This window comes from Camellia sinensis, chromosome 8, assembly GCF_055761805.1.
Source record: "Camellia sinensis isolate YWXY chromosome 8, ASM5576180v1, whole genome shotgun sequence".
In the NCBI taxonomy this organism is placed as follows: domain Eukaryota; kingdom Viridiplantae; phylum Streptophyta; class Magnoliopsida; order Ericales; family Theaceae; genus Camellia; species Camellia sinensis.
Window position 1 is genome coordinate 122,638,741 of NC_138968.1, and position 72,089 is coordinate 122,710,829.

A 72,089-nucleotide genomic window follows, 5' to 3' on the forward strand; every position below is an offset into this window, starting at 1 on the left:
ACTGAAGTTTTCAGTGGGAGGTTTAGGGATGGTCAGAGAAATTAACTAGAGAATTTCTCTGGACCAATCCAGAAAAAATTCAGTCTAAACTAGAGAATTTATCTGGAGATGTAATTTTGTGGAAATGCAGAGAAATTTCTCTGGGAGAGTGGGAAGTATATGGAAGGCAGAGAAATTTAGAGAAGGGAGGGCAGAGAAATTTACAGTGTTAACAGAAGTGTTGATTCAAGGCATTGGTGGGCTATCAATATAAAGATGCACACTCTTTAGTTCCATGTATTGCATTGTGTCTCGTATTGGTTATATTCTTGAACTCTTCTATCAAACTGCAGACAACAAGTGAATTTCTCTGGTTGGAGGGAATTTTCTCTAGGAATGAGTAAATTTTTCTAGAGTGCAGAGAGAAATTTCTCTAGGTTGAATTCAGAGAAATTCTCCGGATTAAATTTTCTCTGGATTGATGTTGAGGGACCTTAGATATCATGAAAATATTGAGTGTCCTTTATGCTATAAAATCTTAATACCAGGGACCTTAAAAATTTTTTTCTTTTAATTAAACGTTCAGGGTGTCACAATTTTAGTCATTAAAATTAATAAAAATATATATTTTAGACATTTTATGGCTCATTTTGGCAACAAGCTTAAAAAGTCAGTTTTTTGGTTTTTTAGTTTTTTTAGCCAAAAAAGTCAGTTTTTTACCAAAAAAAAGTCTCAAAAAAGTTAAAAAAACAGCTTTTTACTAATTTTCCAAAACACTCCTATATATACTTATATTGAGACATCGTTTGACAATCTTTAGTTTTAGCTAAAAAGTTGAAAAGTCACTATAAGTTGTCACATCATTTTCTTTACTTTTCTACACATCTTTTCGTAAAAAGTCAAAAAATTATTAAAATAATATGTTCCTGAACGAGACCTGAATTTAATGATCAAAATACTATTTTTTGTCGATTTTAATTAACAAAATTAAGTAAATATTTTAAATTAAAAGATTATAATTTAAATTAATAAAATAAAAATTTATTTTGTTCAAAATTTTATTTTATTTTAACTTATTATTTTTACTTAGGTGAAGTCCTCCAATCTTGGGGGCTTTTCCCATATTAAGCCAATTTACTATCTTAATTTTCAAACTAGGCCTAGTTTGGACGGAATTCCCAAACTAGGCTAAAACGCTATTACAAATCGCGCTTTCACTGTTTGGAGCTGAAAATTTGATGAATAGTGAAAGTGCTATTACAAACTACGCTTTTAAGGTAAGTTTATTTTATGAAGAAAACGTGGTTTCAAACCACGCTTTCACTGTAGATATATTTTCTGAAGAAAACGTGGTTCCAAACCACGCTTTCATTGTGTTGTGAAAAAAGCGTGGTTAGAAACCACGCTTTCAACACTACCCCAAACACACAAACAATACACTCACAAACACTCTCTCTCTCTCTCACTCTGACACAAACACAAACATGACTCACATACATACGACTCACACACACACTCACACTCAATATATATATAAATTTTAATATATATTTATAATTTAATATATATATAAATTTTATTTCATAAAATTGAAATCAATATTAAATATATACAATAATTTATAATAGCAAATAATAATCAACTATATAAAATGATTACTTTTTTATTTTAATTCTTAATTCTTTTTTTATTTTATTGTTTAGGGATAATTTTTTTTTTTATTTTAGGATTTAGGATTTAGGGTTTAGGATTTATAAAAAAATAAATTTTAAGAATTAAACTATAAATTCTAAACTCTAAATTGTAAACCCTAAAATAAAAATAAATAAATTTTAAGAATTAAACCCTAAACCCTAAAATAAAAAAATAAATAAATTTTATCCCTAAACACTAAGGTAGCGTTTGGTAACATTTACGTTTTTGGTTTATGTTTATAAAAATTTTATAAACTGGTTTCTGTTTATTTTTAGAAAAACATAAATTACAAACGTGTTTGGTTTGAACAAAATATTTAAAAAAAATTTAAAACATAAACTAAAAAATATGTTTGTTCAAGCCTAACATATTTATATTTATATTTATTATTTATGACAATGGGATCACACATATTATAATTGAAAAAAAATTAATTAAAAAAAATATTTGAAAAAAATTTAATTGGAAAAAACGTGGTTTGTAAAAATTATTGAAAAAAAATATTGAAAAAAAACGTGGTTTATATTTATTATTTATGACAATGGGATCACACATATTATAACTGAAAAAAAAATAATTAAAAAAATAATTGGGAAAAAAATTAATTGAAAAAAAAAAAAATTTTCAAAAAAAATTGAAAATTGAAAATTGAAAACGTAAACTCATTTTTTGAGTTTACGTTTTTTCCTCAAATTTATAAATTGAGGCAACCATTTATAAACCAACGTTTTTTCCAAAAAAAAAATTCAGTAATTTTTACAAACCACGTTTTTTCCAATTAAATTTTTTTCAAATATTTTTTTAATTATTTTTTTTTTCAATTATAATATGTGTGATCCCATTGTCATAAATAATAAATATAAATATAAATATTTTAGGTTTGAACAAACATATTTTTTAGTTTATGTTTTAATTTTTTTTTAAACATTTTGTTCAAACCAAACACGTTTGTAATTTATGTTTTTCTAAAAATAAACAGAAGCCAGTTTATAAAATTTTTATAAACATAAACAAAAAACGTAAATGTTACCAAACGCTACCTTAGTGTTTAGGGATAAAATTTATCTATTTATTTATTTTAGGGTTTAGGGTTTAATTCTTAAAATTTATTTATTTTTATTTTAGGATTTAGGATTTAGAGTTTAGAATTTATAGGTTAATTCTTAAAATTTATTTATTTTTTATAAATCCTAAACCCTAAAATAAAAAAATAAATTTTAAGAATTAAACCTTAAATCCTAAAATAAAAAAAATAACCTTTATCTCTAAACAGTAAAATAAAAAAAAATTAAGAATTAAAATAAAAAAATAATCATTTTATATAGTTAATTATTATTTGTTATTATAAATGATTATATATATTTAATGTTGATTTTAATTTTATGAAATAAAATTTATATATATATTGAGTGTGTGTGAGAGTCGTGTTTGTGTTTTTTGTATTTGTGTCAGAGTGAGAGAGAGAGAGTGTGTTTGCGAGTGTAGTGTTTGTGTGGTTGGGACAGTGTTGAAAGCGTGATTTTCATTATTTATCAAATTTTTAACTCAAAATATTGAAAGTGTGATTTGTAATACTAAGGCCTAGTTTGGGAAGACTAAATAAGTGCATTTTTTGACTTTTTATGAAATATGGATTGGGTTTGGGTTAGGTTTGAAGTGATGTGTTAGAGAGGTGATGTGACTTAAATAAGATGATGTGACTTAAATAGGATAGTGACTTTTTGAATTTTTGTCTTTTTTTAATCATGCCAAACTTGGCCTAATTTAAAAATTTCGTCAAAAGTAGACCTAATTTAAAAAATAAGTTACTAATTTTGCTTAATTTGGAAAAGCACCAATCTTGTTCTACGTTGCAAAGCATCTCTCTCTCTCTCACACACACACACTGTGACAAACACACTTCTCCTCCCCCGCTGTCTGCCCAACAAATTCCCAACTACAACTTTCTCCGATTTTCTGATCGGACACTCTCTAACCTCCATCCATGACTCTCGTGACGCCTCCACCATTAGATGTAATCATCTCTCTCTCTCTCTCTCTCTCTCTCTCTACTTACACACGTCCCATATACGTATGTATCTACTCTCTTTTCACTCTTCTGCTCTTATTCTCTTTCTCTCTCTCCGACCTCTATCCAATTTTGATCTTTGAGCTGTTGCAATTCATTTCTGCATTGGATTGGCTTCTGAATCGGTTTCAATTTTGCCATTTCCTCGCAACAATGTTCCATTTCTAGGGCTTCGATTCATCAACAGTGCTCAATTTATTTTTTCCAGATCCAATCTCTCACTCTGACTCCGTTTTGTGCAGCAAGAGGACGATGAGATGCTCGTGCCGCATTCGGATTTCGCCACCGAAGGTCCTCAACCCATGGAAGGTATAGCCTCGATCTTTTCATGTATCAATTTAGCTAAAGCTTAGGTTTTTATTCAATTTTAGTCGGTACCAATCCACTTTATGTGTTTTCTATGCGTAAGCAATTTGTATTTTTTTTTGGTTTGGGTTTTGGGGTTTTTGATTGGTGCTACTTTCAATCATTGTCAGTTGCACCAGCAGAAACTGCTAATACAGTGGATGCTCAGGCGGTTGATGATCCGCCATCGGCGCGGTTCACATGGACAATTGAAAATTTTGCGAGGTTGAATACTAAGAAGCTCTACTCTGAAGTTTTCTATGTTGGAGGATACAAATGGTACTTTGATCTCTGACTTCTTCTTAGAATTAGTGTACATTTAGCTGGAACTTGATTTTGAACTTCACTGATCAATCTTAAAGATTTTTTTATTTTGTTGTATTGGGTGGGATAGGCGGGTGCTAATATTCCCAAAGGGGAACAATGTGGACCATTTGTCAATGTATCTAGATGTTGCGGATTCGGCTACGTTGCCATATGGGTGGAGTAGGTACGCCCAATTCAGCTTAGCTGTGGTCAATCAAATTCATAACAAGTTTACAGTGAGGAAAGGTACATTTTTTGGTTTGTGTACATTATATATCCTGTTTAAAATACATGTAATTCAAATTTTAAGTTTCTATAACTTCTACAGGGGTAACTACAAGTGACTATTCGTATGTATGCCTAGGTTGCATAGAAAAAAGTTCTTTATTGATAAGTTGATGGTGCATTTTGGTTTTGTACTAAATATAAACATAAAGGAATTATTTGTTGTTGTGATAAAGATATTAACAAAAATTTGGATGACCTTTGGCTTGTGTTTATGGGTTGTTTTTACTATTGGCTATACTTTGATCTTGCTGTCACCAAGCTTTTCTATATCATTTTTTTTCTCATACTTTATTTTCAAATTATTCTTGCAAATTAATTAATGTGATCTAGAGTGTTTCAAAAAGTATCCGATATTTCTAAAAAAATAACATCAAATATAAGATACATTTAGGAAATATTTGATACATATTTGCAAGTATTCAAGGAATATCGGTTTTCAATACGGGTACGATACGGATACAACTCCCTTATAGAAGTATCCATGCTTTGTAGGCTCTCTCTATCTTCAATTTTTTTCTTGTCAAGTGTTTTTTTATTATTTTTTTCCTTTCAATTTCATTCTTAGAATGCTCTAATTTTTGTTGTCTTTATAGTTCTTGTTCTTTGCTATTGCTACTTAACTTAAAAAAAAATAAAAATAAAATTGATATTCTCTAAGAAAATTTCTCATAATCTAATATAAAATAATTAGTATTAGATTTCTCTGAAGTTAATATCAATAAAGGCCACATGGTATGGATTGAAGAGAAAAATGTTAAATTGGTTATTAAATTTTTACTTTTGAACACATCTGAGTTGAGTTGCACAATTGATTTGATTTCCAAAGTTCTCGCTTTACAAATTTATTCCATTTTATAAACTCATGAGATGTCAAACTCATCTCCAATCTGGCCATCCTTGGCTTGAGAGTGCTCAAACTTTTTAACGAAAGATGTAGCAGTGCAAAAGAGGGGAGAGGTAACAAGTCAAAGCATTTGTATAGGTAGCAAGATTCTCAACCTTCAGAATTCTTCAAAACTCTCCCATAAAGTTAATGCCAAAAATTTGTTTCTAAATATTTTAATTTGTCGAATGACTAAGAATTCTTGCTAGGTAGCCCTAGTATGGATATACTGGGAAAATTGTCATTCCAGTGATACATTGCATTGTGGTCACTAGATGGCCTTTTCTTTCGCCTACATTTTTTAAAGATTCCTCAGAAAGTTAAAGGATTGACAATCCTTTTTAAAAATTGGATGGATTTGGTCTTGTACATATGCGAGGAAGGTAATCAAAATACAAAGGAGATGAGTTCCTCTTTCTTTCATCACTTAGGAACTGTGCGAGATGAAAGTCTCATCAACTTTTAAGGCTTCTCAATGTCCTCCAAATATTTTACAGTATGTTTTTTGATATGGAAGAACGTGTTTTGGAATAACCTTTTAAAAGTTAAGTGGTTACTTATTTTTCTAGTTGGATTTGGAAGATATCCATTTTCAAATAATCATTCTTATAATACCATGGTAGCCAATGAAACTATTTTAGTAAAGTTAATTGTCCCAATTTCCATGTGATTGCACCAAAACTTCAGGTGCCTTTTTATTTTCTTTTTGACAATTGACAACTACTTAACACTAAGGGGAAAAAAAGGCAGCTGCAGCATTGTTTTTGTGGAGGAGGGACGTTTTGGAAATTATGAGGGAAAACAAGTATTTTTGTTCTTGGAATCTATTACTTCAATGCTATGTTCTTCTTGTGCACGATGTGGTTGTGTTGTAGTCAGTAGATGTCTCTCTCTCTCTCTCTGTGGGGACGGTACGGTGCTTGCAGGGAAATTTCTGTGATGAGACATTACTTATGTGGCATTGGAAAGTTTAAGTTCATAATCAAGACGTTTTAGAAAGTCTTTAGTTCAACATAAGTTCTTTTATTAATGATTGCCTATTTGACTGCATTGCAGTCAAGAGATGGTTGCATCCCTTCTCTTTCCAACAAGGGAGAGTGAGGGTTGTATGGGCCAATTTAATATTTTTTTTTTGCTGTTGGAAATCATAAACTTTCGGTTGAATTAAATGCCTGTAATTGTGGTTGGAACAAAAATTTCTTGGTAATTGATCCTACATGTCAGATCAGGGGTGATGATGTTAGACAGATAAAGTTTTGTGCAAACTGGTATCTTATACTTCTTTGTTTCTTTTTAGGTTTAAAGCCTATTACTGGTTTGATGCTAACTGAGATGCTTTTCATTCTGCAGACACACAACACCAGTTCAATGCACGAGAAAGTGATTGGGGTTTCACTTCTTTCATGCCTCTTAGTGAACTGTATGACCCCAGTAGAGGTTATCTGGTGAATGATACTATTGTAGTAGAAGCTGATGTTGCTGTCCGTAGGGTAACTGATTACTGGTCACATGACTCGAAAAAGGAGACTGGCTATGTAGGTCTTAAAAATCAAGGAGCTACTTGTTACATGAACTCTCTCCTCCAGACATTGTACCATATTCCTTATTTCAGAAAGGTTTGCCTTTTCATTCAACTTGTCTGATTGATTTTATTTTATGAGGAAATGCCTTATTTGGGTCACTTTATTCAGGCTGTGTATCATATGCCAACAACTGAGAATGATATGCCCTCAGGGAGCATCCCTTTGGCTTTGCAGAGTTTATTCTATAAGCTCCAGTACAGTGACACTAGTGTAGCAACAAAAGAGTTGACGAAGTCTTTCGGATGGGATACATATGATTCTTTCATGCAGCATGACGTGCAAGAACTTAACAGAGTGCTTTGTGAAAAGCTTGAAGATAAAATGAAGGTATAGTGATTTAATAGCATCATGGACTTCACAGTCTGTATTTAGTGCTAGGAGGTTGATTATTATACTTGACTCTGGTTTTACTGGCTCAGGGAACTGTTGTGGAGGGTACAATACAGCAGTTATTTGAAGGTCACCATATGAACTATATAGAATGCATCAATGTGGACTACAAATCAACAAGAAAGGAATCATTTTATGGTACTTGTTTTAACTTACAGTTATACCACTGTGTTATTTGAGATATATATCTGTAAGCTTTACTGACTTATATGTATTTTGAGTGTAGATCTTCAGCTTGATGTCAAGGGCTGTCGTGATGTTTATGCTTCTTTCGACAAATATGTGGAGGTGGAACGTCTCGAGGGTGATAACAAATACCATGCTGAACAATATGGGTTACAGGTTGGATGCTTTGAAACCCTGTGATTTGAATTTCACTCTAAATAATTTCCAAGATAGCTTTACCTGGATCAACCATTTTGTATGCCGGTCTGAACAAAGCCGAAGTGCTTTATTAAGTTGATATTAAATTTTCATTGCAATTGAGTTGTCCATTTTGTCATTATAATTGACAAGCATTTTGTTCTTTTTTGGATCCAATTGCCGGACGCAATGCTATGGTTCTGTCTCATAAAGAAATGCTGTAATTCTTGACCTTTCCAGGATGCAAGGAAGGGTGTCCTGTTCATTGATTTCCCCCCTGTCCTTCAACTTCAGTTAAAACGGTTTGAATATGATTTTATGCGGGATACCATGGTAAAGGTTAGTATTAAAAAATCTGTATTTTGCTTTGTGACTTGTTTTTTTATTTATGATTGTGTATGGTATGCATTGTCTGTTCAATCCGATCACTGTTAGTGTTGTACAATTATGCAGCATATCAGCTAAATTCAATAATAAAATAAAAATGGTATGCTTCATTTTACAATTTGTGTAGCTCTGTTCTACTAGATATGTATGCCTGTTGCCATGGATAACTTTCTATTTTTTAACAAAACTAGAATTAAGCTACATTTTGTAAATGTAACAATTTCATTCTTTTTTTTTTTTTGGATTCATATAAGATATTACAATGAAGCCCAATGATTAACAATTATAATGATAATGATCAAATACAACATATAATCAATACAAAGAAACTCCCAAAGTGGGAGAGAAAGGCCCAATTAATACACGGGGAATAAGATCCATATGCAAGTGGGGAGATTTGAACCACTGACCTCCTAGTGAGGTGCAGGAGTTCTGGCCAATTTCATTCTCATCAGCAAAAAGGACAAAAAGAAAAAAATGATGGCCTTGTTTGGTTTCACTCTCAAAACACAATTTTTGAAAAAAAATTTCAAAATTTTGTTTGGTTAGAAATTTTTTGAATTTTTTTTCCAAAATCACTTTCTCTCTCTTACACATCAATCAATCACCTTTTCTCTCTCCTCTCTCATTCTCAATCACTTTTTCTCTCACACACATCGACTCAACTACAACAAAATATCAAATCATCCCAAACTTCCATACTCTTAAACTATTTCCAAAATATACAACCAAACAAACCAAAAAAATTTCTAAACTCACTCCCAAATTTTTTTAAAAAAAATTTATCTCCCAAAACCAAACCAAACACACTCGATATTCTTTATGGTGCACAATCCTTATTCCCTTAACACACCCAAGAGACACTGCATGCATGAAAGGTTTAAAAATTCCATTGGAGACGTTCTGTCTTTAAAGGTCTGCATTGCCTCATGGTTAAGTCATTTTAAATGTGATGTTTGCTACAAGGTGCTCTAGATTAACAATCTTTCTACCCTACTGGTCTTATTTTGCCCTAGCTTATGCATTATGTTTGTTGAGCAGGCTGGAATGCAGATTTGCATCATCAATTGCTGCACAAGCAGATGCAATGTCCTCTTCCTTATCAATTTGAAATTTTTTCCTTTTTCTCGGGAGCTGTACTGATATTTTGAATGTTTTGGTATCACACAATTTGTTTTTCCCATTTGGTCTTTTCCTTCACTGTTTGTGGATGGTGAGAAATAAGAGCGTGATTAATAGAGAAGCTAAAACTGGTGGTTTTTATTTATCAAAAAGGAAAAAGAAAAAGAAAAAATAAGCTAAAACTGATGCTTTACAGTGTTTTTTGTTCTTCAAGCTTGGAAAACTTTTGAAGTTGTGTGTCTAATTATTGCCAATGTAGAAATTTTGATGGTATTTGATGCAAGATTCAATTCTTGACTTTGAATCAGGCACCCAGGCCTAAGTGTAAGTCATGCCTCGAGTGCATCTAGGAGCTTGTTTTCATAAGAAATATAGAGGGTGAATTCTTTTGACATTGAGGGATGTGTTCATTTTTGTGTTACATTATTTGTTTATGATTATGTAGTGATACCTTGTTTTCTTTTATTGGATAGTTTGAAACTGGGATTTTTTTGTCGCTAGTTCGAAGATTTTGACACTCTTGGATTATTTGTGATTGTAGCAAAGGTTAGAGGGCATAGATGAGTCGTTGGCTTGATCATGGTTAGCTTTCTGGAAAGTTCCCCAGATCATTTCCACTTCTAGGGAGGGTCAGTTGCGACATTTACAAATTTATGCTTGATGTTTGGTTCTGAACTCCCTTAGGAATTAGTGTTATGTTACATTATTTTATTGTATTTGAATGAAATATTTATATTATAATATAATAACTATATAAAATTATAAATTTTGTGTAAAGAAAAGAAAATATGTGTAGTGCAGTGAGTTGTTTTTTTTCTTTTTGAATTTTGTGGAGCCAAAGGATTTATACTAGATATTAAATTCACAAACTATATACGCCCGTGTCTTTATATTATACTGAGCAATACCTTTGCAATATATATAAAATACGTGTCAAAAGAGATATACAAAGATATATGGAGACAGAAAGTAATATATGTGACATGAATAAGGGCTCTATAACAAACAAGAGCTGCAGGACAATGTGGAGAAAATGAAGAGGTGTTGCTGTGGAGCGGACTGGTGGTGCTGTGGTGGCATGGAAAGGTGGCTGCAAGATTTCAAAGACAAAAAAATTGCCCATTTTAATCAGCTGAACTTAGGACTTTGGTTTTTTAGAAGGGGGAGAATTCCTGTGTTGTGAGTACATGTTCTTGAACTACAACATAATCTTAGTGCCCATAGATTGGCTGAGAAAAAAATAAATAAATTAATACACGTACTATATGCATATATTTAAGCTGAGTTGTTTGAGACCATTTCCCAATCAAACCTTGCCCAAATTCAAACTGTGGTGCGGATTTACAGCCAAGCTTAGCTTGAGGTTGATAGATAGTTGTCCAAGCACAACTGAAATTTGAGTTTAGCTTGGGTCATTGCCATTTGAACCCACCCAAGTTCAAATGCTATTTACATCTGATGCCCAATCTCTCTCTCTCTCTCTCTCATTGAACCAAAGGAATAGCAGGAAGCCATGTACAATTCATGACTCCGAAAAATGCTTTTCTAATAAAATTTCACATTGTGTATATTATATTGTAGGGCCAAACGTAGCTGTTCAGCCTTTTGCCTATGACAATGCCTGGAGTCTCACAGAGAAATTGATTTGAATAGATTGTTCATTCAACCAATTGAGAAAATCGTATCCTTGCTGTAATAAATTGAGTTGGGGTTATAAACTTATTGTTGAAGCCTCCATGAAAAATGAAATAACTAGTTAGTCATGAAGGAGCTACATGTTTCAAAGATACTTGTTTTTGAATGATTGGTGAGTCTCAGTCATTTTGAGCTCATTTGCACCAGGCCAAACTAGGTGTGCTTAAAGTGAACATTGAACAAGCTTTTGCCTTGTCATTTCCAATTTCAGCCCTTGTATATTTTAGAGCCCAAATAATTTTTGTTTATAAGATAATGTTAACAGAAGGTCCGAGATTCTTTCCCCCTGATTTAAATACATTTCTTTACTTGATGAAAAACTTTTGGGCTCTGGAAATAATGCTTCAATAGAAAAGCTGTTTAGGGTCCGTAAATAGCTGAATATCAGGTCCTCCAAATATGTGTTCAAATGCCAAGTCTGTAACTTTTGAGTGGAAGTGGATGAGTCTTGTGCCAGCAGCATATGTTTGTCTGATCTATGCACAAAGCCCATAGTATCATTCATCATGTAAGAAACTTAATATCTTGTCATTTGGCATGATCTGATTTTCTTGCTTTATTATGGATAACATGCCTAGCTTTAAAGGGACCCCACCCCACTCTGTGCCTAGTTTATCTAATGGATCATTTATATTTCAATCAGAATCTGTCTTTTTGCTTTTATCATTTTTAGGTTCTAGAATAACCCTTCTTTTTATTTTCTAGTTGTCTTACTGTTTCCTTCCATATGATGCTTTTGGAATGAACTGTATAATTTGAGTTGGGCAAGGTCAACTCTCTCTCATGTACCTCTTCTCTAGAGTTCTGACTGTCTGCTTGATTTTGAGAGCAGACTAGCTCAATGATGAGGGAACTTTTCTTAAACTATTGCTCCCTCCCACTTTAAAATTAGTTGTTTTTGTGAAAGATGTTTACACTAACTGTTTGTCACACACACACACACATAACCTCTTTCATTTAAAACATTACTGAAACATCTTGTTTCATTTGTAAAACAGATAAATGACCGCTACGAGTTCCCTCTACAACTCGATCTTGACAGAGAGGATGGCAAATATTTGTCACCTGAAGCAGATAGGAGTGTTCGCAACTTGTATACCCTTCACAGGTATTTATTCTTTTTTACATTATACCAGTGAGCCTCTCATTAATTTTCTTCCCAGAAAATTTTACTTAATGTATAGCTTTACACAATTTGTTTTGTTGAAATATATGCTCTCTTTAGATAAAATTATATGAAAATGTAAAGTGGCTTTATCTTATGCTAATAGGCCTCTGATTAATTTTCTTTCCAGGAAATCTTTGCATACCTTTACTGCTTTGTTTTGTGAAACATCTGCTCTCTTTAGATAAATTTATATGAAATTGTCAGGTGGCGCTTTTTTTGCATGTTTCCTTACTTCTCTGTTTATTGCTTTTCTTCCAATATATCCAATATGTTGATAACAAATATCAACTTAGAAAATGGTATCTAATTGTAGATCTTTTTAAAAAAAATCCTCATCTTATGTTTGCTAAATTTAAAGGGGAAAGATGTCTTCTCTTCCTGCTTGGTGGTTGGATGATGAGATGAAGAACAAAATTTCGTTTTGTTTCTATCAATGGCCGAAACATTTCTGTTTCCTAGGAAACCATAACGAAATAATAGTGGCATAGCAAAATTTCAATATTTCCATTGAAATATTCCAAAACACAGTGAAACACTAGAGAACATACCGCAACAATGAGTTATTTCGACACCTATTAAGAACATTTAACAATGCTTATTTCCATTTGCCTCTTTTTGTCAAAAGAAAATACTTGAGAATATATAAAAATATTAAATTTATTAGAGAATTTGAGAAACTTAAAAACAAAAGAGAAGAGATAGAAAGGAGAAAATAAACATGCATGATTAAGCCACTTATTTTCCTTCTTTCTTTGTTACTGCAATGTACTTTGTTTTTTCTGTTTTCATTCCTTTTGCTATCAGTATTTTGCATTTTCCAAATGTATTTTCTTACAATGGCAAACCAATAACTAAGTTTTTAAACCTTGTTTATGAGCTTCTAATATTCATAGAGCTCAACATGTTCAATCATTTAATTATTCCGAATGTATTAACATTTATATAGGTTTTGGTTTTTGTTCTCAAATGTTTTTTCCCCCTCCTCATTTCACTTATGTTTTCGAAAATTCATTTCAAAACATTTCCGTTTCCAAGCTAACCAAAAGAACATACCGAAACAAAATTTTGATCCTTGTGATATGGAACCAAGTATAAGGTTATGGGTTCAAGCCTCAATGGGAGGCAGCCTCCATGGATCCATTGAAACCTCTCCCCAAAGAAAAACCTGAGAACAAAAGAGGAAGGTGGATTCTTGATTACTGTTGTATGACTCTTTGGTCAATGTAGCACTTTCCTCTCTTTTTCCCTCCCCTGGAAAAAAATGAAATTCTGACAAAGGAATTGAAGTGGTGTGGCATCTTTATACTATATTGGCCACATATTTCAATTATATAGCACTCCAGAATTACATGTCCTTATCACACATTTTCATCTCTCCTTTTGATGTGAATGGAGATGTATTTTATTCATTTGTGTTATCTGTATCATCATTTATTATTTCCTTTTTCATTTTCTCATTATTTTTTATTTTGTTGGGGCATGATTTTTTGTTTTCTGTTCAGATAGTATTATATGTCCAAGAAAATTAGATTTTATGTGAAAAGTACATTGTAGACTTCCATAATACCTTTTCTTTTGATTTTTGATTTTAGTAATTGTGATTGATGGATATCAGCATGTAATTGACACTCTGTATCGCAATGTTTATAACGAAGTATTGCTTGTTTGCAGTGTTTTGGTTCATAGTGGTGGGGTGCATGGTGGACATTATTATGCTTATATCAGGCCAACCCTCTCTGAGCAGTGGTATGCATATATGTTTGTACTGTTTTTTGCTCTTTTTGATTGTTAGTTTTTGTTGGTTATATGTTTAACCTATATATTTTGCTTAACATTGCTCAGCAAAGCTTTGAAGGCTAAAAAGCACGAACACACAGACCCATGACATGATGCAATATGTTCACACATGAATTTTAAAAAAATGCAGGACATGATATATGGGGGACACACAGTATAGTTTTATATATTTATTAGGGTGGCGATAATGCCATTTATGCTTACATGGATATTATAATGGTTTGACATTTTTACCCTCGAAGCATTCAATCTCTGTTTACATCACTTTAACACTCTCTTCATTCCTCCTTTCTTCTGCGTTCACATTCCACAATATTAAACAACTCTCTTTCCCACCCAATGTTTCTCTCTGCTTTTTAGTCGAGATTGATGTTTTGGTTCAATCTCTCTACTTTTCTGTCTCTTTTAAATCATTTTTTCACTCTGTACTTTCCTTCCTACTTCAATTAACAATTTCTGGCAGCAGTCCATATAGTCTACCTTACCAGTCCTCACCCCCCACCATTGTTGAGATCAGTAATCAAATATTGAGATGAAAAAAAAATGAATACCACCATTGTTGCTTGCCCCATGGTTCTCTTCAAGAAATTAAGGTTCACCCATGCCAATCATGCCGTTGCTTCCATCACCCGCCCCCCTCTCCCACCATTGACTCCTGTTATTGCTTCCTTCCAGCAACAGCGTAAGGTCATTGTCATCAGTCACAACTTCTACGCTTCTCCCATCTTGTCCCCACCTCTGTCTATTTTTGGGTGATTTGGGTCTTTGGTTCGGTCTGTGATGATTTGGGCGTCCTGATTGAAGAGATACTCAAATGGTTGCATAATACACTGGCTGGCGAGTTTGATGGCGATAAGAAGCTGAATCGACAAGCATGAAAACCATAGAGTCAATAATTTAGAAAAATTGGGTAGAAAAAGGAGTGAGGAAAGAAAGAAAAGATTTAAATGTAAAATAATAGGAAAGGAAAGATTGAATGGAGATAAAAAGAAGAAAATGTAAATAGAAGTGGAAGGTGAAGATTTGTTTGCTAACATATTGTAATACCCCTGTTCCGTAATATGCTAATTGGTCCTTAAATTGAGTGTGATTATGTGTTTACCATGATTTTATGTGCTATTATGTGAATATATGTGATTTTGAAAGTTTTATCTGTTCACCGTAGGAATATCTGTTTGAATAATCCGCTTTGGAAATTAAATTGAGGGCCTTATCGGCCACTGAACCTGAAACTGAATACGCCATTGCGATTGGCATAATTTTTAGAGCCTACGGTGAAATTTAATTGAAAATTGATTCTGGTCAATTTAAACTGATTAAAATGATAAACTAAGTACCCCCCTTTATTTTATATTATTATATTGACTTAGTGGGGCTTGTTGTATATGAGCACTACTCAATTAAACTCCCTCCCTAATTATCACTTGGCTGATATACACTCTAAGGAGAGGAGAGGGCCGGCCATTAGAGAGAGAGAAGAGAGAGAAATCTGTGTTTGATCTTGAGGGCTTGGAATCTTGAAGTCCAACTCAAATTGGACCATAGATTGCAGAATTGGACTTCTAGGTAAGCCATTGACTCTTGAAATTATGAATTGAACTTGTAATCTTGTGAGTCCAAGAGTTGTTTGTGATCAAGAGCAGGTAATAAGTTAATTTTGTTGAGTTTGAAGTCTTAGAACTCATGCATGTAAGAAATTACTTTGAATTTGCATGTTTGAGCTTGAAACACATGATTCATGTAGAGTTTTGGTTGAAACTCATGTTTTGATCACCATTTGTGTTATCTAAGTTGAGAATGTGGCTAATTCATCACATGCATGTGCAAATTGAGAAGATATGAGCTGGAATGCATGAATTTGTTATATTGATGTTGAGTTCGGCATATTTTGGGACATGCATATGGATAATGTTATAATCTTGCATTGGTGCCATGTTAGTATGATTATATTGAGATTTGAGCCATTGCATGCAAGTAATGTAGCTGGAAAAACCGATTTGGAGCTCAAGAGCACATTCTGGGAAACCCAGAATTTTGATGTCCGCTCGAGCGGGGTAATGGACGCTCGAGCGGGAAAATCGTGCTCCCAGCACTTTTGCAGAGTTGGATGTCCGCTCGAGCAGGATAACTCACGCTCGAGCGTGGAGTTTTGTAGACGGGCCTTCAGCTCGAGCGCTCTCTTCCACGCTCGAGTGTATTTTTCATGCAACCAGTACTTTTGCAGGCCTTGAGGGTCCGCTCGAGCGGGTGAATTGACGCTCGAGCGGGGACCCTAATTTCTGGAATTTTGCTCATGCGTTCTGTGTTTCGTTTTCCGTTCTCTTTCACTTGTAATCACTCTTAGGCGTGTGTTAAACATTATAAATGAGTTAATGAGTTAAGAATAAAGCCTAAAGAGGAATAAGTGAATTAAGGAACGGATTGAATTGTTAATGACCCTTCTGTGTTCATGGAATGTGTAGGGTCAAGCTCCAGGGCGAATCCACAAGCCGATCACTGTGAGTAATGTCAATATTCGAAAGCTTGTCAATGTCCAATTGTTTATTCCCTTAAACTAATGAGTTGTTAATTGGGATTGTGGACAAGAGTCTGATAGGAATGAATGGATGGACCGAAGGTCGTTTTGATATATATATATGAATGGACCAAAGGCCGTCCTGATGTAAATGAATGGACCGAAGGTCGTTTTGATATAAATGAATGGACCAAAGGTCGTCCTGATGTAAATGAATGGACCAAAGGTCGTTTTGACACATGTGAGTGGGCCAAAGGCCGTTTTGATATGAATGAGTAGGCCGAAGGTCGTTTTGACATGAACGAGTAGGCCAAAGGCCGTTTTGACATGAATGAGTAGGCCGAAGGTCGTTTTGACATGAACGAGTAGGCCAAAGGCCGTTTTGACATGAATGAGTAGGCCGAAGGTCGTTTTGGCATGAACGAGTAGGCCAAAGGCCGTTTTGACATGAATGAGTAGGCCGAAGGTCGTTTTGACATGAACGAGTAGGCCGAAGGCCATTCTGACAGAAATGAATGGGCCGAAGGCCGTTTCGACACAAGTGAATGGGCCGAAGGCCGTTTTGCCATGAATAGGTGTATGAATTGGGCCCAAGGCCGTTTGGAACATGTTGTTCTACATTGTTATGTAATTTCTGCATTTGATATTATTCACTGGGCTATCGCTCACGCTCATTCATGTGTTTGTAGGTGAGCCAAGGGAAGTCCAAACCCAGCCCCAGTGAAGTCCGCTAGGAAAAATCCGAGTTTTGAGGAAGTCAGCCTTGCGTCTCACTCTTGAGACCTACCCTTGCCTTTTTGCTATGTAATTATGTTTTGTCTTGCCGGCAAGGACTTTATGTATATCTGTAAATAGTCTGTCATAGGTTGACTCGTTTTGGTTGATCCTGTCTGTAATGAATTTTGTGAAACTGTACTTTTGATGTGGGTTATTAACGTATCTGAGTATGGTTTGTTTGATGTGCATATAAGCACGGCTCAATGGACAAAGTTTTTATTTATTGCTTCCGTTTGGCCCCTGTACTCTGACAGGTTATGTCTGTTTTGGTCTGAGGCCGTAGGTAATCTCAGGATTACTGGCCGGTTATGTCCTTAACCCATAGGGGCGGGTTCGGGTCATGACACATATACACATTAGCATATACCGAGTGAGCTCTTTCTGGGTTTGGTTTGTATTTTTTCTATAAGAACAGTGTTGTAAAGGGAATAGAAGGGGTCCTGGCTTTGATAATGGAACAATGGTGGTGGAATAAAGGAGGTGAGGTGGTAGTTTGGTTGGTGTTAATGGTGGGTGGATGGTCTAGGTTTGAGGAATGTAGTTTGATTGATGAATGGAGTGTTAGTGCATATGTATGGGTGGTTTGATTTGTAGAGAGAATGTAAGACTGAAGAGGGAGAAAGAGAGTGAGAGTGGCAAAAAGAGAGACTGAGGGTAAAATGACAGACTGATATAATGTGCATGGAAGCATAAAATGAGTTTGTGGCATTGTTGCCTGACTATTTATTATGTGTCATATATTTTTTAATATTTTATTTAAAGATAATGAAAAAATGCAACGTAACACTAACTAAAATTGAAAACCCACATATTCCATCCTTGGCTTAAACATCTAGATATAATAACAATAGCATTCCATCAAAAATGTTAAAGTGATAAAATAAAGTTGCAAATCATACATCGTCTAAAACAACAATTTTTATAATGAAAGAAACTTCATAGAAGCCAAAATATGAAGAAATAGATATGCCTAGCTGCCATATTCTTTGGACAACGAATCTAATTGATAGAGGAAGCACCATAAAGATCAATAAGTGACCCACAAGTTTTTTTTTTTTTTTTTTTTTTTAAATAAAAAAAAAGAAATCTAAATTTTTGTTTGCTGGTTATAGTGGTCTATATCATAACAATAAAAAATTAATAATTATACATTTCATTATGCAGTTTATCCACTATTTAAATTTTTTTTTTTTCGCATTCAAATAGTTAGGTTACCCACAACAAATGTAAGGAAAAAAAAAAAAACTGTTTTCTTTCTTGTTGAATGTGTCGCGAGCTTGTCCCTAACGTGTCCCAAGCGCATCTCCAGTGTGCCCGAGTGGAATTTAAATATTTTTTTTTTGGGACACTTCCTCTAGCATGTCCACTACATGTTCAGAGGGTGTTTCATGTCCGATATATGTTGGATACCAATATGCGGCCACTGGTGAGGTGTATGTGCTTCATAGTTTGAAGGAAATAAATATTCGTAATAATGTTTGCGTGATTGGTCGATTGTTGGCACAACAACATTGTTTTGTGCTATACTCTACCTTTCTTTGTGTTCCTTTGTACTCGTTGGCATTTTGAAGACTTTTTTTATAACTGCTTTAGTATTGTTTAGCAAGTACTTATACTTTGTTTTGAGGTTAGCTTTCAAATTATTGATATAGTGAATCATCTTTTAAGTTGTTACCATTTGGTTAATCGTCAGAATTCACTGCAAGTTGGGTGCATACAGGTTTAAATTTGATGATGAACGGGTAACAAAAGAGGACATGAAGAGGGCATTGGAGGAGCAGTATGGTGGTGAGGAAGAGGTAACCCTTTGTACAGTTATGAAATCTAAGTTTTCTGGTCTAGGTTATCCTAATCTTCAATTTAACTACTGTCTGTTCTGTACTATGCTTGTATCCAACAGCTACCACAGACAAATCCTGGGTTCAACAACTCTCCATTTAAGTTTACAAAATACTCTAATGCATATATGCTTGTGTATATACGCGAAAGTGATAAGGAGAAAATAATATGTAATGTCGATGAAAAGGACATAGCCGAACACCTTAGGGTAAGATTTTTGAATTGTTCTTGTGATTTGAGTTCCTGATATTGTTCTCCCCAATAAATTATACTGGGATCTGTGGACATCAAATTCAAGATAAGGTTGAAGAAAGAACAAGAAGAAAAAGAGCAAAAGAGAAAGGAAAAAGCAGAGGCACATCTTTATACCATCATAAAGGTTACAAAGACCTAAACTCTCCCCTTAAAGTTGTTACTTTTTTGCCAACTATGCATCTGCCTTATGGAATATTGTTTGCTAAATCAGTTATTTGATTCCTCAGGTTGCTCGTGATGAGGACCTTCTTGAACAGCTTGGAAGGGATGTATATTTTGATCTTGTGGATCATGACAAAGTTCGTAGTTTTCGTATTCAGAAACAGACACCTTTCAACCTTTTCAAGGTATTCTCTATGATTTTGATGTCATTGAATTTGGTTAGGTTTAGATGAGTTAGAGTGTCAGTCTTTGGTGAATATTGGTTTATTTGGTATTTGATCATATATCTGCCTCCTGATATAAGTTAACTTGTTTGAAGGTTCATGTCTGAGAAAAGTAAATGAATGATTTTGTCTATTGGTAGGATTGTTCTGTCTTTATTTTCTTAGAAAGAAGAAGAATGCAGTGGATTTGATTTTGTAAGTTTGTTTAAAGTAATCTGTTTATTGCATGAATGGGCAATTGAAGCTTGGTTCAAGGTATTCTTTTCCCCCATTTCTTTGACTGTGGCACCTAAGAGCCCTCCTCAAGTTAATGCACATCTAAGAAGCATAAACACTTCTAAGATGCATTGGGCACGTGTCCAAATGTGTCTAGTTATCTTTTTTTTAATATATTTATAGAAATGGATATGCGTCGGACACTTGGGCTAACACACATATCTATTGCTTAGAGCCATAGACACACAAAACGGATCGTGAATTTGTGGAAATGCCTAAATGTATAATTGATCAAAAGCTCTATTTTCTTAGTGAATGATCAAAAGTACTAGTTTCTTAGAGAATTATTTATTCTTTGGCAATAATGTAACATATTCAAGTAATTCATAAAGTGAATATTACATATTTTGGGAATATTAAACTAACACTCTTTCTAAATAATTTGAGCACTAAGATTTTGGTACATTTGTTAATATCTAATTGATTTATGGTACCTCTATAAACTATTTAATATTTTAAAATGTTTTGAACTACTCATAAACTAATATTTAAGATAACAATTATAAATGTGGTATATTTTGGGAAATGTTATTCCCACTCCACTTCTTTATAATTGATGTAGTAGAATATATAGGGTAAGACCTCGTTTGGCAAATTCAACTTTTAGCTTAAAAGCCAAAAAATTACTAAAAAAATAAAAAAGTCAACAATCTATATAAAAAAAGTCAAAGATTCCCTTTTCTCTCTATTTTTTGCACATCTTTTTGTAAAAAATCAAAAAGTCACCCCAAACATTGTAGTTTCTTTTACCTCATATTTTAGCCAAAAAACTATGAAGTTACTAAAATAGCTTTTTCTCAAAAGTGTCAATTTGAGTTCTATGCTCAAGTGTCTTCAGTTCTCTACCAAGTCTTCTATTAGTTAGGCTATTAGTGGTCTTGGTCTATAGATTTGTGATGTAATTTCATTTGTACTTTGGGTTCTCTCTCTAACCCCTTAGGGTCTTACCCCCTAATTGGGGATTTGTTCTCTCTCGCTTGATTTTAGATTCTTGATTGCATCAATTTGCTATCAGAGCTTCAGATTCTATATCTAATTGTTCCAAATTGAAGCTAAATTCACCAATCATATAGGAGGAACGTTACCAGTAGTCCTTGCATGCAAGCCCTAATTGGTTGCTTCAACAGATTCACGTCTGGATTAGAAGTTGAATCGGCCACTGGTTCCCCATTGACCTAATCCAATCTATTGTTGCTACCTGTAGCCTTTACAAAGTTGTGAACTCAGAATACCAGATCTGGAAGTTGTCGCGATCATGATGTCCGCTTCGCGACTTGATCTCGACGTAGATTGAAGTCGCGAAACTGGGATTACATCTCGATTTGGAGTCATGAAACCTAGTTGGGGTGTTTCGAAGTCAGAAATTGGTTTTGCAAGTTGAATCGTAGCTCTCAGTGATTGAAGTTGAATCACAACTTCTGTCTGTGGATTTTCAAACTTGATCTCATCTCAACTAACAATTTTGAACCTTAACTAGATGTTTTACCTCCGGTCTGGCCTCGTTTTGTAGTCGCGACCTTCGATTAGATCATTTGGCACCTATTTAACTTTGTTTGAAGCTTGAATCATAGTTGTGATTTGAGTTTGGATCATTTCCAACCCTAGCTGCATCAACTCAAACAAGAATCTAGGTTTCAATTAGGTTTCAAACCCTAACTGAACAACGTATAGTGCAAAATCTCATTTCAAACCTTATGTTGTTGCTGGAAACCCTAAGCCTCCAAAAAAATAAAACCCAGATCTGATGCAAAAAGCTATGATGGCACTCAAATTCGTTATTTTGAACTTCGATTCGAATCGTGATCTCAAATTGACTGTTGATCGAGCATTGTGAATGATTTATAGAGCCAATTAACTATTTTGTGTGGTTTGATTGTCTCACAGTTCTCTGCATCTGAGTTTGATTAGTGAGATTGAGAATTAAGAGATCTCAAGTTTGGTTCAATTCCCCTCAGATCTAGTTCAAAATCCCTCAAATTTGGTTAGAATGTCTTCGATCCTTCCTTTTGTGTTCTTAAAGCCTAATTGAAGCCATCTTTGATGCGATTTGGTTTGATTCTCTTAGATTTGTATTCGAATTGGTTTGATTTTGACTGATGTGTATATGATTAGTTTAGATCTTGTGAGTGGCTTGAGTTTGGTTCGATTGTGGTTCGACTTCGGTTCAGTTCTGCAGATTTTCCTCTTTGATTCAGTCAGAGTGTTTGTGCTTTGTTTGGATGGCTCAAAGAGGCAGAGGGCAGAGTTTATGCTATGAACATTAGTGATGATGTTGGTGCATATCTATCAATAGGAAGGAATGATGTTATTCAAAATCAAAATCATCGATATGAGATGAAACAAATGACTAGATCAGTTGTTGCTTTAGAAATGGTGTAGTAATTGCAACCTCTTGCAAGTAGGTAGTGGTAACTTTGCTAGCTTCAAAGAGCTTCTTTGAAGTTGTATGTTTGGTATTCCTTTATTCCTCTTAGGAAGTTGTTTTTGAGTTAAGTAGATTGCTTTTAGCAATTGTGTCTGGAGGAAGGAAAGGAGTGTGGTGTTGAATTCTAGCTCATGATCAGTTTCTCTCAAGTTGTTCTTTTCTAGTGGATGCATAGTCAATCCTGTCAACTTGTCACATCCCTCAACCTTGTTTTGGAAGATGTCATTTGCCAACTTAGTGGTCTCGTCCCGGCAAGATGAGTACTTGTCTGCACTAGTCTACGGGTCAGAGCTGAAGAGGCTTAGGAAAATGGGAGTCTGTCCAAGCTTTAGCGACATGGTTGGTATGGACATGATGGGAGTTGTCAGTTGTGCGCCTATGGTTGTTTCACCAAGGAAGCAGTACAATGTATTCGTAGAAGCATGAGTTGTGAGATTCATGTTCATGTTGAGCACAGAGATTCATCACCTATTCCTCGCCTAAGGTTTATATGCATGGTATTGCACTGAGCTCACTCAATTATTGCTTAAACTCGAGGACAAGTTTCTTCAAGAGGAGGAGTGCTGTTGTAGTAGAATATATGCGGAAGTGTCAAAATGAGTTCTATGCTTAGCTCTATGCTTAAGTGTCTTAAGTTCTCTACTACGTGTTCTATTAGTTAAGCTATTAGTGGCCTTGGCCTATAAATATGTGATGTAATTTCATTTGTGCTTAGTTTTTGATTGAAGAATATACATATTTATTGGAGTAGCGCTTTAGGTAGCGTTTGGTAGAGTTTTAGAATTATGATTTGAGAATAGAGTTGTATTTTGAGTTTGTGAGTTTTGAAATTATGGTTTGAGTGTGAAAAATTTGTGTGGTTATGAGTTTTGAAAAGAGTGTTGAATTGAGTTTGAAATTTTTGATGTGACATATGATATTTGATTAAAAAACTTACAACTCATAACCAAACATGCAAATTCAAAATTCTATTCAAAGCTCATAAAAAATTTAAAAAAATTCCGAAAAATATTTTTATTTAAAATATAAAAATAATAGGTGCCAAAAAAAAAAAAAACCGAACACTATTTTGGTCAACCGGCTGGCCTAACGTCCGAGAGGGTGACCGGGTAGACTTGTTTTCAAAATGGGTGTGGAATCAATTTTTGAAAACGCTAACTAAACATCACAGTAAAAGCAAAGGGTGGAATTAAATTTAGAAAGCTCTACCAAACAGAGCCTTAGTTTCTCTCTGTAACCCTTAAGGGTGTACCCCCTAATTCGGGATTTGTTCTCTCTCTCTCTCTCTCGATTTCAGATTTTTGATTGCATCAATAATTCATTTGAAAATTGATCTTTAGTGTCCAAAATTACACATGACATGATCAATGTTTTGAAACCCGAACCGTTGATCAAACCGGAAAAGGGAGGGTCAAGGGTCATTGGTTCAACCGTTGGGTCAACCGGAATCAAACCGTGATGTCATAATTACCTCATAAATATATTTAAAATTATACTTAAATAGAGAATATAAGTATTTAAATAGTTTCATTTATATTAATTTTATATTTTAAGATATATATTTACATAATTATATTTAATGACTATATATATTTATAAAATATATTTATACTGATTATTTTAAATAAAATAAGATTTACTTTGAGATAAATAAATTGAAGTTAATAAATACTTTAAGTAGTACAAAGTATTAATGAAGCATCATTGTAGCTCGGTGGTGGAAGTGTTGGAGACTATGCAGAAGGTCCAATGCTCAAACCTTGGTAACAGCATTTTTGCAATTTTCATAATCATGCATGTGGTGCTTCCTTCCAATGCTCAAACCTTGGTAACAGCATTTTTGCAATTTTCATAATCATGCATGTGGTGCTTCCTTGGGCTTCCAGCGCTGTTGGTTTCGTCACCTGACTACCGGTTCCGCCAGGTAGCCGGTTTAACTGTGGGTTTTTCTGGTTTAACAAAAATAGACCGGTTCAGAGTCTTAAACGGGTTTGGGGGTGCATCTGGACCGGAACTTGGGCTGGTCGACGGGTCAACTAATTGAACCTGCCGGTCCGGTGCAGTTTAATAAACATTGGACATGATTCCTATGCGCACTAGAAAACAAAATTTGAAGTGCATTTATAAAGAAGTGGTGTGGGAATAACGTAAAATGGACGCATTTTCCATATCGTTGTTCCCAAAAATAGGGGGAAGGTGAGGGAATGGATTAAGTGTATGAAACAAATTTCATAATTTCTTTAAAATAGAAATAAAAGTGTTTTTTTTTTATTTTATGTTTATGAATGGAAGTTTTAGTAGTTAATGTAGAAAATTATAAAATATGTGGAAAGGTTTTGTTGAGTTGAATTGAGTTCTTCTTACTTTTGATAGGCATTTTGCCATTTTCTGAAAAACTTTTAAGGAATGAAATCTGAAAATTTACTCTATGGTCTATTTTTAGGATAAAATATTTCGAAGTAATAATAAACAGCAAGTGAGTCTGGTTACGCATGTGCAAGCCAACACTTTTGACTTGAGTCAAACATGTATGTCATTGCTTCTATGTATAATTATTGAACGATGCTTTGTTGAATCTATGATGTTACTATAAGCAAGGGTGCTCCTCATATAGCACTAATAATATTAAGTTCATATCCAGGAGGAAGTTGCCAAAGAGTTTGGTGTACCTGTGCAATTTCAACGTTTCTGGCTTTGGGCAAAGCGTCAAAACCACACATACCGTCCAAATCGCCCGTTGACACCTCAAGAGGAAGTTCAATCCGTAAAGACTTTCTGACTTTGCATCTTTTATTGTCTTTCAGTATACTTCTTTATGCATTTTTCATTTTTTATTTAATTGTTGTTATTATTTTTTTTGAGTTACTTCCACAACTCCATCGTGCAGGACTCCAAGACTCGCTCTTGCTTTGATGCACCTTCACAATATGTGTGTTTATTGATTTGTTTATCATCAGTTTTACATGACTCTTGCTTTTCCCCAAGTTAACCATGCTTTGTTGCACCTTCATTCTCTCATGTTTTGCCCTTTGATGTTTTAAAATATTCATTGTCTCATGGTTTACATCCCTTCCTAGTGATGACTTGTTTTAAAGCTGTGAGCCTTGGCAAAGCAAACAATATCATTATTGTTTATGATGAGGGCCTACGTGGCCCGTTGGTGGTGGGTTTCATTAGAGTTGGTTGGGAGCGCCCATCTCTAGTGCAATTAGTGGACCAAGTTGGTAGGGGCAGTTCAAAACATTGATGTGGAACTTGGAGGTAAGAAGAGGGAGGTTTCTCTAGTCGGCTCAATTATATTGGGGCCTAAAGAAAATGCCCCTTATCTGTTTTACAGAAGAAAACTAATAGGCTTTTGGATTGGGAGCTTACCTGAGAGTTGCAAGGATGGGGGGAAAGACCCTGGCAATGTCAGGTGAACATCTGAATGAGAAGTTTGTCCAGATGAGGTAGAAGGTAAGGGGCTTGGGAAATTTTGGGGGTGGGGAAGATTTGATTACAGAAAGGGATGGATTGTTGCAGGAATCTGGGGCTCTAACGGGGGAAGTCTTGGGGGCTGGAAATGGGAGAAATTGGAGGAGTAGGGTGCAATGGTTATGGCAGAGAAATCATTGGCCTCGGTTGTTTGGGAAGAGGGGTGCAGTATACAGGGGTGTAAAGGAGTCATTCTTTTTTAAAAATCTTATAGTAACTAAAATCCTAGTCATGTGTTCTTGACAAGTATATCCTGTTACACTATATAGGCTATCATGAACATTGAGAAACAAGCTGTATTTTTGGTTATTCTGATTGGATGAATTTAGGGTGGCTGTTAGAGCCATTCATTTGCAAAGAATCATTCTTATATTCTCCCTCCCTCCATCCCACAATGTTATCTCTTTTGGGAATTTCAAATTTTTAAGTGAACATGCAATTAATGCACTCAAATTCAAATTAAAAAGCATTGGTTCTCAACATTGCCCTTTTTTTATTCACATTTTAAGTAACTGTTTATATGGGATAGTTTTGAAATTTCAGAACAAAAAATTTATGCCTTAAGTTTTTTCCTTGCTTTGCTGGTAAGAAAATGGTTCGCCTAATGCTTTTACCTTTAAAAGCTTCTGGATAATTAATGAATAGTTTCTTGTGCAATTCCAATTCCTTGTTTTGCCAATATATGTTGTTTTGATGCAGACAAATGCATTCACGTTTGTAAAAGAGCTTGAAGTATTTGACGCTGGTGGCTGAATTGAGCCTTGATGCCTTCGACACAATTTTATAATGCCACTTGGCTGAGTTTTAGGGTCCCATGAACTCATGTAATCGAGTCATTTCAAGTTCTCTATGGAGTTTTGTTACTTATGGTTGGGTCATTTTATTTTTTCTGGTAGCAATTTGAATCCAGGTTTCCTGCAGTCTGAAATTTAGTTGCATAAAGCGGAAGCGGGGGTGGGGCACATAGAAGAGTCTAAGGTTGATAGTGCCTATTGGGGCGTTTATAATATTATATTATGGGGTTGTTTGGGATGATCTAAATAAGTACACTTTTTGACTTTTTATGAAATATGGGTTGGGTATGGGTTGTGTTTGAAGTGATGTGGTAGAGAGTTGATGTGGCTTAAATAAGATGATATGACTTAAATAGAATAGTGACTTTTTGACTTTTTTGGCTTTTTGGCTTTTTTAGTTTATGCCAAACAAGGCCTATATATGTAAATATATTAAGATGTTGTAAATCTATTTTTTGTTTTTGTTTTGTGATATATATATATATATATAATATGAATAAATATTGGAGATTGGTGTTAACTACAAATTGTTATAAGTAAATGTTACATAAATACAAGTACTAGAATAAATTTGAGTTATTGTTTTACTATAATCTGATAGCCTCTACAAAATTTCTCTTGCGTGGTAGCTTTTCTTTTTATTTTTTTGGAATTCATATGTTCGAGAGATTTCATCTTAGTTGGAAACCCTGTTCTTTCTTGATGCAAGTGTGATGATAACTGGATTTTGTTTTGAATCGTGGAATCATAGTTTTGGAGTGGATTTGTCAATTCTAGGACATTCCTGCAACTAAGTTTTGAAATTTTTGTTTAAGTTTTCAAAATCTGTTTTCTGTATTTTTTTTCCTAAAAAAAACTAAAAAACCTAAAAACTAGTTTGGTAAAAAAACTGAAAAAATAAAAGCACTGTTCATTTCCATATGATTTTCTCTTGTTTGGGAAAAATTGATTATTTATAATTTGAGAATAATTTTTTGGTGTTTATTTTCATTAAACTAGTTTTTTTTTTTCTTTTTTTTTTCTTCCTCAAAATAGAAAATAGATTTTGAAAACTCAACCAAACAGAGAGATTTCTCAGACATGTGTTATTTTTTATTAGCAACCTCTTAAAAACTCAAATTTGTTGCATAAATAGATGCTTCTGTTTTTTTCCAGTTAAGTTGCCTGTTTATTCAGTAAATATGGCCGGGTGTGTTTATTCAGTAAATACACCATCTTTTATGGATGAGTAAACTGTTTTCCCCTACTCTCTCTGTGATTGTGTAGTGTCTGGTGTGCACACTGGCAAGTCTTGCAAGTTAATTTGCATCCTTCATACTTCGAAGGAAAATAGTTATCTATACTTCAGCAGTGAATTTTTGTTTTACTGAGTAGTCCAATCCCCTTAAATAATTATGTTTTCAAGTATTCTATGCTGTTTGAGGAACAGGGAGGGAATATGCATATTTGAGTCACTCTATAATTGACGATGATATCCTTACGGTTCTGTACCGTTGTGTCATTTTCTGATCTCCTCTCCCTAGCATGCTAAGATGACATCTTTCATGCATTCTGTTTAAAGTGTATCTTGACTAAACTGGTGTGGGTTTTAAAATCCCTTCAATGCATTCTAGGTTGGACAATTGAGAGAGGTATCCAACAAGGCAAATAATGCAGAGCTAAAATTGTTCTTAGAAGTGGAAAGTGGACAGGTAAATTCTATTTCATTTTTTTGGCACTGGTTACTCACATTGTTTATTATGAACTTCTGTTTTGGTTAAGTCGTATGAGTTTTATGATATGCACATGGAACTCTAGATGTTGAATATGATGTGCACACTATGCAGGATTTGCGGCCGATTCCTCCACCTTTGAAGAGCAAAGAGGAGATTCTTCTTTTTTTCAAACTTTATGACCCTCTGAAAGAGGAGCTTAGGTACTTAAACATTTCTTTCCTTGGGTTGGAATTGCATGTAATTACCAAGGCCCCTTTGTTTCCCTTTTCGGTTAGTTACTGAGGCTTATTTTTTTTCATTTTTCCCCCCTGTTGTCAGGTATGTTGGGCGGTTGTTTGTGAAGTCGAATGGCAAGCCAGCAGAAATATTGACAAAGTTAAATGAGTTGGCTGGATTCAGTCCTGATGAAGAAATTGAACTCTTTGAGGTCAGTTATGTCATTTTAGTAGATTGACTACAATTTTCTTGCTCCCTTGCCTGGCCACATAGCAACAGATTTAGTTCAGGCAGTCATCTTATGCATCCCCTTTAATGTTCAGGAAATAAAATTTGAACCTAATGTCATGTGTGAACGCATTGACAAGAAGCTCACCTTTCGTGGTAGTCAGGTATGAACATGATCAATTGTGAGCTGTTTTTGCTTGTACATTCTGCTCTGGTGTGTATAGCCTATTCTTTTTTTTTGGTGGTCGGATATGCATTAACCATGACTAGCTGAAAGGAAATATTCACCTAAATCTTCTGCAGCTTGAAGATGGTGACATCATTTGCTTTCAGAAATCCACTCAAGTTGAAAGTAGTGAACAATGCCGCTATCCTGATGTTCCTTCATTTCTGGAATATGTGCATAATCGTCAGGTATTCCATGAGCCTTCACAATGTGACATCATTATCTTAGAGCTTTTATGCAACATTGTGAGCATGCCAAATTTTCTGATATACAAGGTCAAGAGTATAGGACTCTTTGGAGGCTCTCACATGCCAAACCTTTGAAATTTATTGAGCCACAATTAAATACTGACTCAACCACTAGTTAACATTATGTCACAAAAATCCAAGCTCACAAGCCAGTGAATTCCTTTTATTTTTTGATTGCCCACAAACTCGACATTCCGGAAGGAATCCAAATGGCTAAAATTGGGATCCCACAAAGTTACATGGATGCAAACTCATGTTACATGGACTCTTATATATTTCACAAGGTTCATGTGTCCACCGGATATGACAAGAGTAAGAGTGTTGGATACGTGTCCGAACCTATACCCGATTAGACACGTGAATACTCAAATTTTTTATTATGTCACATAATGCACCTCTCACAACCCCCAAAGCACCACTGTCACCTACTTCCCATAGTTCCACCATTGCTTGCTGCCCATAGTCCTACAACCCCCAAATCAATGGGCAACAAAAACCCCATGTTTCTCTGTCTACACTAAGAAATAATACGTTCATAAAATGTTTGTAACTGAGATGAGGATATGGTTAAATAGATATTTGGTTGAAGTACAAAAGACAAAATAAAAAATGAATATATTTGTGAAATGGTAGAAGTAACATAAATTAAAGATGTTGAGTTGAGATAGACCATGCTAAGAAGAAGATGGTTTGGTTATACAAAATGACAACCTGTAGATGCAATAGTAAGGAAGAGTGTTGTAAATGAAAGTGTTTGGGAGGGAAAAACCTAAACTGACATGGAATGTAGTTGTAAAAAATTATATGGATATATTTAATTTAACAAAGCATATAGCCATTGATAGAACGGAATGGCCAGGAAAGAATTATGTAGCCGACACCACCTAATTGAGACATAATGCGCAGTTTGGTTTGGTTTATTTGTGCTGTACACCATTCTATTTCTTTAATGGTTGTTTAGTTGAACTTATATATTTTATATTTTTTCCTAATCCCCCCCAACCCGCAGGTTGGGTGACTGGTGTACAAAAGAATGAGTTGTTTTTTTCTTTTCCCCAAGAACTTACAGTGAAAAGGGAAGAAGTGAACTGTTTTTATCTTTTATTTATTTATTTTATTTTATTTTTTTATCTATGTCCTCCCCCGGGCAAGTGATTAGTAATGGAGGACAATGCATTCATTGGGTGTTTGAAGATGTCAAAAATTTTAATGTAGTCGACATTCTAATTACAGCTTTTTGCAATTTCTTCTCTGATGATCCCCTTAGTATTAGTTTTGCACTTGATTTGATGATTCATAGGTTGTTCGCTTCCGTTCTTTGGAGAAACCTAAGGAGGATGAGTTCTGTCTCGAGCTGTAAGCTTTCCTAAATCTTATCTATCATACAAATTTATTCTGTATATCTAATTATTCTGTTTATTATTTGTTATATTAACTTCTTTATGAATTTACTTGGGAAAAAAATATGGTTACCCTCGTAAATTTTTTAGGTCAAAGCTTTACACTTATGATGATGTTGTTGAAAGACTAGCCCGCCATCTTGGCTTGGATGATCCGTCTAAAATAAGGCTTACATCTCATAACTGCTACTCTCAGCAACCTAAACCCCAGCCAATCAAGTATCGAGGAATGGATCATCTATCAGACATGCTGGTCCACTACAATCAGGTTGTAGTGTCACTCATTTAGACTTTTTATTTTGCTTTTTATAGTTAGAATAACCACTGTTTTCTGATGGCTTAGTTTTCTTCCCTTGTGGACAGACTTCAGATATTCTCTACTATGAGGTATTGGATATCCCTCTTCCAGAACTGCAGGGCCTGAAAACTCTAAAAGTTGCTTTCCATGATGCTACCAAGGACGAAGTGAGTGTGAAATCGAAGCAGTCATTTCTTCATTATATGTTAGCTTTTTGTCTCTCATACAATCTTGATTTAACTATTTTCAGGTAGTAATTCATACTATTAGATTACCAAAACAAAGCACTGTTGGAGATGTTATTAATGATCTGAAGGGGAAGGTAACCATTGCAACTTTCTTTGCTTTCTAACTTGTCATGTACTCCTTTTTTTCATGGAGATGTTGCTGTATTGATTGGACTGCGACAATATTTTTTGTACTTATATTGTGCTAAAATTTACTTGTTTTATTTGACAAGAATCCACTCACAGTAGTTCCTTATTTTGAAACAGGTTGAGCTGTCTCATCCAAATGTGGAACTTAGATTGCTTGAAGTTTTCTATCACAAGATCTACAAGGTATTAAGTAATGTTAAAGCTATTATTGTTAGTTTCTGAAGCAAATTTGATAGGTCATTGAAATGGGTGTTAGATAATGCTGAAGCTATTACTGTTACTTCTGAAGCAAAGTTGGTGAGAGCTTATTGAAATGAATGCATCTTGACAGATGGTCTGTGGTTGATGCTTGATGCTGTCCTTTCTACGTTCAAGTTTTTTATTTTTTTCTTTGTTTCTTTTTCTCTGAACTGCGACTGCATGAAAATATGATTGGTGGATGGAGTTAAATCTTTTCAAAAAATAAAATATAACCAGAATCTTTTCAGAATCAATTTATAATTCTCAAATCACTTCCAAAACTCCTAACGTTTCTGGGTTGATTTCTGGTGAGCTGTGAAATTATTATAGTGTTTACTGAGCACGAGCAATTATGTGTACCTAGCACTACTTGCATCATCTGAGACCTTTTCTATGTTTTGTGATCTTATTCTGCACCATATATGTTACAGATTTTCCCGCTTAATGAGAAGATTGAGAATATCAATGATCAGTACTGGACATTACGTGCAGAGGAGGTAATCAATTTTTTTTTCCTTAGCTGGTTTATTCATGTGGCATTAAGTTCCTTGTGTTTCCTGTTTATACAAGTTTTCTGCAAAAATGATTTTCCAAAATTTGTAAAGGTGCTTCCTGCATCTTGATTGTTTGTTTTCTCGACTAACTAGTTATTTAGGTCTATGTTTGGGCTTGGATACGAGTGTCAGGTGCAGGTATGCATCTAAGTGTCTAATTCATTTAATTCTTTTGTCCAAGATATGGGGACATGGAAAATATTCATAAATTTTAATACACTTCTTTTAGTTTCTAGGGTAAAATGATGCTTATAAGGTGTCAGAGAGAATTTCATGCATAATTTGGAGGTTTTATGCTTGGCTTTCTGTTGGACTCGAAATATGCTTGCTAGGTGAATGTCTAACTACATATGTCAGAAACATATTTCACATCTTTTCCCAAGTGTCGAGTGTCTAACATGGGTACTTAATGCAGTTAGAAAAATCCATGTAAGATAGATTTAGGTCAACACTAAACTTGAAAGAAACCATGCTTTTGATAAACAGCTTGGGCTGTCGGGTAATGCTGAGCTGATTGAGACCGTACCGTAGCCTTCATTGGGGCACCTTGTGCTTTCGTGTTTCCAATAACTATCTAGGAGCTACATTCATTCCATTCAATTTTGATTGTAAGGAATATTTAGGATCATTGAATTAGAAAAAAATATTATAGTAGCTGTGTCTCTTGATTTCCAAAATCTGTAAGAATACACTGTGAGCTAATAATTGATAGATACTAATTTACAACTATTGGTTCTTCAAAGTTGATGGTGGCTTTACTTTTCATTCTCCTTTGTCCTTTTCTTTCCTCTCCTTTTTAATGTTATTTTTCCTTCTCAATTTCATTCGTTTCTTATATTTTCAATTTGTTCCAGTTTTTCTTTCTTTTCTGTCTTTTTTTTAGGTGTCATGTTGATTGTTTCAGGGTAAGTTACAATGACCTCCCTCGAATTTTAGAGATAATACAAGAAGCCCCACTAGGGTACGAAAATTACTCGATACTTCCCTTCCATTAACAGAGACTCTAAATGTGTTAATTGAAGTGATTAATTTACTTTTTTACCCTAAAATGTTTTGTATTTTAAGTGACATTAATGTCAAATGACAAAATTGACCTCTTCTTAACTGTTCAGTTTACGTAATTACCCTCCATTATATCTATTTTATTTCTTCCTCCATTTCATGAGACCACCGCCACCATCCCCCTTCCTCATCACTGGTAATTTCTCTTTTATCATTCCTTCACCTTCTTTTCTTCCCTCATTTCTTTTCATTCTCTTTTCTCATGGCTCTGCAAACTAGCCAAAAGCCACTAGCTACAACCACCAAAGGCCACCAATCGCTGCCACCGCCAACCCGACAACCTCTTTCTTTCTTTCTTCCAGCTCATCTGTCTCTTCCCACTCTCAAACAACAAACAACCACAATTGCCATTGGATATAGAGAGAGTGAGAGTGAAGCCACCACAGGCATCATGCCTAACACCACTGCTAACGCTTCTGTGATCCCCTTCTCTCGCTCTTCCCCATCTCGGCTCCAACACTTCTGTTGGGTTTTTTTGATCTACTCTGTCAGGGTTTTATATGATTTTGGGATTTGGGAACAAGCTCAACGATGGAAAGCCTTCAACGAAATGGTGGTAAGAGCTTTCAGGTAGGACATGTTGCTGGATTCATGGCTCACAAGGGTATGAGAAAAATATGCGTTGGTGCTCATACCAGGGGCAAGAGCTAGCGGAATGTTTGCGAAGTTGCCCATGATTACACAGTTGATGAGAAAGGAAGCAAGGATGGTGTCGATGAGGTCTTTGCAGATTCTCTAAGACTCATTAGGCTAGATGCGGCGGATGGTGCTGGATCAGTTAGAGTCGAAGATGGAGGGATTGGAACAGAGGGACATAGTCAGAGATAAAGCATGTGCCACTGTGACAATGGTTTTCTGTTCAACCATTTGCTGAATAGGTTATTTAAAATGAAAAATGAAAAATAAAATAATTTGGCTAGATTTTATTTTTAAAGAAAATGGTAAGTTGTGAATTTAATAAAATATATGGCATTACATAAGCAAAAGATAAGTTCCGGGAGGTGGACTGTTTGTGGGATATATTTGTCACTTATCTTCTTTTTGGGTGTCGGGGAACTCTTTATTTAAGAGTGTCCCACTTTTTTTTGTTAGCTAGAGATTGGTTGGCGGTGTGTGCAATGTAGGCTTTTGCCTGTGTTTAGCTTGTTAGGGGTATTTGTGTTTGTATTCTCATTGTCCTGTTGTAAGAGGATGCCTTATCCTCTTTTCCTTTTTTGATTTATCAATAAAGCTTTTGTTGTTGATCAAAAAAAAAAAAAAAAAAAGAAAAAGAAAAAGAAAAAGAAAAAGATACCTCATTAATAGCTTATTTACGCTTTAGTCTTTAGACCAATTTATCACTAAGATTTAAGGGAGGACAATGTAATTTTGTCGAATTATGGGGTAGGTTGTAATAAGTTCAAATTACAGGTTAGGTCAGTGTAATTTACCCATTATTTTATTAACTTGCCTTTTGACATACTATTATATCACTAGCTCAACAAGCCATTTTAGCTGTGTTGAATTGACCGGTATAGCAAAATTTTCCTGATCTTTGATTGTTTGGATCGGTTCACATTGTCATATGGAAAGTGTTTTGTAGAGGTTCCTGACTACAGTTGTTCCTCATAACAGATTCCAGAGGAGGAGAAGAACCTTGGTCCTCATGACCGTCTTATTCATGTTTATCATTTTATGAAAGATACAGCTCAGAACCAAGTGGTAAGTTGTTTTGATAGAAAATTTAAAAGCGGTATTGCCATTGTTCCAATCATTTATAAAGTAGTTGGAGCAGGGGATATGAGAGAGTGCTTTTGTTACATATTTGTGAGAGCGCTCCGATCAAAATTAAGGGTTCAGAATGTTTCTGGTGTTTGATGAACCGTGTGCTATGGCTCGACTCTGTTGTCAAAAAGATTTACATTCGTGGAAAGGATGGGCTGCCAACAACTTTCCTTCAAAATCCAGTGTCCAGGAACAACTACAATACCAGTAAACTGAGATTCAGTAATACAAATTGTAATATTTCTTTGTCATTTTTTCCTTTTTAAACAGCAGGTCCAGAATTTTGGGGAACCTTTTTTCCTTGTCATCCACGAGAGTGAGACTTTGGCTGAAGTCAAAGTACGCATACAGAAGAAATTGCAGATTCCTGAAGAGGAGTTTTCAAAGGTATAATATTTTTATTTTTGGGAGAATTAGAAAAAAAAGGTTTTGACCCTTGTAACAAAATAAATCTAAAATTTTTAATTTTGTCAATTTAAACAGTAATATTTTGATTTGTTTTTTTGTTTAAACCATTTTCTTATTTTCATTTAGTAAAATCGATGGAAAATGGGTATTTTAGTCATTAAACTCAATATAGATATACATAAAATGAAAAATGTTAAAATAGATTAGCCTGTGTCCAAAATTTTCAGAATCTTTCTCTATTTTAATATTATAAAAATCTTCATATTCTGACCAGTAACTTGTGATTCAACAAATTTGCAAGGCTGGTCATCTCTCTCTCTCTCTCTCTATATGTATATATAATCTTGATATAGTTGCTTCTATTCCCTCTCCCTCTCTGTCTCTCTCTCATGGTTATACCCTGGTTTTTTTTTTGTTGTTGTAATTTCTCCTTTATTTTTTCTTGCAGTTAATATTTTTCTTGGCACACAAAACTGTGTATACTGTGTAACCTTGTCTTTCAACATTATGATGCAACATTTTCTGTGAGAATGTGTTTGGTTAATTATTTTACTGTAATTTTTCTAAAATTACTGTTTTTCCTCAGTGGAATTTTGCATTTTTATCTTTGGGTCGTCCTGAATACCTTCAGGATTCGGATGTCGTTTCCAGTCGTTTTCAGGTGCACATAAAATTCTCTCTCTCTCTCTCTCTCATCTGCGTACACGCAAGCAGAAGCATTACACGCTCCCATGAATGTGCATGCATAATTTTTTTTTTGAGGTGATTAATGTTTTCTCCCTTCTATTTTTCACTTTTTTTTATTTTAGAGAAGGGATGTCTATGGTGCTTGGGAACAGTACCTCGGATTGGAGCACTCAGACAACACTCCAAAAAGGTCATATGCAGCCAATCAGGTATACAAGTGCCTCGAATTGATTTAAATTGCTTAGATACAAGTTTAGGAAAGTATGTGGTCTAAAAAATCAGCGGAGATGTTTTTCTTTATGCCTCTGGCTTGTGCTGTTTGTCTCAATTTTGTGGCTAATATAAACTTTTGTGCTAAAATTGTATTAGTTTATGACTTCTAAAGTTATTAAGAACTTGTAGTGACCTTAAATCTCAATTGTGCAGAATCGACACACATTTGAGAAGCCAGTGAGAATCTACAATTAGGAAATGCCAACTGAATCTCTGCCAGTGCTGCTGAATCTGATAACCCTCTGATGGAATATGACGCTTTGTGAAGAAGACACCAGCAGCAAAAAAAAAAAAGAAATAGAAAAAGCGAGCAGCGAGATATTGTGAGGTTTAGTTATCATTTTATTAAATCTGTAATCTTTTAATACGGGGTGGTAGAGCATATGCAGCATATCCTCTGTAGTTTGGACATACCTCCCCCCTGCTCTCTCGCACATGTGCTTGCGCAAGAACCAGCGCGAGGGTGAGGTGCTTAGGTTTTTTATTCCATTGTAATTTAGGAATATATAAGATTTTGGGTTGGGCGATGTATAGTGTATAGGTATGTTTTTGGACATTTCCTTTCTTTTCCCTTTTCTTTCTGTCTGATTCTCCATTTCTAGTTTTATTTTGTGTGCATTACTAGTGGCGGATCTGTATAATGTTGTTTTTTGGTTACTATTTCTGGGTTTTTCCAGATTTGTGCAAAAGGAACTTGTATTTTCTTTGCTGTCCAATTGGTATCCAGCTGTTCTAATCCCTGAAGTTAATTGTTGAAAACGCTGCCTTCAATTGATAGGGAAAAAAAAGGAAATAAAAGGACAAGACAATCTAAAAACTGTTCGCCTTGTTTGGTTTTGATTAATTTTCTACAAATTAATTTTTTTTTTCATATATATATATATATATATATTGTTTTTGAACTTTTTAGATACACTTAATTAAAAAATATTTGTAAAAAAATATTTTAAAAAATTAATAAATATACAAGAATACATAAATGTATTAATTTTCGTATTTTTTTATTTTTTTTATTTTGTGAATTTTCAACAGATTTTTTTTTACAAATATTATATTTTTTAAATATATTTATGTTAGGTGTATATAAAAATTAAAAAAATTGTTCACAATATTAAAAAAGTTCAATAAAAATATGAAAAATACAAAATTTAACTTTTTAAAAAGTGGGTTTAATTTTCTGAAACTAAAAAGTAGATTCAATTTTTTGAAATCAAAAAACTTGTGGATGTGGTTTTTTGATAAAATATGGATTAATTACACTGGTCACCAGTATACTGCACCTGAAATCCCACTTCAGCCCCTCTATTTTTTATTTTATGTTTTTTGGACGGGCAATTTGCTACACTTCTAGTCAGTGTGAGTCTCCTGTAAGATTCTGTTAACTATTTAATTGTGTGTTCAATTGTTTATTTTAATTAGCATTTTTACATTAAAATTTCATTTAATACTTACAGCAAGCATTGAATTTTTCTCAAATTTAAATTTAAATATGAGAGAATTTGATGCGCTAGTTGACCCAACACGGATCCTGTTTTGATTATTCGAATTATTTGTTTTGTAAAATTCTTAATATATATCATGAATGAAAAAAATTAAATTGATTCAATAATTATTGTAATTTTTGTAAGGCTAAACTACCAATAGTTCCTAATAGTTAAACTTAATTCTCATCAAGTCTTATTGAAAATAAGTTTTGATAAAATTGTCTAAAAAAATTATTTTTTGTGATAATTTTTTACATACGTCGTTAAAAATTGATAATTGGTGACCCTTTTTGTCATGATTTTTATAAATTAACCCTAAAATTTACAATTAGTAACTTTTTTTTTATAACAAATTTTTTTCATAAGACTTATTAGATAATAAGTTCACTTATTAAGATATATACGTAAGTACCCCTTATAGAATAACTAAAAAATCTGTGATTTGACTGAACTTAGTACTAATGTTACAGTTAATTTCCTTGAGTGCATTCTTGGTTCTTAACATATATCATCAATGAAAAAAATTAAATCAATTCGATAATTATAATATTTTTATTTTATGATATTTCTCTTTAAAAAAATAAACAATACAATAAAATTAAAATGTTACGATTATCAAATTGTAAGGCCCCGGTGTCCCACATCGGGAATGGAGGGGGAGTTCCTGAGCTATAAAAGTAAAAACCTAGGCACTTATATAGCATCGAGGCCTTTTTCCAAGTGGTGAAATCCCTATTAGAACTCCCTAGTTAAGCGTGCTTAGGTTGGAGTAATTCTATGATGGGTGACCCACTGGGAAGAACAAATCCGTGCGGGCGTAACCCAAAGTGGACAATATCGATGACGTGTAAAGGGTCGGGGCGTTACAAATGGTATCAGAGCCGACTCTCTGCAGTACCGAGTGTGGGCCCCTGGCGTCTCTTGGTGCATGTGGGCGGGCTTGCGAGCTGGCAGGCTACTGCACGGGGACGTGCAGCCTGATGGGGGGTGGATTGTAAGGCCCCGGTGTCCCACATCGGGAATGGAGGGAGAGTTCCTGGGCTATAAAAGTAAAAACCTAGGCACTTATATAGCATCGAGGCCTTTTCCCAAGTGGTATCGGGAATGGAGGGGGAGTTCCTGGGCTATAAAAGTAAAAACCTAGGCACTTATATAGCATTGAGGCCTTTTCCCAAGTGGTGAAATCCCTATTAGAACTCCCCAGTTAAAGCGGACAATATCGATGATGTGTAAAGGGTCGGGGTGTTACACAAATCGACTTAATTTTTTTCACTAATTTATTTATCATCTTAATCTTTGAACTTTCTTTAATGATAAATTATTATTCATAATATATTTTATTATTTATAATTTTTGTAAATTTTTTTTTTCAAGTTAAAAAATTAACACGCTCTTTGCTTCCCATACCAATCTGATTTTTCTTGCTTCCAATATGATACTAGGCGGGGGACTACAAACTTTTCATATTGTCATCCTTAAAAAAGAGGTCAATATAGTTATTATGTTAAAAATATCAATAATGCCAGGTATTATGAAAAATTTTTCATGAAAATAATCATGAAAATTTTGTGACTCTTAGATTACATTTACAATAAAGCACCACACACTAATCAAGGTAATCTAAAGATCATAATTTTTCATGATCATTTTCATGAAAAAATTTTCATGATTCTTAACTTTTCCCTAAAAATATAAAATTAATTGTGATTTGTTTAAAATTCAAGAGAGGTGAATGTAATTACCTATAATTTGGTAGTAGCAACATCCCTTTCACGGGAGAGAGAGAGAGAGAGAGAGAGAGAGAGAGAGAGAGAGAGAGAGAGAGAGAGAGAGAGAGAGAGAGACAATTTCAGGTCCAAAATACTCCAACAGCGTGGAACATTCTGCGCCTCACCTCTCGCACTCTCACACACCACAACACTCATTCCTTCTGCACCTTATTCCACAAACAAACCTTGAGAGAGAGAGAGAGAGAGAGAGAGAGAGAGAACATGGTTATGTCTGTATTGCTTCGATTTATATATCCACCACCACCTTCATTGTTCGTAACTGCCATGTCTGTGATCAGCGCTGCATCTTTGGCCAACGCCGGGATTTCGGAAATCAAAGGCAAACACATGCAGTATTCTAAGTTCTGGAACAACAACAACAACAACAACAACAACAACAACAACAACATTGGTAGTAATAATTCTCAAAAATCTTCTTCTTCTTCTTCGGCCAAGCGGACCAAACTGTCCACCAAAACAGGTATGCTAATTGCGTACACGCCGGCGTTACTCGCCAGCGCCGCTTCCTTCGTCATTTTCCCCAACGAGGGTTTTAGGTTCTTGTTGGTCAATTCTGCTCTAAGCATCCATTTCTTCAAGAGGCTTTTTGAGGTATTCAGAATTTTAATTTTAATTTTTTTTTTCTAATAATGCCAGTGTATTGTGTGGTTCGGATTTATTTTATATATAGACTAAAGTTACCTCAATTAAATTTTATAATTCTGCTACGTAGCTCGAAATATCAACTGCTTGAATGGCTCGAAATTTCAAAATGACGTCGTTTTAAGAATTTTTTTTATTCTCTTACCAGTAAGATAATATTTTTCGTACCATTCGGACCATTCGAACTCTACCCATTCGAGCTCTCACGCATTTTCCTAAATTTTAACTAAGTTTTCCATTTGTTAATTTGAAATTGGAAAAAAAAATTAATTAGTCTACTCAAATTATCACTTGTTTGAATTTAAACAAGTATCCCTTTTGTTTTGCAGGTTTTATTCATTCACAAATACAGCAGTGTGATGTACCTTGATGTTGCAATTCCAATCTCTCTCAGCTACTTCATCTCCACATCAACCATGATCTATGCCCAACACCTAACCCTAGGGTTCCCCGAGCCGCCACTTGATCTTAAGGATGCCGGAATTTCGATGTTTTTAATGGGTATATCTGGTAACTTGTACCACCATTACCTCCTCTCTAAACTGAGGGAACAAGGTGACAAAGGGTACAAGATCCCCAAAGGTGGCTTGTTTGATCTAGTGATATGTCCACACTATCTTTTTGAAATATTAGGGTTTATAGGGATCTCTTGCATTTCTCAAACTCTCTATGCATTCTCATTCACCCTAGGCACCACTATCTACTTGATGGGGAGGAGTTATGCCACTAGGAAATGGTACCTTACAAAGTTTCAAGACTTTCCCAAGAATATCAAGGCTCTTATTCCATTTGTCCTCTAGAAAAAAGTTGAAAATGTGGAAATATAAATTTAGGATAAAGTTAGTATTAAGTCATATATATAAAGATATGACACATTTTTTAGATTTGATATATGAAATGAGATTAAAAGCCAGAGTAGTTAGGCTTATGCCATAAGTTTGTTGATCAATAATTTTTTGTTTGTGAAAAACTTTACTGTTCATCTTTGTGCTCTTACTGACTTTTACATGTAATTTAGATCATTGGTTTAAGTAGTAATTTACAAATGAAAAGGAATTGTGAGAGAAATTGATTTTTTTTTTTTAAAAAAAACTTATATTTCATTCATATTTTTTTCACATATTTCTTGTCCTTTCAAAATTACTATTTAAATTCATGATCTAAATATAACTTTCAGAATGAATTGCTAATAGGTGGGTGTGAAAATGCACCGGCCATAAAAGAGGATGAAAAAAAAGAAAGAAAAAAAAGTGCACTTCGATTAAATATTGTTAAGCAAACTATACCCGTAGTCTTTATAATTTCTCATGTGCTAAATTTAGTTTTTGTAGTTCTAATTAGGACTATTTACATAGAGAAACTATTGAGAAATATCACCGTGACCTCCTAAACTTTAAAAACATACAAATAGACTCTTTAAACTATTGAGAAGTATCACTTTGTCTTCCTAAATTATAAAAATATATAAATAGACCTCTTAAACTATTGGTATGTTTCACTTTAACTCATTCCATTAACGGTCCAATTTGTACATTTTTACAATCTGGGGACATTTGTACACTTTTATAATTTAGAATGTAAAGTGATACTTCTCAATAATTTGGGAAGTCTATTTGTATGCTTTTAAAGTTTAGGGGGTCAAAATAATACTTCTCATAAGTTTTTTGTGTAAATAACCTTCTAATTATATCAATTTTGTTCTTAAAATTTTATTTATGTCAATTTAGTTTAATTGATATTTCTATTTGCGCACCACTTTTTTATTTTTATATTTTTAACTTCACACTATTTTGTCCATTTGGATATCAACAACCAAATAAAAATTAATTATTCAAATATCAATCACAGAATAAAATTAATTATTTACATATCCACTACTAAATTGGGTTTTCATCCTGTGATTATGAACCACAAATTTTTATTTGGTAATTGAGATCTAAACAAAAATTGGCGGGAATTGAGAAATTTTGTGGCAAATAGAAGTTTGTTTTTTTGAAGTTGGTTGTTATTCTTTCAATCAATTTGGGAAGAGTGAATAAATTATTTTGTCCCTTGATATTTAATCCATTTTTTTAAAATATTATTAATTAAAAAGATTGACACAATATAAAAACTTTAGGAATAAAATTAGAGTGGTGCTATTAGCATCCCATGAATTATTTTAGATCCCTCATTTTTTTGGACCCCCACTTGTAAATTTTGAAACCCTTAAAATTTCTTTTCTCCCCCAAATAATATCAAAATTATCCTTAAACATTTTACCCATTGAATGAACACCCCTCACACCCCCACACCCCAAAAAAAAAACCTCTCTTCCAAAAAATCCTAACAAAATCCACTAAGAAGAAAAAAAGTCTCATCCTTTTCAAAATCCACGAAGAAGAAGAAGAAGAAGAAGAAGAAGAAGAAGAAGAAGAAGAAGAAAAATATTGTCTATGTTCATATAAGCTACAACATGGTATAACCTTTTGACTAACTACTGCAGAGACAGAGAGAGAGAGAGATCTTTATTTTTTGTTTTTAATCTCATCTGATATGCTGACTAGTTGAACAATTGCTCTTGTTTAACATGGTATAGCCTTTTGATGTGCTCCTGTTTCTACCATAACATATCCTCCCTATCTTTTCTCTATCTCTGTCTTGGGACTGTAGCAGTGTGGGTGGGTGGGTGTGTGTGTGGTGAGACTTGAGGGAAAGCCATAAACAAAACAGAGTTGTAGTGTACCCAAAAATGGCTAGTTTCTTTCATGTTCGGACCTGTATTCTTAAACAAATGAGTTATATTCGGAAATGTGTTATAGAACAAATAAATAATGTTCAAGCCTGTATTCCCGAACTTGAAAAAATAAAATTTCTGCAAGTGTTAAGAATTTTAACTGTTAACTCGCTATCACCTTTAAACAAATAACAATACAAATTAAATTTCAAAATGTAATCAGTAAAACAGGTTCGAACCTATGAATAATGTTCAATTACCTATTTCCGAACAAATAAACAATGTTCGGGCCTGTTGTAGACACCCCATTTTTGATCGCCTTTAAGACTTGGGCACTACTGATGGTTTACTTGGTGGTGAAAGTTGTGCAGTGCAAGGGTTCGATTTTTCGGCAAGGAGAGAGTCAAATCCCAACTTCACACCCCTTTTTGGACCAAAACTATTTTGAATGGTTTTTAGACCTTAAAATCCTCTCTTTCAAAACATTTTTGAAAATAGGTTCCTACGATGTTCCGATGCTCGCATTTTGTTAAATGTCGCGCTTTTCGGTAAACCGAGCAAGGACAAAGTGGAAATGAATGAAGGAGAGATGAACTCTTTTGAAAATTCTTTCAAAACACCTTGTCTAGGGGTTTGGAGTTGAAGAAAAAAGGAGAGGAGAGAAGAAACCAAGTTGGAGAAACAGTTGGCATGAATCCGGGAAGGATTGAAACTAAGCGGCTTCACCAAAACAGGCATAACTTTTTGCATACTTGGAATTTTGAAGTGAGGCTTCCACCATTGGAAAGAAGACTTCCAGGGCTACAATTTAGGCTCAATAATGACCTGAAAATGAGTCCAGATGAAGGAGTTATGTCTGGTTGACATCGGGTCCAAAAAGCAGATTTTTCTGTCCAACCAGAGGTGGAGAATGTGAGCCATAAATGGGATTTTTGGGCCATGTGCCGGTGATGAATGGCCAATGCCGACCCCCTGCCGTCCAAGGGAGTGTGCTTCCGGCCAACAATGGTAAGGTGCCGACCAACAGTGGTACAGTGCCGGCCACAGATGGCAGAAAGCAGTTTTGGACAAATATTTTGCTCCAGCTTGCTCCAGTTGTCTCTCTTGAGATATTTTTGACCAAATGCTCCATTTTTACTATATAATGAAGCCTTATATCTCATATTCAAGGGTTAGAACATTTGGAGAACAATTGAGGAGGAAGTTTGAGAGCCTCTCTTTCTTCAATATTCTCTCTAGATTTCACTCTCTCTTGGGCATTTGTACTTGAAGGCTTGCATACAATCATTTTCAACCTATCAACCCTTAACAAGAGTTGTTGATCATTGGGATGAGGTTGCTAGAAGGTCTTCTTGGAGCTCATTAAGGAGGTTTTGACTTGGTTTTGTGCCTCAAAGTGTGCTTCCCTCCAAGAGGTAAAATTTTCACCCTCTAAACTTGTCTTTCACACTTGCTTCACCATCATTTTTCCATTATTTTGGAATATTTTGGGGCTGGTTTTGAACCATAAAAAACTTTGATTTTGAGGTTCTAAAATGGTGGTTTAAGCCTTGTTTGGCTAGGGGGTTGTCTCTCCATTTTGCTCCTTGGCTTGTAAAGCCTTTTGAGCTATCTTTCAAGGCCTTTCAAAACAAATTTTCATGGCCTTTTAACCACTAAAATCTAGAGAATTTTTAGTGGTAAAAACCATGTTTTGAGGTCCCACATAGGAGAGGGTGGTCCCCTCTCCTCTTGTCTTGCTTGCTTGTCTTGTTGGCCTATCAAATGAGCATGTGTTTCTATTTCTTTGTGGCTTTGTTCAAGCATATTTTTGTGACTTTTTAGACCTGCCATAACTCTATTTTTGGTTGTCTTGGTCACCTCTTGCATGCTTCTTATACTTGTAGTGTAATCCTACTTGTAGCCTTGCAAAGTAACATGTCTTTGTGGCTTGAATTTGCTTAGTTCAAGCATGTTTTTAGCCATTATTTGCCTCGCCATAGCTCTTTTTTTGGCTGATTTGGTCACCTCTTGCATGCTTTTGGTACTTGTAGTGCAATCATGCTTGTTGACCTAACATGTTTCATGCTTTTGTTCATCATTCTAGCATGTGTTAGCTTTACTCCAACACATTTTTGCCACTGATTTAACATGCTTGAGGTCTGTTTTAAGTGGTCTTGGTCATGTATGGCTTGCCTTGTAAGGCTATAGTGCAAATGACTTTGCTAGTCTTATGTTTTGAGACCCCTAACATGCCTTATTTGTGACATTTGTGTGATATAGCATCATTTGATATATGATTTCAGAGCATGTTTTACTATTATACTCTCATGTTTATCACTCTTTCAATGCTTTTGAGAAGTTGAGCATTATGCCTTGTTGGTGAGCCAATACATGAGCTTGTTTTTTTTTGTCATCTATGCTACACGCCTAGCATGTTTTTTGCCACTATTTTGACATGCCCTAGATCTGTTTTGAATGGTTAGGGTCACTTGAGCATTGCTTAGTATGGTTATAGTGTAAAGGGCCTTGCCTAGCTTTGGGTTTTGAGGCCTTTAACATGTTATGCATGTGATGTTTGCATGGTATGACACCATTTAGCAAGTAATTTCAGTGCATATAGTGTAGTCACACTCTCATATACTTCATTTCTTCATAGCTTTTGAGGGTTGTGTATCATGCCTTGCTCATAGGCCAACATGTGTGCATGTTCTTCTAGCATTTTGAGCTTCCATTCTAGCATGCTTAGGCCATTGTTTTGGCATGCATGAGGTCTGTCTATGGCTGGTTTATTCATTTGAGATTGATAATGCATGCCTCTTGAGTGATGCTCTTTACTAGCTTAATGTATTTGGCATTTGAGCATGCATTACATATGTTGTTTGCATTGTATCGTGTTCAACCAGACGTTATATTGAACACAAGATGGATTGGTTCATTTCATATTTGGAGTGATGAAATGAACCAATCTCCCTTGGTCTCCATTGCCTTTGACTCTCATGATAAGGAGATGGTCTAAGTGTCTTGTTTGCATTGCGTTTATTGAGTTTGTACAAATTGGATCTTTGACCATCATGCATTGCGATGCTTGATTGATGGTTTTGGATCCAATGATGCCCCTCCCTTGATGTTTTGAGATGATATGGAGGGGCATAGTACGTACATGTTCTTGGGAGACCCTCAATTTTCTCTGTTTTGTATTGCAGCTTGGTGTCACAGCACACAAGTGGCCGGCACCCTCTCATTGTTGGCCAACACCCCTTTATCCGTGGCCGGCAGTGTGCATCCTTGGCCGGCAGGGGGGTCGGTAGCAACCATTTATGGCGGACAGGCCATTGGTGCACTTCTTAGCACTGTTTTGGTAAGTTTCAGCAGCAAGCACTGGAAGACACCCTGCTAGCAGAGCCTCTTGAGAGCAAACCAGAGAGCTTTTCGGGGCAGAAACTGAGCATGCATCATTCATTATTCTGAGGCAGAGCTGTGGCAGCCTAATTTAGCTTCTTTTTCTTACTTAGTTGGTTTTGTAACTTAATTAATTTGATTAATTAGTTAAAGTTTTGTAATAATTAATTAGCTTAGCATAGTTAATTAGCTGATTTGTAATAATTAGTTTAATAACCGTAGCTAGCTTAGCTTTCATTCGGACTCTCATTCGCGAGGGCAATGTTGTAATAAGGGTGCGTGCGTGCGTGTGTGCATGTCTTCCAACCCCATTTCTTTCTCCCTTTTACTTATCAGTTTTTGATGGTTAGTTTAGGGCATATTTCGATTAGCATACCTTATGCTTTGCATGCGTGCATCATTCATTTGTCTTGCATGCACCGAGCTCGGTGCATCATTCAAACTGCATTGTATTTCAATTCATTTACTTGGATACGTGTTTCAAAGCACGTTATTGAGTGTTGCATTCATATGCCATTTTAGATAGCCGAGTCTACTTAGTTGCATTTTTCATGTGTTGCATTAGGCATTGATTGACATAGCTAGGATCATGCATTGATTACTAACTAGCTTCTGTTTTGGCTTGGAGTATACTGTAAGTGTTTATACTTTAGCATCCTTGCATGTGTATAAATGATTGCCATGATAGCATGCTTGCCATGAGGCTATGTGCTTAAGTGATAAACTGCATGAATGCCTGTGGATGAAGGCTTCATTACTTGAATTGGAACAATTCATCAAAATGTGAGTTTTAAGCCCACTTGAAGTGGCAAATCATCATGTTTTTAAGCCCACTTGAGGGTGGCAAATCTGCGCTTTAGCCTACTTGCGAGTAGTATCTTCAAACCATTTTCAAAAAACAAACATGAGATGTTTTGTTCCAATTTAGGCGATCTAGTCTATACTTGTATACTGTGCGCATCACATAGTAAGTTAGCTAATAAATCAGAATAAGAACACATGTGTTTTCAAAAACAATATATCATGATTAGTAGAGGCCGATCCTTTGATCGGGCGAGCGGGGGTGCTTATTTCATGACCTTCCCCCCTCGTACCCAAGTTCCCGAGCCGAGGCAACTTTGGTGATGACGGACACGTGGCCTTAGGCACGAGTCAGGGTTTCCTAAATTTTCCAAAACAAAATATTTAGGTGGCAACTCTGAAATCTGGGAAAACAGTCCATGTTTGGCGCTTTTTGATTAAAATCGATTTTCCAAAACGATTTGTCGGATTTGGACTCTTTGATGATTTATCAGTCTTACATTACACTTTGTGAGATTAGATTCAGAACCGTGACAGGAGTCTGAACTGTAGTAGCTAGAACCCAATTCGCACCCTCTCCAAAAAGGGGGGCGCGCGGAGCGAGTTTCGGGCGGTCTGCACTTGTGTTCCCGAATTTTAGTCATATGTTCGGGAGATCAGTCCCGAAAAAATAATGAACAGATTTTGTTATTTTTGTCATTTTTTTTCAAGAAACTTATCCTTACAAGGTCAATCTCTTATGAGCTAAGAACAATATCAAAGGTATGAACCTCCTCTAAGTTTTTATTATTATAATCCTCTCATCTTATGGAGTTGTGGTGCCAAAAAAACTTCCACTCATTGTCATTACCGGAGAAGTGTAGGTAATCAAATGGTTGCCACTGTTAAAGCCGGGATATTGCCGCCAAAGGGTTTACAAAATTTTGAGGGTGAGTAGGTTTTGAAGATGAGATTTGGAGAAGATAGATGAGTGGTGAAGAGGTAGGTGATTTCATAAATCCTAATTCATGATGTAGTAGGTGTGTAGATTTAATTGTGAGATGGAGTGCCCTAAAATTAATGATGTCCTTTGTAGTAATTTTATTTGAGGCTGTTATTGTAATAAATAAAAAAAACTAAAAATTAGGGGTTCAAAATAATTTCTAGGGTGCTAATAGCAGAACTTTAAAATTAACATAATTAAAATTATAATAACCATATTGACACGAGTACAGATATAAGACTAATTATAAGGAATGTAATTTGTCCAAATTTCTGTCGTTGCGACTTGTAACTATCTATTATCTTTGGGAGGTAAACAATGACTAGTTAAAAAAAACACAAAAACAAAAACGAAAACGAAAACAAAATCCTCTAAGGTGGTTTGGCAATTAATTAAAAAAGCAAAAAAAGTTGAAAAGTTATATAAGTCAAAATTTTAATTTTCTTTTTAATTTTTACACATTTTTTCATAAAAAATCAAAAAATCATTCCAAACATACTAATTTTTTTAACTCAGATTTTAGTTAAAAAACTAAAAAGTTACTAAAATGGTCTATTCCCAAAGTTTGGGTGGTATAAAATGGAGAGATTATTTCATTTGTACCCCTATACTTTGTCACGATTTTCAATGACCTCCCAGACTACTCTTATTTTCACACATACCCCTATACTATTTAAGTTATTATCAATTTTGCCCCTGCCATTAGATTTGAAACAGAAAAAGTTAACAAAATTACATTTTAGCCTCAAATTTCAAAAGAAAGATGCAGACCCACACTTTTCCTACTAGCAAACCATCACCAACAACCACCACTTCAAGTTCTTCTACCTCCTTCGTCATAATTCCGTTTCGCCTTATTTTTACGTTGTTGGATTCAACTCATGGAGCTCCGAAAGTTGATTAAAAAAAAAAAAAAGAAGATTTTTTTTTTGTTTTCGACTTTTCTTCGAGCCATGTTTCGGACTTCATATTTTTCTCGATTTTTGACGGTTCTACTTTATTCTTTCGCCATTATCTTCATCTCACTTCCTACTTCGGCCTACATTACCTCACTTTCTCACTTCTGCGTGTAATGAGCGATTTTGGTATGCCGAAAGTTGTTTGAAAACTAATTTCAAAAATTTCAAAACATTCATCTTTTGTTTCTTTCTTATCCATTTTTCTCATTCTTCTTCTTCTTTTTCACTTATAACATGATGTGGAACATGATTCTAGGTGGTAACGAAACTGGTGATGGTGGTGGTAGCAGTCCGACGATGGCGGTAGGTTTGGTGTTATAAGGTGGTGGTGATGGTAATGCTCATGGTGGTGGTAATGGAACTTGGTTGTTAAAAAGATGGGTTTGTTGTTGTAAGGTGGTGGTGATGGTAATGCTCATAGTGGCGGTAATAGAGTTCGGTGGCGGTAAAGTTGGTGGTTCGGGTGGTGATGTTGGTGAAGTTGATGGTTGAGATTGCATATGCCCCGAAGAGTATCACTTTCAACAATGTCATTCGAGCACTTTGTGTCATGGGAAGAGTGGATGAGGCATTGTCGGTATTAGTCCTCATGCGTCGAGGAAGTTCAGTCCCCACAAAGATTTCTTTTAACATTTTGATTTGTGAGTTCAATTAACAAGGCAGACGGTTGAGTGCTTGTAATGTGTATGGTGCTGTATCGAAAATATGTGTAATTTCGGAGAGAGAGCCTAGAGGATATTCAATTGAGAGAAAAACTCTTATTTGGCATGTTTAGATTTATATCATGATAGAGCAGTCATAGCAAATAGAGAAATTAATAGGCGTTCATTAATTTGTAATTCAACATCAATGGCTATAACAACAAAACCTTTCTTCTAATACAAAATCAGCTATTTGCTATAAGATTTTTCTTAACAATATAAATTTCTTTTGTTCTTGGAAAAACAGTTGAGGTTTGCATCTCATTTATGATCCAAGTTTGAATGGGCACGGTGTTCCATTCAAATGGACTGAGAAAATTCCAATAGGAAAGATGATATGTAGGTATATAATTGAAGAAGAAGAAGAAGATCACTACCCAAACCACCAACTTCACTGCCAGCAAACTCCATTACCGCCACCGCCACCGCTACCATGACCATTACTAGTTTTGTTACTACCTAGAACCATATTCAACATCATGTTATAGGTGAAGAAAAAGAAGAAGACTGAGGAAGAGGGAGAATAAAGAAACAAAAGATAAACGTTTTGAAATTTTCGAAATTAGTTTTTGGACAACTTTCGGGATACCAAAACCGGCCATTACACGAAGAAGTGAGAAAGCGAGGTAGTGTAGGACGAAGTAGGAAGTAAGGTGAAGAGAACGATGAAAGAATGAAGTAGAACCATCAAGAATCAAGAAAGATATGAAGTCTGAAAGATGGCTCGAAGAGAAGTCGAAAATGAGAAGAAAAGTCTTTTTTATTTATTTATTTATCGACTTCGGAGCTTCGATAGCATACAAAAAGAAGAAGAATGAGACATGTGAGATGTGATACGAAAACTAGACCGTGAGTTTAATCCAACGACGTAAAAATGAGGCGAAACAGAGCTATGACGAAAGAGATAGAAGGGCTTGAAGTGGTGGTTGCTAGTGGTGGTTTACTAATGGGAAAAGGGTGGGTCTGCATCTTTCTTTTGAAATTTGGGGTCAAAATGTAATTTTTTTAAAGATTTTTCCGTTTCAAATCTAACGGCAGGGGCAAAATTGATAGTAACTTAAATAGTATAGGGGTACGCGTGAAAATAAAAGTAGTCTGGGGGGTCATTGAAAATTGTGACAAAGTATAGGGGTAAAAATGAAATAATCTCTAAAATGGATAACAAGTGTGTTTTTTTTTTAAAAACAATTTTGGCTAAGAAATATGATAAATTGGGCCTTCTGTGATTATTTGATGTAATTAATTTTTTATGTGAATAATACACACAAAAAGACCTACAAAATAAATAGTTTGAGATCATTGAAGAGGGATCTGTGACGGATCCCACAAATCTGAAACAACATCGTCCACTCTAAATTGAGCTAAAAGAAACTAACCATCACTACAAGAAATTACATTTTTGGCGATTAAATTTTTAGTCGGTAAAAGTCAGATTTTAGTTGCCGAAAAGTTTTCTCGACTAAATAATTTGGTCACCGGCTTGGTCGCGGGAAGACTGTCAGGCAAGGTATTGGCGACTAAAAAATATTTAGTCGCCGAAAGTCCTAAATTGACGACTAAACAATTAGTCGCCAAAAAAAAAAAAAAAAAAGGAGCACTTTGATTAAATATTCTTGAGCAAACTATACTCATAGTCTTTATAATTTCTCATGTGCTAAATTTAGTTTTTGTAGTTCTAATTACGTCTATTTACATAGAGAAATTATTGAGAAATATCACTATAACCTCCTAAACTTTAAAAGCGTACAAATGGACTCCTTAAACTATTGAGAAGTATCACTTTGTCTCCCTAAATTATAAAAACGTACAAATAGACCCCTTAAACTATTGGTGTGTTTCACTTTAACTCATTCCATTAACGGTCTAATTTGTACATTTTTATATCTGGGGACATTTGTACACTTTTATAATTTAGAATGTAAAGTGATACTTCTTAATAGTTTGGGGAGTCTATTTGTATGCTTTTAAAGTTTAGGAGGTCAAAGTGATACTTCTCATGAGTTTTTTTGTGTAAATAACCTTCTAATTATATCAATTTTGTTCTTAAATTTTTTTTTCATATCAATTTAGTTTAATTGATATTTCTATTTGCCCGCCACTTTTTATTTTTATATTTTTATCTTCACACTATTTTGTCCATTTAGATATTAACTACCAAATAAAAATTAATTATTCAAATATCAATCATAGAATAAAAATTAATTATTTAAATATCAACTACTAACGGGGCCGGCCCCTGGGCATAGGCCCACCAGGCCATGGCCTAGGGTCCCTTAAAATAGACCCAAAAAGGGGCCTCATTCTATTATAATTTAGTGTAATATATTAGGTATGTTTTAAGTCCAAAAAAAAATTGAAGAATGCCCAAACTAACCTAAAATAAATTGACCATTCAAAAATTGAAAGACCCATTCAAAAAAATTAGTATTATTATCCATTGACAATAGACCCAAAAAAGGGCCCCCTCCTATTATAGTTTAGTGATTAATATTAGGTATGTTTTAAGTCCAAAAAAAATTAAGGAAGGTCCAAACTAATTTAAAATAAATTGACTCATTGAAAAAATTGAAAGGCCCATTTAAAATAATTAGCTTTATTATCCATTGAAAATTATTTTACAAAAAAATTAGATTATGCAAGTATGATTGATTTATTTGTTTTTAAAAATGCAAGAAGAGCGAGAATCAAGCGATACTTATTAGTTGTTGTAATGTAATGCTAAGTATTTTTTGTGATTTTGACACAGATTTTTTATTTTTTATCTTCAAATTTTATTTTTGGAGGATTTGGTCATAGCCCCCTCACTATCTAATTTCTCTTTCAAAAGGACAAGAATTATATAAGTACTTTCAAAACCCCCTGATATTTTAAAACTTGTTTCTTTTACTATATTACCCTCATATCTATCAGCTCTCCTATTAAGACATTTTCACTATGTATTTCAGAGTAAAATTTTACTCTGTATAAAAGTAAAATTTTACTATGAATGAGAGTAAAATTTTACACTCTGAAACTAAAAGTAAAATTTTACTCTGTATAAAAGTAAAATTTTACTCTGAAAAATAAGTACACTGTAAGACTCTGAAGCTAAAAGTAAAATTCTACTCTGTATAAAAGTAAAATTTTACTCTGGTTCTGTCAAATGAAAAAAACAGAGCAATAGAACTAGAGTAAAATTTTACACTGGTTCTATCAAATGAAATTTGATGTTTACTCTGAAAAATTGATGGAACTTTGAGCTTTGAGCTTTGAATCAGGCCTATAATCCTTGAATCAATCGATGTTTACTTTGAAAAACATTGAATCACGCCTATAATCCTTGAATCAGGCCTATAATCTGAAAATTTTAGAGAAATCTCAATTTTTCATACCCCGATTCTTCAGATTTTTCAGATTTTTAAAACTTTGAGCTTTCAAAAATCTATATATTCGAATTCAAATCTCAAAACACACAAACACACACATATATGTAGATATATATATATATATATATATATATATGTATCAGCGTGATTTGCAAGTTCTCCACAGCTCCGGCCATGGAGGAAGCTAGGATTAGAAGAGAGAGACGAGATAGAAGATGAATAGTTGAAGGAGAGTTGAAGAAGGAGAGTTGAAAAGATGCAGAGAGAGATCGTCGGAGCTTAGGAATGACACAGCTCCGGCCATGGAGGAAGTTAGGGTTAGAAGTGAGAGACGAGAGAGAAGATAAATTTTGTATCTGGATTGTGTATATGTGAGGGTATAATAGTCTGATAAAATATTTAAATAATAAATTTTGTCCTTTATGCAAGATTTTATAATTATGAGGGGGTTTAGAAAGTATAATTTTTTTCTTAGTCCTTCTAACAATGAAAGGAAGGTAAAGGGGGTTTATAGCCAAATTTCCCTTTCTTTTTTTATTCAATGGAAAAAAAAAATGTAAAGTGTCCCAAAAATTTATCAGTTGATTATCGATTTTGGATTGCGGAAATCTCAGGCCCTGGCCTAACTACTAAATTGGGTTTTCATTATGTAGTTTGATATCCGAACCACAAATTTTTGTTTGGTAATTGAGATCTAATAAAAAATTAGAAGTTTGTTTATTTCAAGTTGTATGCTATTCTTTCAATCAATCTGGAAAGTGTGAATAAATAATTTCTTTTCCTTGATTTTTAATCCAATTTTTAAAAATGTTATTAATTAAAAAAAATTGACACAATATAAAACTTTAGAATAAAATTAACCACAATTAAAAAATTATAATTACTGTGTGAGTGATTTTCTGACCACACTGCTCGCTTAGTAACCAGCTGGAGAGCACCGACAGAATAGATGGCACCTGGCTGACCTGCAACAGAAAGAGAAGATTCTGGTGGTGGTTCGTCCACCCGGGGGCACTCCGACTAGGGGTGAGCATGGTCCGGATTGGACCGGATTGGGGTAAAACTAAGACCAATCCGTTATCTACGGTTCATGAAAAATTAGAACCAATCCAATCCGTTTAAATCATGGAACCAATCCAAACCAATCCATTTAAATACGGATTGGATCGGTTTAGGACCACGGATTCACATAATTAAATAACAAAAAAAAAAAATATATATATAATACTTTAATTTCATAAAAATATAAACATAGAGCTATATTAGTTCAACAATAGCAACATCTATTTCTATAATAGCGACATATTGTTCTAGAATTTAAACAACCATAAGAAAACTGGTTTCACCATAACCATTACAAATTAAAACTAAAAACTAACAAACAAAAGTAATAAAAGAAGATATTATACGGTTTTAGGTTTGAGTTTAGATTTTATGTAAAATAAAAGAAGATACTATGGGGGGATGTATAATAAAATTATATACTATTTGTATACAGTTCGGATCGGTTCCAATCCGGAACCGTGGGGTTCAATCCAGAACCAATCTGTGTACTACGGATTTTTAATTCTTCAATCCGGAACCGAACCGCGGATTTAAAAAATCAATCCAAACCTATCAGATTGGACTGGACTGGATCGGATTACGGATTTTACGGATTCCTTGCTCAGCCCTAACTCCGACGATCAAGTCAGTATATCTCTCAAAGATAAATCAAGTGCTAAACTCACAAGTTTGAGTATCAAAAGCATACCTTACACCCATGGGGGTGCCTCTTTTTTATAGCCAACATAAACCTAGTCCCAATAGAAGCCTAACTTCTATGGACTCAGGATTACTGCTAATGGTCTCAGGATTACTGCTAATCTTGGACTCTCAGTAAAATTAAGATAAAACTCTCTAAGAGTCTTATCTTAATACAAACTGAAGTTTTCTCTCATTCTAGGACTCTTGTCCCTTATTCGCTTTATCTCGGATTCCGATATCTTTGGAGGTAACCTCGGCCTATCCGAGATGACCTCAGCATAACAACCAGGACACATGGCACCTCGGTTAACACGTCGGCGTCACCTTGACCACGTGTTGGTACTTAGAAAATATATCCCCACAATTACCATATTGACACTAGTACAAATATAAAGTTTGGGACTAATTACAAGGAATGTAATTTGTCCAAATTTCTTCGTTGTGACTTGTAAGTTGTAACTATCTATTATCTTTGGGAGGTAAACAATGACCAGTCAAAAAAAACACAAAAACACAAAAAGAAAAACGAAAACGAAAACAAAATCCTACAAGATGGGTCGGCAACTAATTAAAAGAGAAAAAAAAAGTTAAAAAATCATACAAGTCAAAAATTCAATTTTTGTTTTTTTTTACTTTTTACACATTTTTGTAAAAGGTTAAAAAATCATTCTAAACATATCAATTTTTGTTATGTCCTATTTTAGTAAAAAAAATTAAAAAATTTATTAAAATAGTCTATTCCCAAAGTTTAGGTGGTATAAAATGGATAACAAGTGTGTTTTTAAAAATATATATTTTTTTATAGCTGAGAAATATGATTAATTGGACTTATAATTAATTTTTTATGTGACTAATATACACAAAAAGACCTATAAAATAAATAGTTCAAGATCATTGAAGAGGGATCTATGATGGATCCCACAAAACTGAAACAACACTGTTCTCTCTAAATTCGGCTAAAAGGAACCTAACTATACACACTCGAAGACATTGTTTGGGACATTTGATTTTGGTTAAAATTGTAACACCCTAACTTTTGGGCCATTAAATAAGTACAATAATACAATACAAGTAGGATAGATAACCAAAACATCTTAATATGCATATATAACCAGAGTTAATATCACAGATTATTCGTTTATGTTCTATTATAGGATTACAAAACATTGCCAAACCAAAAGTTAGAAAGAAAAAAAAAAAAAAAAAAACTAGTCTAAACCTTCAAATGAATCACAACTCCAACACTTTATCTTATTTGCCTTCGAAATAACCTTCATCATTGTAAATTGCTTCATCACCTAGCATGACACGCCATGAGCTTGGAATGCCAAATAAAAACACACACATCCTCATACATTCTAACAACCAATCAACCATATATAGAACAAATCAAGTAACACATAATACAATACTACAAAAATAATAAATAAACATTAAAAAAAATTAAAATAATTAATAAGGCAAAATGTTACATCTAACACAATAATTAATCAATTGTGCTCTCATAACCATCTATTCAACTATAAAATTGTTTACAAATCATCTCAAATACATAATTTTTTTCATTGCCTAAAATAGTTAAAAAACTTAAAAAAATCACTAAAATAACTAAATTTGTAAACAAGCAAATCTGAATTAAATGGAACCTACCTAATCCTAATGGGAAAGTCATTTTGGCCAATTTAAAATTCAAATGAAAAGTAAGGAAGTAAATGTGATTCATGAATAGAGACAAAGGTTGCATTACAACTATATTTGATCTTGACTTGATTTCTAGTGTTTTCACCGGAAATGACCCGTATGATATCTCTATGCAAAAAAATTCAAAATTAAAATTGATTACGTAAAAAAAATTCAACAGATATTTAGCTAGGTAAAATGTTACAATCGTATCAATATATTTGGGTCCCACTTCCCTCCAATCGAGGGAGGACTATGCCGTGTTGTTAGACGTTTTGAGCGAGCAAGGATCCTCTAGAGTGATTTTTCCCTAAAGTTTCCTAAAGTGCTACAGTGTATGGTTGAGATTTACTAACAAGTCACATCAATTTTTCTGATGTGACTTGTCAATAAATCTCAACCATACACTGTAGCACTTTAGGAAACTTTAGAGAAATTTCACTCTAGAGGATCCTTGGTGGTTTTGAGCTTACATAGGATTCATTTTGATGTTTCCTTTGTTCATTTTTAATGTTATCTATATCTATGGGGAAAAAAAAAAAAATTTGTAACTGTACAATTTCATTACATTTGTATTAAAAAATATAAGCATATATTATTTTTTAAATAAGGTATATACTATTTACACTCACTTCTTTTTTCTTTTTTTTTTTTTTCATTTTTCCACTCATAAATAAAATAGATAAATATAAATTCAGGAAATTGTATATTAATTTCTTTTGACTCCACCCAAACAAATTTACTCGTTAATCAATATATGTTTTTAAAATTTCTTTTGTTGAAAATCTAATAATCAACAATTTAGTTTAATAGTTCTCTTCCCCCATCTAAAAAATCAATGATTTTTCCCTTTAAATACATGAATGATATGTGTAATTTGCTGAAATAAAATGAAAAAGTACTAACAATTTTATGAATTATGTTAATTCTATTTAGAAATTAAAAGTATTATTTAAATTATCACAATTAAATAAAATTTGAAAATTATTATATTAAAAATATATATGGGATTTATGAGTAAACCTAGAGTTTAAAAAGAACAAATAATAGTATAAGACATTTCTTTTTGAATTTTATTTGAAAGTTTGTAATCGATTTGAGGATATCTATTATGAAAATTGTAAATTGTAAATTGTAAATTTTATTTAAGGTTTAATGGCTTAGACAATAGATTTTTTTAAAATTTTGTAGTTTGAAACCTTAAAGTTCTAAAAACACGCTTAGTAAAAAAGTTTATTTACAATACTATATATACTATATGGGTGATGTCATTTTATTAAAGGTTCAATTTGTACATTTTTATAATTTGGAGATATTTGTACACTTTTATAATTTATAATGTAAAATGATACTTCTCAATAGTTTGGAGAGTCCATTTGTATGCTTTTAAAGTTTAGGAGGTCAAAGTGATATTTTTCATGGGTTTTTTTCTGTGTAAATAACCTTCTAATTATATCAATTTTGTTCTTTAAATTTTTTATTTTTTTATTTTTTATGTCAATTTAGTTTAATTGATATTTCTATTTGTACACCACTTTTTTATTTTTATATTTTTATCTTCACACTATTTTGTTCATTTAGATATCAACTACCAAATAAAAATTAATTATTAAAATATCAATCACAGAATAAAAATTAATTATTTAAATATCAACTACTAAACTGGGTTTTCATTCTGTAGTTTGATTCTGAACCACAAATTTTTGTATGGTAATTGAGATCTAAACAAAAATTGGTGTGAATTGAGAAATTTTGTGGCAAATAGAAGTTTGTTTATTTCAAGTTGGATGTTATTCTTTCAATTAATTTGGGAAGAGTGAATAAATTATTTTGTCCCTTGATAATTAATCCAATTTTTAAAAATATTATTAATTAAAAAAATGGACACAATATAAAAACTTTAAGAATAAAATTAACGTAGTTAAAATTATAATTGCCATATTGACACGAGTACAAATATAAGACTAATTATAAGGAATGTAATTTGCCCAAATTTCTTTCGTTGCGACTTGTAAGTTGTAACTATCTATTATCTTTGGGAGGTAAGCAATGACTAGTTAAAAAAACACAAAAACAAAAACAAAAACGAAAACGAAAACGAAAATAAAAACAAAATCCTCCAAGGTGTTTTGGCAACTAATTAAAAAAGCAAAAAAAAATTAAAAAATTATACAAGTCAAAAATTCAATTTTCTTTTTACTTTTTACACATTTTTTTTGTAAAAAGTTGTCACGACCCAAATTTGTCCCTATAGGTTTAGTGTCGGAACCGGCCAGTAATCATTGGATTACCAAAGGCCTCTAAATGGAATAACGTACAATTAAGGGTTACGGAAGCAAATATACTAACAATACATAATCTATAGAGCCGTGCACACATACATGAGACAGAAATTTAAAATCTTATGTAATATGTTTACATACACGTGGCATCAAAATACAGTAATCTTCGTCACATTTAATACAGTTGTAGCCAAAAGGGGTATAGCCCAATATACACATAACAAAAGGCTTGTTCGTATTACTAAGGTAGCGTTTGGTAACGTTTATGTTTTTGGTTTATGTTTACAAAAATTTTATAAACTGGTTTATGTTTATTTTAGAAAAACATAAATTATAAACGTGTTTGGTTTGAACAAAATGTTTAAAAAATTTTAAAAACATAAACTAAAAAATACGTTTGTTCATGTCTAAAATATTTATATTTATTTTTATTATTTATGACAATGGGATCACACACATTATAATTGAAAAAAAATTAATTAAAAAAATAATTGAAAAAACAATTAATTGGAAAAAAAATTAATTGAAAAAAATTTATTTGAAAAAAATGAAAAAAAATTAATTAAAAAATAATTGAAAAAAAAATTAATTGGGAAAAAAAATTTCAAAAAAAAAATTATTTGAAAAAAAAAATAATTGAAAAAAAAATTATTTGAAAAGAAATGAAAAAAATTTAATTAAAAAAATAATTGAGAAAAAAAATATTTGAAAAAAAAATTAATTGAAAAAAAAATTTGAAAACTGAAAACGTAAACTCATTTTTTGAGTTTACGTTTTTTCTTCAAATTTATAAACTAAGACAACCATTTATAAATAAAAAAAATTATCAAACAAGTTTTTATGACAGTTTTTAAATTTTTTGTAAATATAAACTGAAAATTGAAAACGGAATGGATACCAAACAGACACTAAAAATACAAGGTCTTAACTTATGTCGTTTAGACTTGGCTTGTGCACAAAAGGGAACCTCCTCGGAGGCACAACAGCTGGCTGACAAAACAGAGATACCAGATCCTCAACTTTGGGTCTGGTCACGTGCCTGGTCACCTACATATATAATATAAATAGTGAGCGGAAGCCCGGTGAATAATAACAGAGTAAAGATTTTAATAAATGATGCCCATAACTGTAGATCGCCTCGAACTCTCTCCGCGCGCCCCTTTTTTCGGAGAGGGCGCGAATTGGGTTCTAGCTACTACAGTTCGGACTCCTATCACGGTTCTGAATCTAATCTCACAAAGCGCAATGTAAGACTGATAAATCATCAAAGAGTCAAAAACCGCCAAATCGTTTTGGAAAATCGATTTTAATCAAAAAGCGCCAAACATGGATTGCTTTGCAAGATTTCAGAGTCGCCACCTAAATATTTTGTTTTGCAAAATTTAGAAAACCCTGACTCGTGCCTAAGGCCACGTGTCTGTCATCACCAAAGTTGACTCGGCTCGGGAACTTGGGTACAAGAGGGGAAGGTCCTAAAATGAGCACTCCCGCTCACCCGATCAAAGATCGACCTCTACTATCATGAAATGTTGTTTTTGAAAACACATGTGTTCTTATTCCGGTTTATTACCTAACTTACTATGTGATGCGCACAACACACAAGTATAGACTAAATCGCTCGATTTGGAACAAAACATCTCATGTTTGTTTTTCGAACATGGTTTGAAGATGCTACTCGCAAGTAGGCTAAAACGCGGATTTGCCACCAAACAAGGTGGGCTTTAAAGCATGATTTTGCCACTCCAGTGGGCTTAAAACTCACATTTTGATGAATTGTTCCAATTTAAGTAATGAAGCCTTCATCCACAAGCATTCATGCAGTTAAGCACTTAAGCAGATAGCGTCATGGCAAGCATGCTGTCATGGCAGTCACTTACACACTGTAGACACCCCATTTTTGACCGTCCTCGAGACTTGGTTGTGCTTGTAGGTACACCCAACAACTAGTTCGATTGCTCGCTGAGTACTTGACTGTCGCGGCGGAACGTCACCGGTTCGAGCTTCCCGGACCCTGTATCCTTTCTGCCCTTTTTTTTTTTGGACCTTAACTAGGTCCTTTCAAAGTAACCTTCTTGGTGCACTGTCGGCCATGGCATGGCACTGCCGGCCATTTCCTTGTGCCTGCCGGCCACTGATGAAGCCCTGTCGGCCATCAGTGAGCCACTGCCGGCCAGTACTGATGGCCGGCACCCCCCTGTCTCAGCTGGTTTTTCTCCAGATCTTTTGAGTCAGCTGGTTTTTGTTTTTTGCCCTCTATACATGTGTATGGAGGGATGGAGCTCTTAAAGAGCTTCTTGAAGAAGCTTCTTCTTGCTCTCTTCTATATAAGCAAGAGGGCTCCCTCTATATCAGAGGTTTAGCACTTTGACAAGAGAGATAGCTCTCTCTCTCTATATTTCTTGCTCTCTCTCTATATTATTGTTGTTTTAGTCCCTTTTCCTTGCACTTTTGCACTACACCTCCTAGCACTACACCTCCACCACCCATTCCATCACCTTGGAACTGATTCGCAGAGGTTGAAGACTCACTTCCTTGGTCTAAAAGTTGCTGCATTGCTGTGCTACAAGGGTAAATCCTCATTTCCCCCCATTTTTGCATTATTTTACTCTATACCTTAGCTCCATTTGCAAGCATTTTTGAGTTTTGGCATGAACTGAAAAGTGTCTAATTTTGAGCCCCTCTTGAAGTTTAATTCAGGATACTTTTCTGTTTGAGGTCATCTACCTCATTGTATGCTCCATCTCTCTCTTTAAGGCTTATTTTGCATCATATTTTAGCCTTACTTACAAGCATTTTCGAGCTTTATCATAAACTGAGAAAAGCCTTATTTTGAACTCCTCTTGAAGTTTGTTTAAGATCTCTTTTCTGTTGGGGGTCATCTCCCCTCTTGTATGCTTGTTTGCATCTTGTTTTGAGCCTTGCTCTTAGGCCTTTGTTTCATGCTTTGTTTGGCCTTCTAGCCACTGAAATCCAATGGATTTTCAGTGGCTAGGATACTATTTTGAGAGCCAAAATTAGAGGGGGGTGACCCTCTCTCTCCTTGTCTTGTTTGTTGGCCTTTTTGGCCTTCCAAAGGGGCTCTATTTTGCATGTATTGGATTCATGTTTCGGGCCTTATTTTGTGAGTTTTAAGGTCTGCCTAAGCTCTGTCAAGAGCCCATTTTACCATATTTTGTGTCCCCCATGCATGTTTAGAGCAACCTTCTTCAAGGCCTTTCGAAGGGACCTTTCATTGCATGCTTCATTGACTCCTTTCAGGCTCTTTTTGATGGGTTTTAGGACCCTCATAAGTCATTTCCAGAGTTGGTTTTGCCATGTTAAGTGTCCTTGTTGCATGTGTAGAGTAACCTCTCTTGTAGCCTTTCAAAGGAACTCATCATTCTTGCATGTGTGGACTTCATTTCAGTGGGTTTTTGGGGTTTATTTGACATGCCATGTTTCTGTTTTGGGCTGATTTGGTGACCTCCCTTGTGCTTCGTATACATGTAGTGAAAACCATGCTTACTAGCCTATGTTGCATGTTGTTTTAGCTATTCATGTTAGCACTTTTTGGCCATGCTTGGAACTGATTTGGTGCATATTTAGGACTGCCTTGGCTCTGTTTTCATGCTTCATGTCCAAATAATGCTTGCTTTGTATGGTTATAGTTCAATGCATTTGCCTAGTTTTGAGTTTCGGGGCCTATTTCATGCATTGGGTGACATATTTCCATGATTCGGGACCATTGAGCATCATATCTCAGAGCTGGAAATTGCATGTTTGTATGCCATCTTTTATCTCTTGCCATGGTTTGGTAGAGTGGCATTTGATGCCTTAGGATCGGTCGCTTGCATCGTGCATGTTTGCATGTGTCTCGGTTGTCTCATTTCCATCATATGGCCACTGATTTGAGTGTGGCTGAGGTCCGCTCATATTGGTGTAAGCCCATCGTGCATTGTGTATGCCATTTTAGTCCATTGCATTGCGTATGCTAGGTTGTTAGTCGCATTGTGTATGCTATATAGTTTATAGCATTGTGTATGCTAGTAGCACGTTGCGTCTCATCCTTGCATGTTTGCATGGTTAGGTCGCATTGCATTAGGATTGCATGCTAGTTGCATTTGTGCATGTCATGCATATTGCATTGTGTTTGGATTTAGGGTTAGTCCAAACACGGGAAACGAGGGACGTTTCATACTCCAAGTGATGGAACGTGTCTCAATTCTTGGTCGCCGAAGCTCTTGATGATTCATGATAGAGTTCTAGGCTTTACTTGTTGTATTTGTGCATTCATTTTCATATTGATTTGCACAAGTCGGATCTTTGGCCATCATGCATCGGGATGCGTGATTAATGGTCGTGGATCCGACTATATCTCTCCCTTGATGTTTTGAGGTGATTTGGGGTGGCATAGTGCATATACACCCTTGGGAGACCCTCCCATTTCTTTATCTTGTGCTTTGTTGCAGCTTGGTGTCACAGCACACCAGTAGCCGGCAGTGCACCATTGATGGCCGGCAGGCTCTCATCCTTGGCCAGCAGTGCCCTATTGTTGGCCGGCAGTGCCTCTTTCATGGCCGGCAGGCCACTGGTGAACCCTCCAGCAGTGTTTTGGTAAGTTTCAACAACAAACACTGGAAGACACCCTGCAAACAGAGCCTCTAAAGAGCAATCGGAAGGCGTTCCGAGGTGAGGAACTAAAGCAAGCATGCATACCTTCCTTCTTCGAACAGAGCTGGAGCATCTTCATTTGTTGCTCTTCATTTGTTGCTTATTAGTTAATTTGTTAATTAATTAAAGTTGTGTAAATAATTAGTTGTAGCTAGTTATTCATTTGGTTTTGTAATTAATTAGCTTGTTAGTTAGTTAATTAGGCGGCCTGTATTACTTATTCGGACCCTCCGAGAGAGGGCCAATTGAAATAAGTGTGCGTGTGTGTGATGTATGTCTTCCAACCCCACGTCTTTCTCCCTTTTATTTACCAGCTTACGATGGTTAGATTAGGGCATGTTTCAATTAGCATCCTTATGCTATGCATGTTTGCATCATTCATATGTCTTGCATGCACCAGGCTCCGCGCATCATACTAACTGCATTGTATTTCAATTTCAAGTTGAATACGTGTTAGTTATAGCATCTCATATGCCATCTTAGAACAGCCGAGCCTATTGTAGTTGCATTCCTGCATGTGTTGCATTAGCCATCTTAACATGAACTAGGATCATGCATGTGATTACTAACTAGTTTCTGTTTTGGCTCGGAGTACTCGGTAAGTGTTTATGCTTTAGCATCCTTGCATGTGTGTGAGTGACTGCCATGATAGCATGCTTACCATGAGGCTAACTGCTTATGTGATATACCTGCCTGAATGCTTGTGGGTGAAGGTTGGATTATCTGAGTTGGAATAATGCATTGACTGTGAGTTTTAAGCCCACTTGAGAGTGGCAAATCATCTTGTTTTCTAAGCCCACCCGAGGGTGGCAAATCCACGTCTTAGCCTACTTACGAGTAGCACCATCAAACCATTTTCAAATAAACAAACATGAGATGTTTTGTTCCAATTCAGGCGATCCAGTCTATACTTGTATGCTGTGCGCATCACATAGTAAATCTAGGCTAATAACCGGAATAAGAACGCATAATGTTTTCAAAACTCGATATCATGGTTAGTAGAGGCCGATCTTTGATCGGGCGAGCGGGGGTGCTCACGAAGTGACCTTCCCCAATCGTACCCAAGTTCCCGAGCCGAGGCAACTTTGGTGATGACAGACACGTGGCCTTAGGCACGAGTTAGGATTTCCTAAATTTTGCCCAAAATAAAATATTTAGGTGGCGACTCTGTATCTGGCAAAGTAGTCCATGTTTGGCACTTCTTTAAAAAAAAATCTGTTTTCAAAAAGGATTTGCCGGATTTGGACTCTTTGACGATTCATCGGTCTTGCATTATACTCTGCGAGATTAGGTACAAGACCGTGACTTTGAGTCCTGAACTGTAGTGAGCCTCAAATGAACAAAACGGGATTTCCCTCCCGGGACGTTCGGGGACGTCTACAGTTTCTGACGACTCTGTTGGGGAGTTAGAGAACTTGACTCGAACTCATGATATCTGGTTTTTATTACACTTATTTGTTTCTTTGCATTGCATTTGCATTGGTGCGCCTAGGACACCGTGTGTGCCGTATGCTTTTCCTGAACGGTTTGCCGGAGGTTCACTTTGCGAAGCGTGCCATAAGGCTGACCGGTTGCGGGCTTTGCCACGACGGGAACACAAACCCCGATTTTCACCGGGGCGCCCTTTTGACCATTCGACCTAGTGCATACTCGGAATCCATAGTGACCATTCCAAGCTAGGACAGGTTGCTTACCCGTTTATAAGTTGTTTGAAACCGCTGCGTACGTAGTGAAACCCTAGCTCCTGATAAGATAGGACAGGGAAACCCTACCCCACCATAGGGGTGTGTTTTGACTCTCACTTGTTTGTTATGTGCTTTTAGAGTGCGTCTCTATAGGAATGCATGTATCAGTTTACAAGTTTGGGCATCAGGCCTGCGGGCACCAGTTCAGTATTTTGGGTATTAGGCCTGCGGGTACCAGTTCAGTATTTTCAGAATCAGCTATCTGCGGGTATCCGATTCAGTTTTGGGGGCAGTAATTTGAGAATAATGATCAGTGTCTGAGAACAGTGTATTCAGCTTATCAACTGCGTGTTGATTATACCCGACTGTGTGTTGTGTTTATTTACGTTGTTATGCTGTCCGTTTATCTGGTTGTGTATTTCCTTATTATTGCTTTATTTATCTTTTTGCTAGGGTAGTTTAGCACAATTGCTTCAGACCAAGCAGATATTCCCCAAGCACTCTGGACAAGAGGTCGCCGACTCCATCGATCTGAGGATCTGGTCGACGGACAACCAGTGTATCATTTCCTACCTCCGGTTATCAGACGGAGGTCGAGAAGACACAGTATATCCGAGCAGAGGTTGCCAGAGCAGTGGTTTACCCCATCAGTGGATAGTCGGGCTGAGATCCCAATTGTTGCCATAGAGATAGACCTACCAGTAGTTCAGGCAGATCAGGACAGCATGGCAGTAACGCCAGGAGTTGAGGAAATGATGCGTCAGATGCAGGAGACCGTGAGAGCCATGCAGCAGGACGCTGTTCGTCGGGATGAGTTTGCCAAACAACAGGCCGAGATCATGGCCCAGCAGGTAGAGTTAATTGCCAGGTTGTAACAACAAACCAGGGCATCTGTTTCACACCCAGCTCCTCCCCCACCAAGAGTTCCAACACCCGGGGAGGCACCAAATGTCCAGGGAGATACGGACATCCCGATGTGGCCGGTTCCGCCCCTGATTCTACCTCAGTTATCCAAGGCACTTACGTCTGTCAATCAATCGGACTCTCCCTTTGAGTTCGAGGTGGACCATACAGCATTGAAATTGAGCAAGCTTGAGAAGTTGTTCAAGAAATCACAAGGGGTGAAATCCATCCCAGACATCGAGGACGGATATACCGATGTGGCTGTGATGCTGCCAGATAGGTTCAAAATGCCACAAATCGATCGCTTCGACGGATCCGGGGATCCCATGGTCCATCTTCGGTTGTTCTCAGATATACTGCGACCGATGGGCCTCACCAGACCACAGAAGCTTTCACTATTCGGCCAGACCTTGTTAGGTGTGGCCGCAATCTGGTATGCAAAATTAGAAGATGATGTTAAGCAGAACTGGGATGAGATGACCGAGGCTTTCATTGCACAGTACTCCTATAACACTCAAATCGAGATTACAACCCGTGATCTTGAGATAACAAGGTAGGAGCCTAAGGAGAGCTTTTCGGATTTTGTGGCCCAGCGGAGGGCCAAGGCCTCAATGATGACCCTAAGGCCCATTGACAAGGACCAAATTCGGATGATTGTGCGCAATCTCCAGCCAAAACTGATGCAGAAAATGATTGTGCTCCCTTTCCCTACCTTTTCAGATTTGCACGAGATGGGGGTACAAATTGAGGATGCTATGAAACAAAGTCTGATTGACCAAGACAGAGAACAACCCCGAAGAACCTTCAACCGCAACAACAACATAGGCACCAGTAATGCCGGAAATGCTAGAGCTTCAGAAGTAAGCATGGTCACCACCATTCCCCCTCCAAGACCTATGGCAGCTACGCCTTTCTCCGGCGTGTCTGGAAGCAACACACAAACCACCAAATACCAACCCAGAAGCCAAAGAACCTTCACGCCTTTATATATGCCCCTGTCCAAGGCTCTAGGGGTATTAATCAGGAAAGGGCACCTAAAGCCCCTGGAGCCGAGGCCGTTGCCAGAAAAACTTCCCCCTTTCCCATAATCCTGCCAAATGCTGCGCGTCTCACCAACAACATGGTCACGACACTGACCAATGTTTTAGATTGCGTCATGAGATCTAAGATCTCGTTGACAAGCAGGTGATTGTGCCTCCAGAAAAACCCAATGTCACAACAAACCCTCTCCCACTGCACAACCAAGCTCCACCTCCCAAAAGAATCAACTTTATCCAGACTAGGGTCGCGTCTTACGATCCTAGCATCTATATCACTCCATCCCACCTACCCAAGCCGGAGGTGCTCCTTCCTGACTGCATTGACTTGTGCATGTTGGACATCTCCAGAACCCAACCTGAACCATTGGTGGTGACTGTCGAACACAGAACAGGGGAGATTTCAGGGGAGAATGGGATTGTAGTTAGAATCCAAGGAATATGGGAGTTTTGTCGAGGAGGTATACAGTCCGAGTGACTACATTCTACCAGTAGGCCAGGTTGGGCCAAATGTGGAATTCCCGGTAGGGGCAGAGCTTTGTGTGATACAAGGGGATGAATCTGGTCAGAGGGTAGATGACTTGGCAGCTGTGGAAGGGGACTTTGCTAACCTCCAATTTTTCAATGAACAAGATCCAGAGGGCATGGTAGTCAACTGGTCAGATTTTGAGGCATCAACAGAGGTCGCCGGGTGGCTTGATGACCTACCAGATGTCGTCGACGAAACTCAGTTGGAACAGGGCCCGGCAGGGGCAAGAACATCAGTTGTGGCCGGAAGGGCCGGAAATCAGAATGCATCGCCGGAGGGCGCCGGTGCTAAGAATTTAGCTCAGGACTTGGGCATCGTGAATGCGGGAAGTGTTGAACAGCCAGCTGTACTGACGCAGTTGGAACAAGAGAGGTTCGGGGATTCTGAGAGAATCAGGAAAGCTAAGGCCCCTGAGGGGATTGAAAGTGCTGTGTGCACGAGGCTAGAGAATGCTGCGAGCATATGGATGAAGAATACTGCGAGTATAATTGTATCGGAGCCAGATAGGTGTCTGTTGGCTGCCGATGGAATGTGGTAGAAAGACGATGATCTATGTCTTGCCCACACGGATGAGGATTGGGGGAGCAACTAGCCAGACGATACCTGGTACATCGACGAAGTCGACCATATGACTAGAAGCGGGCGGTATTTCAGGCCCCCACATCTAGATCAGCCAGAGGTGTCTGGGAAGGATAAGTAGGCAGAGAAACAGAAAGAGAAGCAACTCGAAGAAGAAGCAGTACAGAAGTAGTTGAAAAAGATATAGGTAGACATCTCTATTGGAGACTGCTTATGGCATCGCGAGTGCATTGGCAAGCCGTCTTATCGGCCATGGACAAGGCCAAGCTCTCGATAGATACCATGCCCGAACAGCTGGTGGGCTTAGTTTTTTCAGGAGGAGTTACCCCGATATTGACCTTCTCCGATAAAGAATTGCCACCTGAGAGTGCGAACCATAACAAGCCACTCTACATCTCTGTGGAGTGTAGAAACAAATGGATTCCGGTGGTTCTTGTTGATACCGGATCTGCCATTAATGTGTGCCCGGCAAGGACTGCGTATGCAATCGGTTTAAAGACTGCGGACTTTGTGCCGACAACCCAGGTGATTCGGGCGTATGACAATACGAGCAGAGAAGTAATGGGGACAGTGAAAATTCAGACCAAGGTTGGGCCAGGACAGCATGAAATAGACTTTCACGTCTTAGAAGTTCCTGCAACTTTCAATCTGCTCTTGGGGCGGCCGTGGCTGCACCAGGTGAAGGCAGTGTCGTCCACCTTGCATCAAATGGTGAAATACCCCCATGGGAAGGGAGTAGCCATTGTCTTTGGAAATTTATCGATCCATCCACCGCGAGAACTATCTACGCCAGTTTTGGAAATTGAGCACGGTATGGAGGATGTGTTCATGTCAGGTTTTACCTTAGCCGAGGCTCGGGTTGTGCAAAACATCATGGCTGTTAATGAGGGGTTGTATGTCAGTGCTCAATCAGTATACCTCATGAATAAACTCCAACACATCCCTGGGATGGGATTAGGAAAGAGTAGCCGGAAGGGCGTCGCAGCATTGGCTGAAGTGCCACACAACCCACATACCTTTGGCTTGGGTTATCTACCCACCAAAGAGGATTGGATAAAGAAAGGCAATGAGATGGCTGGGAGAGCTAGAGCGAAGCAGGCGGGGAATCCTTTTGAGCTGATACATCAGCCTATCTAGGGTACCCTAAACGGACGCTTCGTCCGGGAGGGGGAGGACTTTCCGTTTTGTGGCTTCCCAGAGCCGTGGCTGAACGCGGAGAGGAAGCGCGTACCCGGTTTCGAGATCTTCTCTGATCTGCAGTTATCCGGGGATGACGTTGCCGAAGAGCAGACAGACCCATTAGCTGAGGCTGAGCAAAGCAAGAAAGTAGAGTCTGAGGACGCCGAAAGTGAAATGGGGGTAGCGCTGGCGTGTCTACTTTCAGATCCTCCGATCGAATAGAAGTGCTTGGGGGATAACTTCTCGGTATGCGTGATCAGGAATGAAACGGCTGCGGGCCTACCAGCAAATATTTTGGATGCATCTATCGCACCCTCGCTCATTTGGCAGTATGAAGAGGGATTTTTGTCGAGCAGCACCGGGTCAGGTAGTGAGCCGGAATCTGATTCCACCGAGTCTGTTGAGTCGGAATCAGGTTCCAGCTCGACTAAGTCTGAGTTCGGTATTCCTGGGGGTGATAACCCGGATACCACAGTCTTGTCCAAGTCATCTTTTTCTTTCTCTTTTGAGTCTGTTGTAACCGAAGAATCGGACGATTTGGATGTACTTAATGAGAATGATGTGGCTGTGATTTCTGATTACTTTTCTGTGCCCTTGATTTATTGCATTAACTCAGACTTTCAAAACTTTGATGAAAACGACAAGAAAGAAATTCCTCCGGTTTTGCAATGCTTAAATGAGCAAGAGCAGGAGAGATTTGTTAAACCCTTAGTTGATGAAATCACTATTGTGAATGTGGGTACTGAGGAGGACCCGTGGCTGGTCCAGATCGGGTCCACTTTGTCTTCGGAGGAACGCGAGCACTTAGTCGCTTTATTAAAAGATTTCAAAGATGTTTTCGCGTGGTCCTATGAAGACATGCCTAGAATCGATCCTGAGATTATACAGCACCGGATCCCTCTTGACCTCGAGGCCCGACCCATCAAGCAAAAACTTAGAAGAATCCGCCCTGACTGGGCCATCAAGATTAAGGAAGAGGTCACCAAGCAAATCGACGCAGGGTTCCTGCTGGTCTCCGAATACCCGACTTGGTTGGCCAACATTGTTCTAGTGTCGAAGAAGGATGGCAGGATCAGGGTATGCGTGGATTTCAGGGATTTGAACAGAGCTAGTCCGAAGGACGACTTTTCCTTGCCCTATATCGATGAGTTGGTGGATTTCACAGCGGGGCATGCGTTGCTTTCATTCATGGATGGCTTCTCAGGCTATAATCAGATAGTGATGGCACCCGAAGATCGGGAAAAGACTGCTTTCACCACCCCGTGGGGGACTTACTTCTACAGAGTGATGCCGTTTGGGTTGAAGAATGCAGGAGCTACATATCAACGGGCGGCGACCACAACATTGCATGACATGATCCACAAAGAGGTTGAGGTATACGTGGACGACATGATTGTCAAATCCAAAGAAAGAGAGGGCCACTACATCGCCTTGCAAAAGTTCTTGCAAAGGATCAGAGAATTTCGGTTGCGGCTGAATCCTCAGAAGTGTACGTTTGGCATTACAGCGGGAAAAATGCTGGGGTCTCTGATTACACAGAGAGGTATCGAAGTCGACCATTCCAAAATCAAGGCCATCTTAGAAATGCCACCACCAAGGACTGAAAAGGAGGTGCGAGACTTTCTGGGTAAAGTGCAATTCATAAGGCGGTTTATCTCAAAATTAACCTTGACTTGTGAACCACTTTTTGGTCTCCTGAAAAAAGGAACGAAGTTCTAGTGGGACGGCCGATGCCAAGCTGCTTTTGAACGGATCAAAGAATACTTACAGAACCCACCCGTGTTGTCATCGCCAGAACCGGGGAGACCGTTGATATTGTACCTTTCAGTAACTGAGACTACAATAGGCTGTATGCTCGCGCAAGAATTAGAGGACAAAGTGAAGAGAGCCATCTACTATCTGAGCAAGAAGATGCTAGAGTATGAGACTCGCTACACACTGTTGGAGAAGGCTTGCTTAGCGTTGGTATGGGCTACCAGGAAGCTGCGACACTACCTGTTAGCTCACTCCGTAATGTTGGTTTCACGACTGGATCCCATCAAATATCTTTTCGAGAAACCGGCACTTACGGGTAGGCTAGCTTGTTGGTTGCTGTTGCTTTCCGAATTCGATCTGAAATATGTGACGCGCAAGTCAGTCAAGGGAAGAGCAATAGCGGAATTTTTAGCTGATCATCCGATGGAAGGGGGTGAAACAGTCGAGTACTTATTCCCAGCTGAGACCATTTTACATATCGAAGGCGAAACTTGGATGATGTACTTTGACGGAGCGTCAAACCAGTATGGGTATGGGATAGGAGTGTTGCTGATAGCACCCGACAATTCCCGTATCCCTCCAGTCTTCAAACTCCGGTTCAAAGTCTCGAACAACGAAGCAGAATATGAGGCATGCATTGCCGGTCTAGAAGCAACCCTGGAACTAGGGGCAAAACGGTTAGACGTCATCGGGGACTCGAACCTTGTTGTGTCTCAAGCAAAAGGAGACTGGAAAGT

General features: G+C 35.9%; 2 protein-coding genes and 1 long non-coding RNA gene across 36 annotated transcripts; all 3 read left to right on the forward strand.

Annotated features, from left to right (window-relative positions):
* Positions 1–3,484: 3,484 nt before the first annotated feature.
* Positions 3,485–37,225, forward strand: LOC114257514 (ubiquitin C-terminal hydrolase 12). Of its 34 annotated transcripts, none has more exons than XR_014338137.1 (33): positions 3,495–3,688; positions 3,985–4,051; positions 4,219–4,366; positions 4,482–4,639; positions 6,915–7,180; positions 7,256–7,474; positions 7,567–7,675; positions 7,764–7,879; positions 8,141–8,239; positions 12,103–12,212; positions 13,944–14,018; positions 16,532–16,567; positions 19,082–19,160; positions 19,262–19,408; positions 19,499–19,579; positions 19,683–19,802; positions 25,184–25,306; positions 28,424–28,501; positions 28,637–28,725; positions 28,844–28,952; positions 29,065–29,133; positions 29,273–29,383; positions 30,744–30,799; positions 30,934–31,111; positions 31,207–31,308; positions 31,392–31,463; positions 31,618–31,701; positions 32,190–32,255; positions 34,989–35,075; positions 35,409–35,525; positions 35,995–36,207; positions 36,356–36,442; positions 36,660–37,225. XR_014338137.1 is itself a non-coding variant. In XM_082883308.1 (33 exons), exons 1-33 carry the CDS (start codon positions 3,659–3,661, stop codon positions 36,699–36,701), a joined length of 3,405 nt encoding a protein of 1,134 aa, XP_082739434.1. In that variant the 5' UTR covers positions 3,495–3,658; the 3' UTR covers positions 36,702–37,225. The 34 variants fall into 34 exon arrangements, 23 of the variants coding, with proteins under 23 accessions (XP_082739438.1, XP_082739439.1, XP_082739441.1 ...); XR_014338138.1 differs by having other exon boundaries at positions 35,412–35,525; XR_014338144.1 differs by having other exon boundaries at positions 31,636–31,701; positions 35,149–35,525; positions 36,133–36,207.
* A 2,677-nt stretch (positions 37,226–39,902) lies between these two features.
* LOC114257609 (uncharacterized) lies at positions 39,903–41,402 on the forward strand. The gene is made up of 2 exons (XM_028197391.2): positions 39,903–40,371; positions 40,752–41,402. The coding sequence occupies exons 1-2, from the start codon at positions 39,982–39,984 to the stop codon at positions 41,220–41,222; spliced, it is 861 nt and encodes a 286-aa protein (XP_028053192.2). The 5' UTR covers positions 39,903–39,981; the 3' UTR covers positions 41,223–41,402.
* Positions 41,403–43,509: 2,107 nt separating this feature from the next.
* On the forward strand, positions 43,510–46,768 carry LOC145797086 (uncharacterized). The gene is made up of 2 exons (XR_014338148.1): positions 43,510–44,553; positions 46,324–46,768. It is a non-coding gene; the product is annotated as an uncharacterized LOC145797086 (long non-coding RNA).
* Positions 46,769–72,089: the final 25,321 nt, after the last annotated feature.

Coding starts and splice junctions, on each gene's coding strand:
- LOC114257514 (XM_082883308.1), top strand. CDS start 3,659: ATGACTCTCGTGACGCCTCCACCATTAGAT. Junction 28,953..29,064: donor AAGAAATTGAACTCTTTGAG/GTCAGTTATGTC, acceptor TTTAATGTTCAG/GAAATAAAATTTGAACCTAA. Junction 35,076..35,408: donor ATACAGCTCAGAACCAAGTG/GTAAGTTGTTTT, acceptor CTTTTTAAACAG/CAGGTCCAGAATTTTGGGGA.
- LOC114257609 (XM_028197391.2), top strand. CDS start 39,982: ATGGTTATGTCTGTATTGCTTCGATTTATATATCCACCACCACCTTCA. Junction 40,372..40,751: donor TCTTCAAGAGGCTTTTTGAG/GTATTCAGAATT, acceptor TTTGTTTTGCAG/GTTTTATTCATTCACAAATA.